At 40.3% G+C, this 60,948-nt stretch overlaps 2 pseudogenes across 2 annotated transcripts; both read right to left on the bottom strand.

Annotated features, from left to right (window-relative positions):
- Positions 1-4,404: 4,404 nt before the first annotated feature.
- LOC308635066 (serine/threonine-protein phosphatase 2A 56 kDa regulatory subunit epsilon isoform-like) lies at positions 4,405-23,351 on the bottom strand (annotated as a pseudogene). Its single transcript has 9 exons — positions 23,316-23,351; positions 14,706-14,836; positions 14,488-14,547; positions 13,426-13,534; positions 11,791-11,844; positions 11,626-11,676; positions 10,045-10,171; positions 6,991-7,111; positions 4,405-4,510 (listed from the first exon to the last, which is right to left on the bottom strand). The product of its transcript is annotated as a serine/threonine-protein phosphatase 2A 56 kDa regulatory subunit epsilon isoform-like (transcript).
- A 17,714-nt stretch (positions 23,352-41,065) lies between these two features.
- On the bottom strand, positions 41,066-41,445 carry LOC308635108 (huntingtin-interacting protein K-like; annotated as a pseudogene). The gene has a single exon. The product of its transcript is annotated as a huntingtin-interacting protein K-like (transcript).
- Positions 41,446-60,948: the final 19,503 nt, after the last annotated feature.

Genomic DNA, 60,948 nt, shown 5'->3' with positions numbered 1-60,948 from the left:
GTACTGGGGAATAAAATTGATCAAATTATACTGTTTCATTGTGTGCACGTTTGAATATATTATGAGAAATCCCACAGTTATGTATAATTATAATGCACCAATAAAAAAGAAAAAAGCAAAAAAAATGAATAAATACCTAAAAAAATGTAGAGTGAAAATAAGACATATGGCCATTGTTATAGAGCTCCAGGTTTAAAAAGGTTTTTTGTTTGTTTGTTTTGTGCTTGATAACCTTCTTCTTCCCTTTGGGATGGAGTCAAGAGTCTCCAGCTACTGTTTGAGAATGAGGGACAAGCTGCTGAACCTGTTAGTGGATCTCAGCCCACACAATGCTTCTGGATCACCTGGGGAGCTTTTTCAAACACTGGTAAAGAAGATCCAATCCCCAGTTCCAAGATTTGGATTTAACCAGATGAAAGGCATTTTCATCTGATCAGATGAAGGACAGTTTTCACGTGTCTTTCATGTTTTACTCTTCTGTTTGGTTTTTGTTCCTCACTCAACTCTGATGTGAAGTGAAGGCTGAGGGACAGGTACCACACTACTGGAACGATTTTAAAGATATTTTGGGAGTCAGTATTTATTGATGGCACCTGTGATCACAGCCAGCCCCAAAGAAACACATGAGAAGGTATTCTCTACCCAATCTGTAATGCTGACTGTGAGCATGCGATGGGTTGGGGAGTTTCCCATGAACTTGCGTGCTTGAGGTCTTTCTGTGTTCTTCTTCCCGGACAGTTCCTCTACTACCTCTCCCATTCCCAGACACATATTTCATGGATCCCCTGTTGTGTGGTTAAGATTTCTTTTACTTTTTGGTGGGAAAAAGAGCAAAAAATATTAAGAAAATTACTATGACCTAAAGATATGTAGAAAAGCTGGGCGTGGTGGCACATGACTGGAATCCCTGTGACTTGGGAGGCTGAGACAGGAAGATTGCAAGTTTGAGGCCAGCCTCAGCAACTTAGAGAGGCCCTAAGCATAAAAAGGAAGGGGGATATAGCTTAGTGGTAAAGTGCCCTGGCCTAAATTCCTAAATTCCTATTACCCTACTCCCCCGAAAAAGTGTGTAGAACATGTTTTATGTTCTTAGAGATAGACATGAATACTTCATATTAACTTTTTCTGTGATTGTTTTTCTTTACTAAAATTAAACTATTAAAACAGTACATTATAGATACATCAATATTCATTCTAGGAAGTATAAACTTTCAAAGATGTATATGTAAAAAGTTAATATTTGCCCCCTTTCTATTCCTGTCCCACTTGTTAGTTACTATAAAGGGCTTAGTCTTTTTTTTTTAATATTGTTAGTTGTTGATGTATCTTTATTTATTTATTGGTATGTGGTGCTGAGGATCAAACCCAGTGCCTCACACATGCTAGGTAAGCACTCTACCACTGAGCCACAACCCTATCCCTTAGTCTTTTCTTTTCACAACTTACCTTATGCTCACACAGACATGAAATATTATATAATTAAAGTGTTGTTACTGCTTTTCTTGATCCATCATGATTCATCTCAATGATTCTTCAGCATGATCAATTTATATTTCTTTCTAATCAATGTCTCTATGTCTAATTGTATATTTCCTTTTAATAATTACATAATACAATGACTATTAAAATTATTACCTTGTTTATTCTTTGATATTTGAATATTTCAGTTTTTGCTGCTACAAATATGTTACATTAAATGTCACTACATATATATTCCTTTTACCTTTTATTTTTATTAACATGTGTTAATTATATGTACTAATGAGGTTCAGTGTGACATTTCCATACATGCATACATTATGCACTAATAAAATCCAATCTCCTTTTATTCACTGTTGAGCCACAGCCGAAGGGGCCCCAGCAAACTTCTAGCTGCCAACTGATTGGTTCCTCTGCAGTGATGCTCATTGGGCTGTTTCTCTGCCCTTTCAGACCACAGAGCTGCTCATTGGGGGACTTTTTTTGGCTCTGCCCACTCGACCCAGCCAATTGGCCTCAAGAGCAGGAGGGGTGGGGGAGGTTGAGAGGTTTGTGGGAAGCCAGTGGTGGCAGTTGGCCTCTGAGGGTTTTCCTGAAGAGCTGTGTGGTGCGGTGTGTGTGTTCTAAAAATAAAGTTCGTTTCTTTTGACTAGTGGCTCCTGAATTGTGCCCAACCAGACTGCGGCATTTGGTGGCCCATACGGGGGAAAGACTGAGGGTAAGTGATAAGGTAAACTGCTTGCCCCTGAGGGCAGGGCGAGAGGATGGGTAGCCATTTTAAGATTCTTCTTTTGTTTTGCTTCACTTTTGTTTTAAGTTGCTTGTCCCTGGAGATGTGTAAGATGGAAGAAAAACCGCTCACATCTGAGGAACAGATAGGGAGAAAGGACAGATGGACATTTCAGGAGGATAGAAAGGCTATAATGATTTTTTGTTGTTCCAATTTTGTTTCATTCTGTTTCAGTTTTGTTTGGTGTTATCTTGTTGGGTTGTATTATAGTTATAGTAGAAATATTCAAGTAAAAGAGAAGGGCTCTCAAGCTAGTCAGACAGAGGGAAAAATTCAAGTAAAAGAGAAGGTCTCTCGAACTAGTCAGGCAGAGAAAAAATTCAAGTAAAAGAGAAGGCCTCTCGAGCTAGTCAGACAGAGAAAGAAAGTTTAGAGCAGAAAAAGCCATCAGGGGAAAAGTTACAACAGGAGACTGCTACTAACACCTTTCTATCACCAGAGGGCATAAGTGTCCAACCAACAACACCACCTCCATATGCTGGGAGGCCCCCAACCCCCGCAGTTGATAGTTGGGATCCTGAGACACGATCTCAAATATTAACATGCCCTGTATTTGAGCAGGCAGGAGGGCAGCAAATTCATCATGCTTTAAATTTCAAAAAAGTGAAGCAGCTAAAAGAGGCTGTAACAACCTATGGTCCTCAAGCACCCTTCACTGTAAGCATGGTCAAATCCATTACCAACTTGAACATGACGCCAGCAGATTGGGCTAATATGTGTAAAGCTGTGCTAAATGGAGGACAATACCTGTTATGGAAGGTTGCCAATGAGGAATTTTGCAAGGAGACAGCTAGGCAAAATGCAGCAGCTTGTTATCCTCAGAGAAATCTAGATATGTTGTTAGGAAAGGGACCTTATGAGGATCAGCAGCAACAAATTGCATATGATCCTGGCATATACTCACAAATTGCTGTGGATGCGGTTAGGGCATGGAAGAGTTTACAAGGACATGGAGGTTATTTGCGTATATAAATATGAAACAACAAATCTCCTATAGTGTATAATTATAATGCACCAATGAAAAGGGGAAAAAGTTATTTACATTTCAAGTGTGGCACAACATATCCTATAAATGATATCTATCCCAATATTGTGGTAAAAAAAATCTCAGACTCTGCTAGTTGCTAATACTTGCCACATTCTAAAATAAACTTGTTTTTCATAAGCCCCATCCCTGGTGATTTAAAAAAAATATATCAATACAATGGTCCTTTGCCCTCTGCCACCAAATCTTTCCCCTCACTGCTCTTTTTATCAATAAAACACATGTAATACATTCAAAATCAGGCAAAGCAAAAAAGCAAGGAAATGCAGGCTTTTATCCAGGAGGTTCAGTAAGGTCCTGGGTATGAACATTCACACGCACCTCTGAAATCCATGGTTTTGTGATCTAGAAAGCTTACATTTGCTTCTTGGTGGTCAAAGTCAAATCAGAGGCCCAAACTACTAAGAGTTCTCCAGACTCCTTAATTTTCCTATTTATGTCTTTTGGAAAGTTGGACATATTGGACAACAAATAACAAAACAGGAGAATTGTGTAAAGGAAGTCAAGAAAGGCTTTACTAAGCCATAAGCATCTACTATAGAGGTGTCCACTAATTTTTCTCCCTTATGGTCTCAAACATATTAAGATTCATCTAATACAGATTATGAACCTTCACATTCTTCTCACTGCCTTTAAATTGTAATGAATTTGTTGGATTCTAGAATAGAGGTAAGATCTGCACCAAAAAACTAGATGATGGTGCTTCATCCTTCCTGCTGCTGGAGTGAAATACAATATCAGCCCAATTCTAGTCCAAGAAAGTTAGGAATGGGAGTGAATCCAGATGGCAAACTACCTGATGGTCTCCTTATGTGGGCCTGAAATACCAGTTATGTGCCAGGCTCTTAACCCTGAGGCAGAACTGAAATAAAGGAAGGGAGGAAAGCAGGCTTTATCAAAATGAAACTGTCAGAAAGCTTTATTATTCAGTGGCACACTAATAATGACACAGCTAATGACCATGCAAAAATGAAAATCTAAATAAACAAAAGTGTGCTGGCTATGATTTGGTACAACTAGGCAACTTCAGTAAAGAACAAGGAAAGAACTCAATAGTTTAATGCACTACAGACAAAAAAGCTTTAAAAAGTCACCGCTGACGATCTGACTTGTATGTGGCTGTCAGCTCATCAAACAAGGTGCTGTTCATTTCCATAAATGCCTTCAACACATTGTACACTAACGCCACAATAGCCCTGTGAAGCAGAGAAAAGGGAACATATTGGTTAGTATTACATAATGGGATGCTGAATGAAGAAAACGAAAGCACAACTTTTGTCTGAATGAGCTCAACTGCAAACTGTTTTCATCCCTTTATAGTTGGAACAACTATAAGTGACCTATAGTTCACTTCCACATAAAGGGATTTAAATTCTTTACTGTTCAAGGCAAGATCTTTCTGAGGGGGATGGAAAAAGTAGGGGAGAAAAATCTAATTTTACCCTTCTAATTACTGGTACCCATGGCCACCTGATAACTTTGTTTCACCAAAAGGCAACTTCAGCCAGGAGCAGTGGTGCACACCTGGAATCCCAGCAGTTCGGGAAGCTAAGGCAAGAGGATCACAAGTTCAAAGCCAGCCTCAGCACAAGTTAGGCACTAAGCAACTCAGTGCTGTCTCTGAATAAAATACAAAATAGGGCTGGAAGTCAAATGCCCCTGAGTTCAATCCCCAGTACCCAAAATAAATAAAATACAGCAACTTCACCCTAAAAATAAACACCGATGGTAGGACTTAGAGATCTTAAGCTTAGAGATCTGAAGCTACAACAAATTTTAAAGTATTAATATACATAAAATCAAAATCAGAAGCTGTTCCCATGAAAACAAATCATATACACAGATATACGCAAACATCTATGTATATATGTAACAATACTCAATGTTCATTTATTTTCCCAGTTGTGATTTGCATCAATAATCCATCTACTCTGCTCAGCTCCTTTGCTGATCCAATACTGACGCTGACAAGACAGATAACTGGCAAGATGGTGGTGATGGTCATTGTTAGTTATATAACATATAAAACTAAACAAACAGTCACAATTCTGACCCATCCTTTTTTAACAAAATGCCTTTACTTTTATGTGGTGCTGAGAATCAAACCCGGGTCCCGCACATGCTAGGCGAGCACTCTACTGCTGAGCCACAATCCCAGCCCATGACCAATTCTTATTAATGGAAGAATAAGCTCTTGGACAATGTGAGAACTGTGTCATGGTGGGTTTGACAGCCTCATACTAGAATCTAAACAGCTTTACCCTTCACAAAAATATACAATGTTATTTCCATCTTGCAACAAATGTGCTCTCAATACTACTAAGATGACATTGGTAAAATTAATATATTAAAAAAACCATAAGTCTGATTTTTTTCAAAACATTTATAAGAAAGTAGTTGCTGAGTAGTGTCTGTCCTGTATCCATTAAAAGGAAAACTTACGGTCATTTCTGTTAAGGTTCCAGATTGACCTTCCTCTCAAGGGGAGTGATGGAGAAGCACCAAATGCTGAGCAGTAACAGACATTCCCAAACACTACTCTCCAGGTCCTCAAGATATAATAAGACTCAACGGTTTACCATTCCTTTATTTCTGCAAGTACTATTTTCAAATTTGGCAAGTTTGAAAATGAAGAAATGTGATATTTTACAATAACATGCAATTTTTTTAAAAACGCACAAATACATCTATTAATTCTTTAATTCTATATTAAATTTTCCTTCTGTTCTATATAAAATAAGTAAAGCAATTCAAATAGAGAATGCTTTAATATTCATAGGGCTGGATTAAATTTCTTGAAGATTCTAAAGTCCCCCCACCATAGAATATGTCTAATAATTGAGTTGTTTAAAAATAGACCTTGCTATAAAATGCAAATCTACTCAGATGACTTCCCTCTTTGAAACCCTTCAGTATCTCCTTATCAACTACTTAGTTAGGATTCATGTAGGCCTAATTCCTCTTTCTTTCTTTCTTTTTTTCTGGGGGTGGTGTGGGGTGGGTACTGGAGATTGAACCCAGGGGTGCTTAACCACTGAGCCACATCCTAGCCCTCTGTATATTTTTATTTTGACACAGGATCTTGCTAAGTTTCTTAGAACCTTGCTAAGTAGCTGAGGCTGGCCTTGAACTTGTGATCCTCTGTCTCAGCCTCCTGAGTTACTGGCATTACAGGCATATGACACCACAGCCTCCACCTAACTCCCTTTTCTAACCTCATCTTCCAGCACCCTGCCCCAAAGACACTGAGCCTTAATCCTCCCAACCTCACAGGTCTCAGAACTTGACAGGTGCTTTTACATCTTTGTGTCTTCTTATGTGATGGATGGGCCCCTGCCTGAAAGGGATTTTCCCATCCCAAATTTTTGGAAGATTTATGGACTGCTACCCATCACCCACTCTGAAATCTCTCAGTTTCAGAGTATCCCAAAAATATATACCTTCATAGACAGGTCACAAAGACTTACAAGTAAAAACAGTGCCATTTTGTTAAAATATCTATTTATCTCAGAGTCTCCCAACCAGTCCACAAATTCCTAAAAGTAGGAATTTTATCTTTTCATATATCTGTCTTTAGCAACAAGTACATCATTTGGCACACAGTGAGCATTCAAGACATTTTATTATGCAAAAGAGGAAGAAGGAAGGAGGGGGGAGAAAGAAATCAAAAACCTACAGATTCCAATGTTCTTTTGAAATCCTATAAAGACTGGAAAACATGATGGGAAGGATGACATTAGAGTTTTCTTCTATCAAACTCATGATGTATTCATTATTCCAATAATAGAGTGCCCTTTCTGCCACCTTTGGGAAAAGAAAAAGATAACGATATAATAAGTTATAATCTTTCCAAATAAAAATATTTTAAAATCATTCAATCAAAAGTAAAAATTAAATGTTAATCACATTTTACATTTTTTGTGGATTTAAAATCTCTAAAAGTTGCAAAGTAGTTCATCAATTAAGAGAAGGCAAAAAATACTGTTTTTCCTGTTATTTATATTCTCCTTTAATTTTACCCATCTCATCTGACTCCTCATTTTCCCCTACACAACTCTCACATTCCAAGTATCTTTACACTACCTTTGCATACTGCACTATTTTCCCATCACTTGACCCCATCTTAGAGATCCCCTTTCCTGGCTCACCTCTCTCGTCCCACATACTTCAGAGCAACCACATGGCCTAGCATATGGTTGGTATTCAGCAACAGATGCACAGGAAAATCCACAGGTGCCAATCCCTGTAGAGCAACCATGTTCACTAAGCACCTCTTGTAGCCAGACAATGAGCCTGCACTGCAGGTACAATGTACTATCCTCACCAACATCCAAGAAGTAGGTTTCAAGAGGTTTAGAGAGATCAGGTAATCTATCCAAAATCATACTGCTAGTAAATGCTTAAAGCTGTGGATGCTTAATGCTTAAAGATGGCTGCTTAGTTTCTGGACTCAGAGGCACTGGCTGCACCAACATTAGCTTGCTCTCTTAGATTTCTATTCTCTGCCCACCACATTACCAATCTATTCTTATTTGGTCTGTTGGGCCTGAGTTGCACATCTTAGATTTTATGAATTCATACAGATTAAGAAATTATGTCTTACAAGAGACAAAAATGGTACAAGATGACCCTATCAATAGACTGAAAAATCAGAACCTTTCCATTTGGATTATTTCACTTGGTCCAATAAAATTGCTAGGATTCACTAGGTTCTAAATGTTAAGAATACAGAGAAAGCAATCATTATTGAATGTTTACTATGTCAGTTACTGCGCTAAGTGTTCCACTCCTTTTAAACTTTACAACCAACAGAGTTGGTACCATTATTTCTATTTTGCAGATGAGGAAACTAAGACTTGGAGAAGATAAGCCATTAGCTCAGGGGCACATGGCTAGCAAGTAACTGGATCCAAAGTCTCTGCTCTTAACTTTCTTACTTTGTTATCCCTAAGGTGTTGATAGCCTGGTAGGGGAAGGAGGCATCTATGATCCTATCCAATATAAACTGTGACAGAGGCTGTATCAGATACCATTTTTAAAACTACCAGAAGAGTGAGAATAAATAGTCTGCAGTGAATGAATTATCTATCTATATATACCAAACAAAGGTCATGTGAGGACAGAGTAAGGAGGCAATGTGCATGCCAGAAAGCAGGACTTCACCAGAAACCAACCATGCTAGCACTCTGATTTCAGCTTTCCAGCCTCCAGAACTATGAGAAAATGAATCTGTGTTTAAGCCACTTAATTTGTGCTATTTTGTAATGGCAGCCTGTGCTACCATAGACATTATCTCTCCTTTCTAAGCTTCTGAGCATCATTTAAACCTCCCCAGTGATACCCATTTAAAAGAAAACCTGGTTCCTTGACCTCTTTTACACCGAACATCCTGATGAAAAGGAAAAAACAAGGTGAATAATCCAGATGTTTGAGCATTACAGGTGCAATATGCAAATCATCTATATACTGTTCTGCAGTTTTCTATTTTTATCCAGATATGTATTATGTCACCTCAATAGTTCATGTAATGGTCTCTACTTGTTTTCTTCCTCTTTCTTTGTAGCACAAACATTAGATTCTTATAAGAATGCTGCTTTGACAAAATGATGCATCTCTACGTCAAAAATTAAAACAACAGGGCTGGAGTTGTGGCTCAGTGGTAGAGCACTTGCCTAGCATGTGTGAGGCACTGGGTTTGATTCCTAGTACCACATAAAAATAAGTAAATAAAATAAAAGCATTGTGTTCATCTACAGCTAAAAAAAAAATTAAAACAGTAAGAGCCAACCTCTCTGCCTCTGCTGGATAATGACAACTAAAGGGAAAGTTCCCATCAAATGATTCCATTTGAAATGTGCTTTTGTGCTGCAAACTACAATCTGAACAATCTCTTCAAAGTGACAAGCAGTCAATCCTCTAGGTTTGTGAGATGGATCTTCAGTGAGACAGCCAGGGAATTAAAAAAAAAACATGTTTTTCAACCCTGATTCCCATTTCTTTTCTCTCGTTTCTTTTCTCCTATGTGGGTTCCATTGCACTGCAGCAAGGGCTCCACCATTGAAAGCAGGGGTCAAGGTCGGCCTCCCCCATGTTCTCCCTGAGTGGCCACAAGGAGGCAGAGCAGGCCATGTGAAGGTCATGGGCTTCAGCAAGAAGCTACAGTTAAGATCAAAATTTAACTCCATGCCCTATTAATTTGGAACTTCGTGCAAAGCATTCTCTGAACCTCATCCAAAAAATGGAAAAGAGCCTCAGAGGATAATAATGTACATAAAGCATCTAGCACAGTATAGAAAGAATGTTAGGGTCATTTTTTTTCTCCTAAGTATTATTTAGTCTTCTAATAGATTCAAGAACCCAACCAGCCCACTTCATACTCAGTAATTTCCCTGAGATAAGTTATAGTAATTTCCCTGAGATAAGTTATTTCTATCTGTAAATCTGTTCAAACAAACAAACAAACAAAAAACAGAATGCCTTCCTTGCAGGGTATTTAGGAATTCAAGAAGGCACCATTACAGTAGCCATTAGGCAACAGGTGCTCAAGATAGGGTGGCTGTTAAGAACTGTTATGTGAGAAAATTCAAATAAAAAGCAGCAAATAAAACAACAAACAAAAACTAATATTTTTTTAAAGCAGCTGTTATTCATTACATCTCCTTCAAGACAAGTGAAATCAAACCAAAACAATTCATGTTCTACAGGACACTCTTGCTCATGTCCTCTTTACTACCAACCTAAAAATGGGGACTAGATACACACTTGGCAATTTGTTTAAACAAAGGTTCTTGAATTTTAACAAATTGTGAAGGTTCAATCACATCCAAAATTTCTTCCAGCTCCCCAAGGAACATGACCTATAAGTAGAAGCAAAACATAAATGAGAGGCACTTAATTTAAAAATCAACATGATTGTTGATGATTAATGATAGTTCACCCCACTTTAAGAAAAACATACACATAAAACCAAACAAACATGCATTATCCCATTTTACAAAGAATTCATACCATAGGATATACGTCAAAAGTTCCCTACAACACTGAAAACAGAATCCAACCTAGTTTGAAAAAAGCAGTCTACTCCTACACATGCCAGGGAATAAGGAGCACTCACATACTGCACCTGGCCTCTGGGAAACAGGACTCTCCCAGCAGGCTTTCCTCTCTACTGCTAGCAACCTAGCTATCTCCACCTCTCCTACCCCACCTTTTTTCAAACAATGGGAGGGGGGCCTATGGTATGAACAAGTAGAAATACACAGTGGTACAGGCAGTCATCTGCCAAGTGAATGTGGTCTCAGCTACTGCAGTAAGTACTCCTACAGGATACACCAATTAACCGAATAGAAAAAAGTCATATGAACAACACAAATGAGCAAACTCACCCACATGAAGGTATCACATAAGCTTGTCAACAAACACTGACCCCATTCTATGTACTTGCACACATACACATAAGCTCTTTAGAGAGCACAGTGAATCTCATGGCTTCAGCACTATGTGCCTAGAGACCAGCATTAGGTTATAAGATGGAACAGGAATAATAGTTGATTTGGTCAATTATATTAAATATAATGAAAAAAATGATAGAAATAAAAGTTTACCTAAAATTCTCACAAAATATAAACCTAACAGCTGAACTTGGTTTCTAGACCAGGTTCCACGTAGTTTTAACCTTTCAGCAGAGTGACTAAAGATCTGGGGCAGATTCAGTTAGGCTCACCTCTAAGCTGCATGCTTGAGGATTCACTTCCCAAAACCTCACACTGTGTGTGTTCCTGCTTAGGTCTCAGCAAAGATGCAAATGACTGTAGGTCAGAACCTTCTAGAGCTACTTGTGAATGAAACTAACGGCTATTATATAATTTAAGATTGTACATATTAAGATCCCATCCATACTGTGTTTTAAGAAGCATGTGAGAAGTTTGCTATAGCATCTATAGTGACAGCAAAATCTACATACTACGAAGGGAATGACTAGGAAGGGAAGAACAGAATTGACAACTGAACATATAAAATGGGACCTCATCTGGGGTTACCTGAGACCGAGCAACACAGTGGATAAAAGCCTCATGATCAGGAGTTAGGGAGGTGGTTTCTGATCAACTTACCTGTTCTTAGTGTGCTTGAGTGGGCTACTTCCTTCCCCTTTAAGCCTCAATTTCATTATTAATGAAAGGAGATGGACAGTCCTGCCTCATAGAGCTACAAATGAGCTTTGGATGATGTATATTTACATATTTAGCTCAATGCCTGGCACTTGGCAAAGCACTTAGTAAGCTATTGTTACTTCTTGACACTAAGCACTTACCTCTTTTTGACTGCAGGTTTTAGGCCAAAATTTCATTAATCCCCTAATAACCTAATAAGAAAGGAGAAAAAAACATGTGGCATTTAATTTTTCCTACTACTTTCAGGAAAAGTTATTTTTCTTAAAGTTAAGTTCTGAATTGAGAGGAAAAAAAACATTACTTACTGGTTCTGTGAGTGAAGGATCTTTCTCAAGAAACTGGACTATACAATATGCCAACTGAAGAAACAAAATATGAAAGACAAAATTGTGAACTCTTATACTAATGGCTCAAAATATAAAGTATTAAAACTTCCTAAAATGTCTCCAGACTCTGGTCTTAACTGCACTATGAACTCATTTTAACTATCATAAAAATAAAATATATCAAGCAAAATATAAAGCTCTTTTTCAAAAAAAAGACAAGGTCTGGCTACGCTGTGTTGCCCAGGTTGGTCTTGAATTTCTGGGTTCAAGTGATCCTCCTTCCTCAGCCTTCTGAGTAGGGACTACAGGAGTGCAACATAATACCCAGCTAAAAGCTACTTTTTCTAGCCAAAGACAAACACTAAAACGGTTCCAAGAGAATTTTTTTTAAGAGTATTGAGACATGAAGCATCTGCAGCTAATGAAAAGCAGAAGTGAAACATTACATTCAGTATATTCTGAAAATATCACATTTACATACTATTAGGGCTTATCTCATGGGCTTTCTTTCTCTTTTTGCTAACATCAATAGTACTAGGTTTTACTGTGCTTTTCAGAAGAATCCTACGGGGGGGGGGGGGGGGTAGGCACTTTCTCAAGACCCAGCTGGTTGCCTGCAATGGCAAGCACAAACTAACAATTTCACAAAGAGATAAAAGACTGTACCTGTCACAGTTAAGAACCTAGAGAAATACAGAGTCCCAATCTGATACTAATATATCTAAGAAAAAATTCTTTTAAATGATCACAAAATGTGATAGCCCATTACAAAAAATAAATGGCAATATGTGTGAAGGGCTTGTTAAAATTCTTAAACAAGAAATCCACCCTCACAAACACCAACATTTTGATAGTATTCTAAATTAGAAATATAATGGATTAATTTTTCCTCAAAACACAGATTTTCAAATTTAAAGAGAAACATTATGTATAAAATTGATACATTTTTATGTAAACTAATAGCATTTCCACTGGAAGGAGAAGGGAATCAGAGGTTTGAAATACTAAAATTAAAAATACCCCTAGATCATCTGCCTTCTAGTGACATGCTTACCATGCAAGGTAGTGTTCACACAGAAACTAGAATGGGGACAAGACGGGATATGCTTTCTAAGGTAATGAAGGTTTAAAAAACAAAAGTAAAAATTTTGGAAACTTGTTTACTTGTGAGAATGTTCATTTCTGTGTGCAAAGTGAAAAAGAAATGGTGAATGAAGTAGAAGAGGGGACAAAAGGGCAACTAATGAACCAATGCAAAGTAAGGTAGAACAAAATATTCAAGAACATTAAAAAAATTATTACACAATGTCCAAAGATCTGAATCTGAAGAGCCCACATACATTCTATTGTAGGCAATATGTTCAATATCTGTATGAACTTGGAAAAATCATAAAAAAAAAACAAGACTGAACACCAGCTGCCCCCATCTTATAAATATTCCCACAGTTCTTCTGTAAACAGAAAAAATAATTTATACATTCTAATTATCATCAGGGAGTATTTTTAAACTTTAATGAGACTTGTTTTTTTAATAAAGGAAATATCAATATCAAAACCACTGAGTTTGCAAACTTTTTATCTTGCTTCAAAAGTAATTGCACTTTAAAATTCTACCTGGGCATGGAAGAGTGATAAGCTCCTGACAGTGTGTAAAGGGATCAACACTTTCACCAGAAACTGTTTGTGTTCTGCCTTAAGAGGTAAAGCAAAGCCATTGATAATACTAGGAAAAAGAAAAGAGACACAAATTAGCAATGTTACCACAACACATAAGACCAAAAGAAACTGTTCTGTGAGCTTGGTTAAGTATTAATCAGTTGTTTGACCAGAACCATAACCAAAACCAACCAGTGGCATTCAAGACTTTTTAGTTACTTCAAAGAGTTCATTTAAGTAGGAAGAAAGTTTAAGAGAAGTGAATTTGCTTATGAACACCCAACAAAGGCTCCAGTGCTCTTAAAACTAGTGCAATGGTTTCCAAAAGATTTTTATAAAAAGCCCTTTTTCCCTCCTCCTTCTTTATCTTCCCCATATGATGCCTGCTTTGCTAACTTCCTCCTTTATATATCTCTTTCCTTTTCCAGATATTATTCCTTCTCATTCCTGAAATCTCTGGCCAAACTTGGGAGGTCAATGGGAGAAAATTGGGTGAGTTTCACTTTCTTTTTCTCCTCAAATCAAGAGGAAAAACTAAGTTATCCCATTGTCTGGCAACATTAGGCTGTGTCTTTTCAATTTGTTCCACTATGCCAGGCAGCAGCTGTTCCAGAACTACACCTGGGTACATTGTTCCACTGAAAATGGCCAATTTTCCCAATCTATTATAAACTTGCTTTCAACAGATATGGCAAAGGAGGGGTAGCCTAGAAACTATGCTTATAAAATAGAATGTTTTGATGTGACTGGCCTGACTACAATTATATATTATCTCTATAGTAATAAATGAACTTTTGGCTTTTTCAATCATTCCAGAGGAATGAGCAACGCATAATTATGGAACAAGAGGAAGAGGAAATAGTGTCTTGTAGAGTCAGTTGGGAAACATGCTAGGCACAAATGAGAGAGAACCAGAGTATATACAGTAAGAGACCTAGGCCAGCATTTCTCTGTGCCACCTGAACCCAATCTTCAGAATAATCTTCACCTGAGATAAGTAATTACATAGAAAGAGCTTACCTTCCTAATATTTCCAGAAGTTCAGCTACACCATTGAAATGTTCTGTTTCATAAACAAACCTTAAAACAGAAGAGAGAGGAGAGGGCAGGAAAGGAAGGAGGAAGGGAAGGAAGTGAGTTGGAATAGTCAGTACACTATGTTCAAATATTGGAGGCTTATTTAGTATTTCTATAAAAACATCAACTTTGCATATCCCGATCCCCCACACTCCACTTACCTTAGAAAAATATTGTTAATCTGTTTTCGGATAAATGCTCTAAGATCAAGAAACTTGCCATAAATTCTATGTAGAACTGTTTTTAAGTAGTCTCGTTCCCGAGGGTCTTCACTGTCAAATAGCTCCAAAAGCTGTGGGAAATGAAAGACAGTACAGTTGTCAAAAGCTGCTTCGGGAAAGAATTTAGGCATATGATCATTCATTATTTAAAATCCCTCCCTTCATTTCTTCCTTCCTCAACAAAAGTATTTACTATCTATTATGTGCCAAGCACTGTGTTAATCCAGGAATATAGTGATAAACAAGTCAGACAAAGGGCTTCTATTGCAGTGAACAGAAACACAATAATAACAATAACATTAATAATAATAGCCAACACACATAGCATTTACTATAATTATCAGGCATTTTTCTAAGCAATCCACACATCTGAATTCTCCCAATGAAGTAGTTTGTATATGTCAGTTTTACAGACAAGAAAACTGAGGTATAGAAAGGTTAAGTAACTTCCCCATGGTATCAGAGATAATAAGTAGTAGAGTTAGGATCAGAACCCAGTCAAGGCCTGAAGTCCATAACCTCAAAACAGTGTTTATGCTACCTACTAATCTTATGTTCCAAATATACAGTTAGGATAAACTTTCAGCTCTACCAGAACATAAGGTAAAATATTGAAACTCCCCAGTGAGGGCTGGGGATATAGCTCAGTTGGTAGAATGCTTGCTTTGCAGGCACAAGGCCTTGGGTTCTAATATTTCATTGTGTATATATACCACAATTTCTTTATCCATTCATCTGTTGAAGGGCCCAGTTATTCTTTTAGGAAGAATGCCATTTGGTAAACTGTCTAAAATGCTCTTCAGCTTTTCATATTAAATTTGAGACTGGACTAGATAGTTCAATCCCACAAAGAAAGGGGAAAAAAAGGCCCCAGTGATACTTGTAATATTCTTTTTAGATCTGGGTTCTTGTTACATGAGTATGCTCATTATAAAACCGGTTCATAACCCACTTGAATCAAATGTATGAAATATGATATGTCAAGAACTATGTAATGTTTTGAACAACTAATAATAAAAATTTAAAAAAAGAAAAAAAAAGTCATCAGAATGCATATTTATTGTTTTAGTATATATGTTATAAGTGAATAACATATTTATGTTCTCAATCCTTTATAATCTTAAATTAATAATAGAATCTTGATAATATCACATCCACATACTCATAATGAGATCCATGCCTTCAAGACATAGCCCAAAAGAGAAAATGAGCTAAGGCTCAGGTCAATTGGCAGTGTACACTACAGATTCAACCCATTCCCTGTCAAATGCTTTGACTTTACAGAAATCGACTAGTTGATCCTGTAATTTATGTGAAAATACCCAGGAGAACCAAAACAATCTTATGAGGGAAACTTTTCAATTTCAAAACTTAGTGTAAAGCTTCCAGTAACTGACAGAGTGTGATACTGTCAGGACAGACAGGCAGATCACAGAATAGAACTGAGGATCCCAAAATAATCCCTCAAATTTACAGTCAAACATTTTTCAATGAGGATGCCAAGATAACTCAATGCAGAAAGAATAGTCTTTTCAACCAGTGGTGCTGATAACAATTGGATTTCCACACACAAAAGAATAAACCTAGATCCCTACCCCACACCACATAGTCAACTCAAAATGGATAATTAAACCTAAAGATGTGAGTTCAATGCAAAAATGGAAAAAGGACAGTTTTTGAATAGACAAATCACAAAGAATGTATACAAATGGCTAAAAGACACATGAAACAGTTATATATTTCACTAATCACTACAGAAATGCAAAAGAAGAAGATACTACTTATTTGACAGCTCTAATTAAAAAGGGGGGTGATAAAGAGTCTTGGCAAACAAAGAAACAATATGTAAGGGATCCAATTTGTTCATAAGAATGTAAAATGGTTATAGGCATTTTGTAAAACAGTGTGACAGTTCCTCAAAATTTCTAGTTGCTATATGATGAAACAACATCACTCCTAGGTGTACAATCAAAAGAATTGAAATCAGATATATTCATACAAAAACTTTGTTCATAGTGCAATATTTGAAACAGTCAAAAGATGAAACAACCCAAATGTCCATCAACTGATAAAGAGACAGATAATATGGGATACAATGGAATACTATTCAGTCATAAAAGGAAAAGAAGCAGTGTGTATCATATTATTATTACAACATGGATGAACCTTCCAAACATCATGCTTAGGAAAAGGAGCCAACGCAAAAGCCATATCATGTATGATTCCATTTATATGAAATACCCAGAATAGGCAAATCCTAGACAAAGAAGTACAATGGGAAGTGACTACTAATGGGTACAGGTTTGTTTGGGGGACATCTACAATTATATGGTGGTAATAGCTGCACAACTCTGTAAATATACTAAAAACCAATGAACTGTAAACTGTAAAATGGTGAGTTTATGCCATGTAAACTATAACTCAATAAGCTGTTTCTTTTTAAAATGACAGTGGGCAAGTCCCTCTGGCTAAAGAACAAAATTAGAAATTGATCTGAGTTTTTAAATACATTCATTACCATTGCTTTAAAAGAAAAGTAATATCTTTTATAGCAAAACATTTCAAGAACATATAGGCAGCACACAAATGAAAGCAGACTAACATCTGTATCAAAAACTATCAAGACATGCATAAGCACAATTCAAGTGGTTAAAATATGAGGCTGAGATTGACAGCAAAAGCATAACTAAAAGGGTGGTAATAAAATGAATGTGCTTCAGTATGATGCTTTTCTTCAAATGAAAAAACTGTGAAAATGATCCTTCAAATATGTCAGGAAGCATAAACTCAAGGGTAGTCTTCCCCAAAATGGGAAGTAAAATGGGACATCATTTTTGGTTCTACAGTGCCATCCGTTTGTTTAAAATAAAATGAGTATTTCAGGTAAATATGTATTGGCAGCCAATGGCCAAGGAGCCAGGGATACAATAATGGTTTAGATAGATACAATCTGCTTTTGCAGAGCCTAGTCTAATGAGGGACACAGGTGAATAAATGGCACAAATAGTTTGGTAAGCTGTATAATTGCATAAGAGACCTAACTACTCTATTTGGAAGAAGTGCAGTGACAGGGAAGGCTTCTAGAGGAAATGATATCCAGGCTGACCCAAGAGTGGAGTAGGGCAAGAGTGTTTGTATTTATCAATTCTTCATCACTATAATAAAATACTCAACACAGGATACTAAGAGGAAAAGGTTTATTTAGCTCACAGTTTTAGAGGCTAAAAGGCCAAACAGCATAGCACAAGACTCTATGACCAGGGCCACCCCTTGATGGCATCACCTCATGGTATAGATATCAATTATGTGGGAGCAAGTATATGATTAAATCTCTAACTAGAGAAGAGGGAGAGACTGGTGTCCCATAATCCCTTCCAAAAGCACACCTCAAATGACTTACAGACATTCTACTAGGCTACACCCAGGGAACCAAGCCTTGAAGGGCACACAAAACTATAGCAATGTTTATGAAAGATTCAATAGTACACACCCTCACCAGCAACCTATCTGAATAGAAGATGCTATTAATAACACCTGTCATCTTTCTGACCCCTTAGTAGTGTTCTTTCCACATGCCAGGGATGGTTCTTGTTGCTGGGCACACACAAAGTGTTGAACGAACTTGGAGCTCACTATGAGAGGCAACGAGCAAGTTAAAACATTTCATGTACAAAAGAGAGGCCTAGAATCCCACAGCCTCCCCACCCAACCCTTACTCAAAAAAAAAAAAAAAAAAAAAAAAAACAGAAGACCCAGATGGACTCAGTATATCTTTATGAACTTGCTCAAATTGACAAAAGGTATCTGACCCACCCCGTTTCATTCCTTATTAATAGAAATGATTAACTTTTCAAGTTCTATTTTTTCACTTGGTTTCTGTTTTTAAGTGTTGCAAAAGGGCTTAATGACTAATTTGCAGCCAACATAAGAGAAGGTTTGAGGGGGTGTAATCTTAGTAAAACTTGAATCAACTATGCTTATGAAGTTAATCTTAAGAGTTTAATAAACATATCATTAAATAACAATTATTTAACAAAAGTTTTCATTAAGTTCTTGTAATTGTTAGGACTTTAACCTCATCACTGAATTAGTCCATTATGGATTCAGAGCTGAATGGACAACTGAGAGAGGACGGAAACAGGAGGAGGTGGAACCTAGGTTCAAGGGAGCTAGTTCTGGGGGTGTGTCCTAGTGGTCCCTGGTTGCTGGCTTGTGCTCTCACTCAAGCTCTTAAGCATTCTCATGCTCTCTCACCTTCCCAGCAGACATGAAGGAAGCAGCTCTGCTCTGCTACATGCTCCCCATCATAATGTTATGCCACAAAATAGGTCCACAGTGACAAAAAGCTAAGACAGTTCTCAAAGTATCACCAGGTCTCAAATTAGTTATTTACAAGGCACAAATATTAATTGTATCCTGTTCTATGAGAAAGGAAGATGAACTACAATATTAAACTACTTTTCTCATGCTCTATAGAACATAATTTTGATGATTTTATGATGTATAAGACAAAAGAGAAAGTATAATAAGCATAGATACAAAAGTGGATTTCTGTAATAAAACACAAATGTAACAGAAAAACCAATAAGAAATATTAACTTGACATTTATAAATGCCTAGGTGAACTGTACCATCCACAATGTAACAGGTAATTTGCAGGAATTTCAGGAGGCTGAGGCATGGATGGCAGACCTGCAGAGCATCTGAGTGCATGGTCATTAGCTTCAGGGCCCCAGGCCTGTGCAGCTGGAGGTGAAGGATTACTTCTGTACTCACCACAATCCTTCCAGCCATGGGAAGTTCCTGCTCTCCTTCCCCAGGACAGAGTCAGCAACTCTGAGTGGGTGTCACAGGACGAGTTACACCACACCATTCACCCCTGATCATGATGGATTGTGAATGGACCCTCCCCAGTGAACCTGTCAGAAGCTGAATGGTGGACATGCACACACACACACACACACACACACACACACACACACACACACACACACCTTTTCTCAACCTTCTCCATCCCATTAAACACAAGTCCATCTGTGATTCACTTGGGTAGAAGTATGGGATCACCTCTGACTCTTTTCCCCCATTCCATGTGTGATCTCTTTAAATTTGCTGCATCCTCCGTGGCCAACAGCCTCCTCTGCCAGGTCGTCTATCTCTCCAGCCATTGCATGGGACTCCTGATGGCTCTTTCTGCTCTGCACCTAGTCCTAAATCCTGCAATCTGCTCTCCACCCACAGCCAGAGGGACCTGGTGACAGCAGACACCATGCCTGACCTCATTGTTCAATGGCCAGTTCAATGAGCACTGTTCAATGCCCTCATGTCCATTACACCTGGAGAGAGACCATGGTCTTCACAGAGTCTGGGAAGCCCTGCAGCTCTCTCCAACCCACATGGCCTTGCTCACCCACCAGTCATGCTCACCTCCCTATTTTTCAGCTAAGCACCAGGCCCACCTCAGGACATTTGCACAGGAAGTTCCCCCTGAGATCCAGGCTCAGTCCTTCACCTGTCAGCCTTCTTTCAGGAGTTACTTTGTCAGACTGGCTAATGCCATCTACCTAAACTATGATCCCCTCCCCTTCTACAGCCCCAGACTGCCTAATTCTCATTATACATCTATATTAAAATTGTCTAGCACTTACACTATGGTGTCCCAGCTAGACTGTAAGCACCATGAGGACAGGGACTTCTAATTCTTTCATTTGATGTCTTATTCCAGAAATGAATCTACATAAATATTAATGACCTCTCCAGTCACTCTGCTATGCCCTGCCGGGCCTCAGAACCCAGCCAAAGAAAGATGCAAGGTCCCTTTCATGACACAAAGCTGAATTTCTAGAAACTCAGGAGCATCTGAAAACATTTACCTCCAGAATCAGAGGAGCCCTCTTCATCCTCCACTCCTCAAAGGTACTTGTTGCCCTGGTATTTCTACTTTATGGCTTATTTGACAGACTCTGACTCCAATGATTTCAACCAAGTGTTATTAATTTCTTACTGTCTCTCTCTACCCATCTGTTTCTTCCAAATTTCCTTTCCTCTTGGCTGGTCAAAGGTCCTGTATTGTGTGTCCTAGATGCTCCCCCCACATCTCCCAGGCATTGCCCATGGATCCGTTCCTACTAATTACAAAGACCTTTTTCTAATATCCAGAAATTCTGTGAGTGTAATGGGGATTTTGCATTGGGAAGAAAATACCTGAAAACCACATATCTGACAAAAGATTTATATCCAGAATATGTAAAGAGTGCCATGACCCATCAACCATCAAAGACAACCTAGCTGCAAACAGCAAAATATCTGAACAGACCTTTTTCTTAAAAAGCCATGAAACTGATCATGACTCTGTGTGTTCAGCTTGTTAGTTACTGGGGGAAACCATGATGAAAACCACTCACACCTCCGAGGGAGACTGGTATCTGACACCTGGCAACCCTGGGTGTGGGGGAGGTGGAGAGCAGTGGGGGCTCTCAGTGCTGCTGGTGGAATGTCAAATTTGACAATTACTTTGGAAACATTTTGGCAATTTCTCAAAAAGCTAAACATAATGTTAGCCTATGACCCAAAAGGGCCACTTCTCACCAGCTCCTCAACAGAACTGAAAACAGATGTTCAAGTTAGCATTCTTCATCCCACCCAAAGGTGGCCTTTGGGCACACCTGATGGTGTGGTGCTGAGCCTCACAGGGTCATCCAGGTGACAGAAAATGGCCAGACGATAATGTAGAAGAACATAGTGACCCTTGGAAATGTTGCACTGAAGGAAAACAGCCACACACAGAAGGCCACGTGCTTGCCACAGAAGTGCTCACAGTGACAAAAAATCCATGCAGACAGACCAGAAATTGTGGGGCTGAGGGTCAGGGAGGCCCAGGAGTGACAGTTAATGAGGTAGAAAAAATATTCTCAAATATGACAGTGCTGATGGTTCTGCTGTTTTGTAAAATAGCAAAAACACATCCATCATAAGTGTCCCAAGAACCTATGCATCTTGGCCATGAGAGGCAAGAGGAAGCCTAGAACAGGAGCTTTTAAGTTAGGAGAACTCATCATTTTTTTGTTTAATTAGTTACACATGACAGTACAATACATTTGAATCAGATGGGATATAATATCTCATTATTCCGAGTGTATAGGTTGCAGAATCACATTGGTCACGCAGTCACGTATATACATACAGCAATAATAATGTCTATTTCCTTCTACACTCCTTCCTTTCCTCCTTCCCCTCCCCTCCTTTTCCATCACCTCTTTCTGCCCAATCTAAGGTGACGTGATTCTTTTTCCCCCCCTCACATTATCATACATGTATTTTGTATAACGATGAAGGTCTCCTTCCAACTTCCATGCAATTCCCCTTCTCCCTTCCTTTCCCTCCCACCTCTCTTCCCTATCTAGAGGTAATCTTCTTCTCATGCTCTTCCTCCCTATCCCATTTTAAGTCACCCCCCCCCATATCAGAGAAGACATTTGGCATTTCTTGGGGGGTTTCCTAACTTCACTTAGCATAATCTTCTCTAATGCCATCCATTTCCCTGTGAATGCCATGATCTTGTTATTTTTTATTGCTGAGTAATATTCCATTGTGTATAAATGCCACATTTTCTTTATCCATTCAACTATTGAAGGGCATGCATTTTGGCTCAACAATCAAGGTATTGTGAATTGTGCTGCTATAAAAATTGATGTAGCTGTGTCCCTGTAGTATGCTGTTTTTAGGTCTTTTGGGTATAGTCTGAGAATAGAAATAGCTGGGTCAAATGGTGGTCCCATTCCAAACTTTCCAAGGAATCTCCATACTGCTTTCCATATTTGCTGCACCAATTTGCAGTCCCACCAGTAATGTATGAGTGTACCTTTTTCCTGCATCCTCACCAGCACTTGTTGTTGTTTGACTTCATAATGGCTGCCATACTTACCGGAGTCAGATGGTATCTTAGAGTAGTTTTAATATGAATTTCTCTGACTGCTAGAGATGTTGAGCATTTTTTTGTGTATTTGTTGATTGATTGTATATCTTCTTCTGAGAAGTGTCTGTTCAGGTCCTTGGCCCATTTGTTGACTGGGTTATTTGGTTTTTGGTGTTTAACTTTTTGAGTTCTTTGTATACCCTAGAGATTAGAGCTCTGTTTGATGAACTTGTCATATTCTATGTCCTCACAAAGGGCTGAAATATGGCCAACAGGAGATTGGATGCCACCAATGTTGTGCCCTTGTTGTCCCCTTGTTGAACGTATCCAGAGCCACCATTCACCCTCCCATGCCAGGAGTACAACCCTGTCATCAGAATGTTTATTCATCACTAGGAATGCACCCCAGGCCCTTACTTGGAAGGACCAGCTGCCACCAGTCACACATGGTAACATTTTCATGCAGATACTCTGAGAAAATGGCCACCTGGGAGTGTGTCTCAAGTCCTCATGCTTGTCACATGTCAATGTGGTTAGGCTCCTTCATGGCCTGTCACACCCTCTTGTCCATACTATGTGTCTTCTCCACAAAGACATCAGCACTGAGCCAGGGGGTCTCCACCCTGATTGCTCACGGCCACAACCAGCAGTGTGACAACAAAGCTGACCATTGGGGCTCATTGCAGAATCAGTCTGTAGGAACAAATCCTGGGCTTGATTATTTTTAATAGTGCCTCAAGTCACATGGCTGGGTTTGAGAAACACTCCTGGACCAAAACCAAAATGCACACAAAGCACTGGGCACAGAGTGGGGCCAGTTAGCAAAGGTGAGGCCAGGATGCTGATGGCATGTGTGCCCAGGGCCACCTTCTCCAAAAACACTAATGAGCATAGTAAGAAAGGCCACTCACAGGGTCTCTTGGGCCTTAGGGCTTCCAAAAACTTGGGACAGGCCAGGGAACACACTGCCCGACTTAAGATGTCAGACTCCTGTCCCTGGTGCCACCTGTGCTCTCCAGTCTCTGAATGGTGCCATGGTCCACAATGCCACCTCTGTCTCCAGATGGCAAGACCCAGCTAATGCAAGTAGTGAATCTCATTTTGGTTGAGCCATAACCAGATGTCTAGGTGCAGCCTAAGAACCACGGGCCTTCCCCAGCCACTGAGGAGGTCATGTGCACAGCCTGAACCCTGCACATGGCCACGTATTCCTGGGAGTGTTGTGTATAGTGAGACAGGGTGCCAGCCACTCAGTTATTCTGACAACTGTGTCCCCTCTCTCTAGAGCAGCCTCACCCCAGGCAAAAGAGCTCCTGCCATTACACAAATCATCCAAAAACTTCGAGCAAATTCTGCTTTCACTGTCCAGTGGCCATGTCCGAATGCCCCACCACCCGCTTTATCTCAGGGACTCTCTTGGCCGAAGTGGGTTTTAGCTGCTCTTTCCAAACCTCTTATTGAATCCACACCTTTTTCTCCAAAACATGCCTGAACCTTGGTCTTCTCCTCTGTCCCCCCATCTACTCTGTCCCCAGCCTTTTTTCTGGGAACCCCTGCTGTGGTCTACACACCTAAGCACTACTAATCTGCCTTGAGTGAGGGAATCCAGGTTTACATTGGGTCACAGCAGGAATTTATGCTCAGAAAACTGATTTTAGGTGCTGTGTAGGAGATGGTGTTCACCTGCCTGACAGTGGTAACCTCTGCATTAGGAATAGCAAAGCATTGTACTGCACCCATTAAGTGTCCACAATAAATAAAATAAAAATAAACTCTGGATTCTACTTTTGATCTTGTTATTTGCTCAGTACACTGTTAGACCAGGACGCAAGAAAAGATCACTGACTCCAATTAAAATCAAATTAAAGCAAGCTTATTATTTCGACCGGCCAGGCTGCCTTGCCCCTCAAAATCGTGGGAGCCAAGGACCGAGGCAAGGCTTCTTAGCGGCCCAGTTTTATAGCCCAAAAAGTTCACAAAGGGGGGTTACAGATAACAACACTCTGAGGAGCATAACACAAGTTTACATTTTTGCTGGCCCTGGCATCAGAATTTATGGAGATCTTAGAGACTCAGAGAGGGTCGTTATCCAGCCAGGGAAGGCCAGAATTTATGAGGCGTCATCACTAAGGTTTAGGAAAGGGTTGTTATCTGGTCAGGGAAAACGGGACATGGGTGAGTTAAGGGCATGAGCAGGCATTCCAAGCAGGTTCAGAATTTGCAGTAATTTATAGTAAAGCCGAAATTATCTTTTCATAGTTTTGTGGCAAGATGCCCAATTTTAAGAAAAGATCAGGTTGGGTCTATCAACACAAGGACTTTTTTTCTTTCTTTCCAAACATCCCTTATGTAGCCAGTCAGACCTGTTGAATTTATATCAAAAGGTAAAATTCTATGTTCTAGATATATCTTGTTGATTTCTGAAATTATAAAGCACAGTGATTCAAGATGATGCAAATTCTAGGAAGACTGTGCTGGGCAGACAATGGTCAATAAAGTCCCATTGACTTCTTTTAAATGATTGCACTATATTCTAATTAGCTATTTGTTACTTTTTAGGAACAAGATTACCAATACTATTTTGTAAATTCTGTTATCAAATATCTGTAATTGCATAAAAAATATAATGGAAAATGAGGAACCATACACATTTATTTTTCATTATGGACATGTGCACAGCAGTGCTGCTCTGAGCTGCATTATATTAGCAGCCTGTTAAGTGCAGTTATATGTTAAAATAACCCCACTTAAACATGGATATTGACAGTGTAAATGAAAAAGTCATTTGGGAAAATAATGGCTAAAAATGCAAAACAATTTTCTAAGCATGCCCTGTCATTTAATGGCTTTGTACTAGTGAAGAGACTGCTAACACACAAGTGTGTCTGCCTAGGAAACCAGGCCAGCCCCTCCCAAAAAAATCTGCAATCACTGGTGAAGGCTCTGTGTCCCCTAGAAAGGATAATCTTAAATTCAAGACCACACTCAGCAATTTGGCAAGGTCATAAGCAAATGAGTGAGACACTGTCTCAAAAAAGGGGAACAGGTTGGACTATAGCACAGTGACAAAGTGCCCATGGGTTAAACTCGAGTACCTAAATGAATTAAAATAATAATAAATCTGGGTTAAAAAAATGCCATACAATCTAGTAATAATATCTCTGGGTATGTATCTAAATGAATTGGGAAACTTTTCACAAAGAAATAACTACAGTTATATTTTCATTGTAGCTTTATTCACACTATTTAATAATAAAAAAAAAACAGTCAGACAGGCATGGTGAGAATGCTTTTAATACCAGGGGCTTGGGAGTCTGAGGCAGGAGGATGGAGAGTTCAAAGCATCCTCAGCAATAGTGAGTCACTAACAAACTGTTTCTAAATAAAATGTAAAATAGGGTTGTTGATGTGGCTAAATGGTTGAATGCCTCTGAGTTGAATTCATGGTATGATCCCCCCCCAAAAAATAGCTTCCTTTTAGATGAAAGGAACATCAGAAGATTTCTTCCAGCTACTGTTCCCCTTAGAGGCTACACACTATAGTTCAAACTGATCTCTAGAAGGCAAGACCAAGAAACTGATATTTTATAAATAAGCCAATAGACTTTGGTATCTGTTATAAAACTAAGGACTGAACAAATATGGGAGGTTGGAATGAGAACACAATGCACAGGAAATTCTTCAATGGAGAATCTTAACTCAGTCACTTTGAGACCTGAAACCACAGTTGGAGATGATATACCTAGCCTAGTTGTCTCATTAGATTAGAAGCCAGCTTGTCAGAAGTTATGAAGGATTCATTTCTGTTTTCTGTAAAAATATCAGGATTTCTGTATGGCCTGACCATTAGTTGATGTTGTAAAGCTGATTGGAATGCCTGCCCATGCCCTGAACTCACCCAGGTCCGGTTTTCCCTGACCAGATAACAACCCTTTCCTAAACCTTAGTGACACCTCATAAATTCTGGCCTTCCTTGGCCAGATAACGACCCTCTCTGAGTCTCTAAGTTCTCCATAAATTTTGATGCCAGGGCCAGCAAAAATGTAAACTTGTGTTATGCTCCTCACAGTGTTGTTATCTGTAACCCCCCTTTGTGTAACTTTTTGGGCTATTAAACTGGGCCACAAAGAAGCCTCGCGGCTCTCCTTGGCTCCCACGATTTTGAGGGGCAAGGCAGCCCGGCCGGTCGAAATAATAAGCTTGCTTTAATTTGATTTTAATTGGAGTCAGTGGTCTTTTCTTGTGTTGTGGTCTAACAGAGATAAAACTATATTCTGTGCTTCACTGATTCCTGGGTTATTGATTCAATCCAAACAGATATTGAAAAAGTGTTAAAGCTACTGATTAATATTAATGTAAAACAGTGAAGCCAGATTAGATGATAGGTAGTTAGTGTGAAAGGGTAAAGTTTCCAAGCTGCAAAGCCTGAGTTAAAATGCAAAGGAACAGGCATTGTAAACCTGCTTCTAAACTGCAAAGCATGGGTTAAATTCCTGAGGCAGTTAAGACAAGGCCCTACTGGCCATTTAGTTGATTTATGGCCTGGGATCCTGTGTAACTCCTCATGTAAGCATTCAAGACCCTGTGCTGCTTGTCACGTAGACATTCAGGGCCCGAACCAATCAGTTTAAATGTAACCCCCTCCTTAGGAAAGCCCTATCACTCCAGCCAGCCCTGTTCCTGCCAATGAATGTACTAATCAAGTCTAAGTATTGTTTGATTTTCCCGCGGTGTAAGGTGATTTGTTAAAGGAGACTGTGATGTATGCAAAGCCCCCGCCCTCCCCCAAAAGTGTACTTAAGCGTTGTTCAACCCCTGCTCTGGGCTCTGGGCTGCTCCCCTTTCCTGAGTGGGCATGGAGCCCCAGCATGCTGGAATCTCAATAAATCCCCTTCTGCCAATTGCATGAGTGGTCACTTGGTGGTCTCTTCCTCCGACGTTTCGCCCGTCCCTTACAGTGTAGTTATATAAATTGGGTCTAATATTGAGCAAGATAAAGAAAATGGAGACCATTATTGAGAATGGAGTTCAGGAAACCAGAAACACATCTGATAATATTAAAATGCTAATGTCCCCAAGGCCTGGAACTCACACTAAAGAACAGTTAAAGAAGTAGCTCCCTGCAAACCACCCCAGGCCCTTTCTTCTCAAATTCCACCCGCAGTCCACCTATCTTTCACCTTTTGGCCTTACCACCTGCATTCTATCACTGCAGGATAGAGGGAAACGAAGGAATGTGGGAGGACTAAAAGAAAACCTTAGGAAAATAGGAAAGGCTGCCCCCTTCCACAGATTCCACATTTTGGGTCTTTTCTGCTATCCTTTAATAAAGCCTTCCACTTTCCACTCTTTACTTGCCTAGGTGTGCTTCTCTGGTGTTATATTTCAGCATTCAGGGAAGCAAGGAATCATCATTGGTAAACATCAGTAACAACAGGTTATTAAAAATGTACCAGGTTCTTTACATGAATTTTGGCCTTCAAATTCACTGTGTACTCTAGCCCTGTGATTAAACTTTCCTGTAGTTTACAACAAATCTAGACCCATTATTATTTTCCTACACTCCACCACAAAGATGTTTACTGGAATGTTCAGAATGATTCTACAGGTCATTTTAATAAAGTGGTCTTACATGTATCTTTAATTGGGACACATTAACTATACTATTTTATTTATAAGTGAGTCATTATTTTTAATGTCACCTAATTTTCTAAGTTTTCTGTTCTTTTGTCTTATGTGAAAGACTCAGGGGTAAAGAAAAATCTTTTAAAACTCCAGTTCTTGGAGATAAAAATTACAAATAAGGTATCCCTTTAAAATTAAACGTGAAAAATAATCGATCATGTTGAAACTGGAGTTTTGAGATGAAGCTTAATTCCCCCTATAACCAGGTTTTTCTGGGATCCTGTCTCACAAATTTTGAAGAATAAAATCTATGGACACTCAGGGAAGGTAAGAGTAAAAAGAATAAGATTTATTTAAGCAAGAGAAAATAAAACTCCACAATGTGGGAGAGGGCATAATAGCAGAAAAACCCATTTTGCCATGCCAGCTTTGGAGTATATGTATGGTTTTAGGAAGAGCATGGGGCAAAATCTACTTAAAATAGATATTGAAAAAAACATCCTGGCTACCACCTGGGTTCACATCTGTATCCCACCCTTCTTCCTGTAACTTCCATCTGGGTTCACCCCTGGGACAAATAATTTGGTTGTCAGTATTTCCACAAGTGAGCCTCAAGGTATTTTACATTTGAATTAGGCCTTAATGGTGCTCATCAACATATCTATCCACTAGCCTCCAGGTGTGGTTGAACGCTCTCCTTTATACAGCAGCCTGATCATTTTACTATCTATTCTATTTATCCTCAATCAAGGTGAGCAGGAACTCTGGCTTTGAGAATGTGAAGTGAGAGCTGGAAATTTAGAGGTTTATTCTCAGAACAATGGATAACTAAATTGGAGTTCTGGATAACAGATAGCTGTTATACTGCTTACCCTAGATTTAGAGAGCTCAGGAGGCATGAGATTGGAAAGTTCAAAGCCAGTCTTACATCTTACTGGGGCCCTAAGCAACCCAATGTGACTTTGTCTCTAAATAAAAATATAAAAAAGGGCTGGGGTTGTGAATTAGTAGATAAATATTTCTGGGATTACTTTTTATTCACAAACAAGCATATATTAAAAAGCAAGAACAACAACCACTACTACAAAAAAAAAAATCTCAGGAGGAGCAAAAGCAGGGGTTCTTAAAAACTATAGCTTTTCTCATGAAGGAACACAGTCAATGGAGTTTGGCTCCTCTTGTGATGATTATCTCAGTCTTCACAACCCAATCTGGGGTCATGCCAGGCTAGTGGCACACAGATTCCCACATAGGAATTCAGGAAGGGCCTGAAAACACCATACTATAATGGAAAAGAATGCCAGGGGTCTCAAATCCTGATCTAAGCTCCACTAGATTAGTCAGAGCAAACTGAAAACTGAGTTGCCACAGAGAGAACTTCTGGACACCAGACACTGGAGAAAACTCTGAGGAGCCCTGACCACCTATGACAGTTCCTACCATTGCCAATCCCACTGGCTTCAAATAGCTTTCCTACCCAGTCTCAAAATAGGAAAACACCCTTACCATTTCCTGGCTTCCAGTATGCTCATTTTTTTCTTTGATAGTTTTTTTTTCAGCTCCTGTGTAGTGCAGAACCCTGGAACTCCTGACCTAGGTTTGGAAGCATAGAAATAAATCAAAGATTGGCAGGCTTCAGAAACAAAAAAAAGATGGTGGAAACCCACCCCCTCATCACTGGCTGTGTGAGGTGAGGACTGGACAGTGTTCACCTAAAAGACAGATTGGAAAGGGCTTCAGGCACTTCCTCCAAACAGAGCCTAGTAGGCCAACTCTTTGAGTGACACTAAATTGCATCCAACCTAGAAACAAATAATGTCAGAAAAACAGGTTGTTGGCTGCTCTTTTTTAGTTGATAAAAGACTGGGTATCAACCATGTGCTGTGGTGCATGCCCGTAATCCCAGCAACTGGAGAGGCTGAGGAATGAGGAGTGTGAGTTCAAAGCCAGCTTCAGCAATGGTTAGGCACTAAGAAATTCAGTGAAACACTCTCTCAAAATAAAATACAAATATGGCTGGGGTGGGGCTCAGTGGCCATGTGACACTGAGTTAAATCCCCAGCAGCAAAAAAAAAAAAAAAAAAAAAAAGAAAAAAGAAAAAAGAAACTCTGGGGATCAATGGGTACTCACTACAGAGCTCTATGACCACAGATAGATAGATAGATTGATGGACAGATAGAAACATAGATAGATAGATAGATAGATTCCTGGGACAGGGTCTATAATTTTCCTGAGTTTGATTTTCAACTAACCGATATTACAATAATGCTCCACAGCCCTGGATTATTTTTTTAATTACTGTGAATTGAATTATATGTCTCAGGATGAAATCATTTCATGGCAGTGTTTTTTCACAATACATAAAAACAGCCCAGACAGAAGTGCATTTAATTTATCAATGTGTAAGGGTCAGGCGAAACGTCGGAGAAAGAGACCACGAGACTAGCTTCATGCAATTGCAAGGGGGATTTATTGGATCCATTCCAGCGCGCTGGGACTCCATGCTCACTCAAGAAGGGAGAGCAGCCCGGAGCCCAGAGCAGAGGTCAAGCAGAGCTTAAGTACACTTTTTGGAGAGGGTGGGGGGCTTTGCATACATCAGAACAAATCATCATGAGGCGCGGGAAAATTGAACAACAACTCTGATACATGATTAGTCCATTCATTGGCGGGAACAGGCTGGGCAGGGGTGATTGGTCACTTCTAAACTGGGTACACATTCAAACTGATTGGTTCGGGCCCTGTGACGAACTGCACAGGGCCCTAGGCTGAATGGCCAGTAGGGCGTTGTCTTAACCATCTCAGGAATCTGGGTGTAACAGAGGAACTTAATAGTACCTAATCTTTTACATTTCAATTCAAACTTTCCAGCTTAGAAACTTTACCCTTTCATTCCCCACTCCTTTTTTTCTGACTACTTTTAATCTTAAAAGTAATGAATATTGGGGAGTCTCATTTTTCATCTCTGTCGGTGGAGCATATTGCCTTCTGATTACCATGGGTTGTCCTGTGTTTCCTGGAATCATTTTTAGCATGGCCTCCATTTTAGATTTCACTCGGTATTAGACCCCGATTTATCTAACTACACTGACTACCTAACTTTAAATCTGGCTTCATTCCCCCCTCTAATTTGGGAACTCCTTACTGCTGTGAGGAAGGGGGACGAAGAGGATCTCTCTGGCTTCTTCAGGCTGAAAAGGGACGGTGTGGGGCAAGCAGTTTGGAGTCCCCCTTAGAAATATCGGGTCTATCGAGTGGTCCATGCTAAAAGTCCAATTGAGAAGTAATAGGCTGGAGGGCCATTCGAGTGGTAGGTGGTCTATAAGAGAAACAAGAATTCATTAGTACTGGAACCATATTGATGCAGTAATAAATGCCACAGCACAGGAATATGCCAATGAGTATAATGACCAAGACAAAGATTAACAATGTTTTCCATCAGGCAGTACCAGGAACTAAGAGCTAAGATATTGTTTTCACAACAAAGTTGCTGAGGACATGGCTTCCATCTGAGCATGTAAATCTTTAAGGATATTTGTCACATTGTCAGAAATGTCAGGGATGTCAACACAACATTTAGGGTTACAGATGTCTTTTCCCTTAAGATATAGTCTAATAATCTAATGCCATCTGATCCTTCAAAATCCTTTGCTAGTATGACCTCTGTGTCTAATAGAGAAATCTTTAATTCTGCTACTCAGGGCTGGATAACCATACTAGCATCTACTAACATCAAGCCTACCTGTGTTGGTTAGAAATAAAAGCCTTAGACTAAAACTACTCTAGCAGTCCCTTTGACAGTTATCAGGCATTTCTGTCTAAGAATCTCTTTTGTAGCCTCCAGTCTACTTATTTATGGAAGTTACATTTAACTATTATTATCATTTAAGATGTCCAGGAACAGCTGTGCTTTGGCTTTGACTGTCTTTGCTAAGTGTTTAAGATGAAGCAAGTCAAACTGACTTCTGTTTCTACCTATTGTTAACAGTCAGCTGAGTCTCTGGGAAGTCCTCGGGAACTTCACAGCAGCTTAGTGCCATTTGCGCTAGGATGGGTCCAGGCCTTGCTTGACCATACGGCTTACCTCAGAAGCATCAGGGATATCTCCCTTTTCTGATGACCCTCCTCTTCACAGCAAATGCACTGATTGGCCTTCTGTCCTCCACTGGTCTCATTAATCTCCCTGCTCGGGAAGTTATGTGGCCTAGAGTTGCAGAGCCCTTTGAAAAAGTTCCCTATTCCCTGATTCAGACTGACTCAGAGGGCAAGAGCCAAATTTTTAATTTTAAAACTTAATCTTAAACATCCAGCAAAATAAGTTAACAGCCTTATATTAAGGGTACTGGGCTCTAATGTCTATCTCTCTATCCTGTAGGTGGCAACTCCCTATAACTCATTATCTTAAATTAACCCAGGTTGTGTTCTTAAAGCAGTACCTCTTTAAAACATTAACAGGCGATTCTTAAACCATCTATAGGCAAACTACAAAACAAAACTAACTAGGGTAAAAACATATTTAGTCTATGTAATAGCTACCTAGAATTTTGGCAGAGTACATCCCCTGTTTTATATCCTGGCAATCGTGACAAAAACCAACTTTTGGGCACAACTTTAAATGCACTAAAATCTGGCCTACTTCTTTCATAGTCACTTTCACATGCAGTGAGTTGGGACATAGAGCCTTATCTCAAGTAAGGCGGGGCTCTTCATAAATCTTAAATACTATAGTTCTGAAGCTGATCTTTTGCCTTTTTTAAACATCATTTTACAAAGCCTACATAAATTGTTGCTCAAGTTCACATGAATATTAGCTAACAACATAATATCACATCTAAAACATGAATTAAAGGAAGGCTGGAAGCTTCTAACCTCTTGTTGGAAAGTAGCAAAGTACTTTTGTGTTTTGCAATAAAACCTTTACATAGATTAGGCTCTCATTAACTTAAAAATACATTTAAATTGTATCTCAGTGTAAAAAGTAACATGGAACTTTACATAACTTATTGATAATAGGTACAGTTATAGAACACAAGTGATATAAATAAACTTCCAACATGTTTTTCTTTTAAGCCTAAAATTACCATACACTTTTAGAACACCAGCTTGATATAATGCTCTTTCTAAAGCTTCTACCTTACAGACTTGTATACCTGGAAGATATGAACACATTAGTAACATCACAATTACATTGATGATTTTATGCTAACCAAGTTTGGCTTTTAAAGAAATAACATAGCATAATTCTCTAAAACAATAGCACTTGTTTAACCAGCTGCTTAATTTCTTTAAGATTACTTGCTCAAAAACTTATTTATAACCAACTTGCACAGACCTTTTTTTATCATTTACTTAAACCCTCTTAATTAGACTCTCTTATCCAGAAACACATTTTCCTTCTATTAAATCCATATTTAGAACCTTCTAGTTTCTCTTTTCTATCTGTTAACCCCCTTATGTTCACATCTTGAAACAATACTTGTAAACTTTTTAATTTAAGCAGAGTTAACATTTTATTAGGGCCTTTTTGAACACCTAGAAAAACTTATAAGCTTAATTTAAGACCTCCTTTTTTATCTGTTTACCAAATTTAAATTGAGCCATTTGAATCACGTGAATCAAAGATATTTGGATCCATTTTTAATTTTTTATGAGCGCTCCTCATCTGTTAATTGTCATATCACTGCAGGATATATGGACATACACACATACAGACATACCGACATACAACACATAACAAGAGTGTGCACACATAACAATAATAAAGGCCTCGTAGTTTTTCACAGATGAAATCTCCATTGCAATGTTTTAAAAAAAACTCCAGTTGATCAAAAAATAGAACTTATCAGAAAAACATTAACTTGTCTGTAGGATAAAAATCATGAGCTCAAAAAAAACATAGAATCTAAGAAAAGGCAAAAGTCCTTTAATCTAGTTTGAGTTCCCATAAAAAGATACCTTTACCTTTTTTTTTTTCCTTGGGCCTGAGTTCCAAGCTGCTTCTGTTTGCATATCAGCTTAAGCCCTGGCTAAGGTCTGGAAGGAGCAGGGAAAAACTGCTATTTTGAACAGATACTTTAGGCCTGAGGCATTTTAGCCATAAGTCATATTTCCAGGTTTGGATGTCGAAAATTATGATACAAATTTAAGAAGCAATTCCCAAAATTTTATATCTTTTTACACTAGAAAAACTTGCTCACATAAAACTGGAAATAGGATCTCTACCATCAGAAGAAATTTCTTTAGGACTTCTAAGCCACTTTCCTTGTTCTGAAGTTCCTAAAGTAGCATTAAGTTACATTAAATTTGCCTAAAAAATTTTAGAAAGAACCACACACTACCATGCATATCTGAAATTAGGCTTTTGAGAATTTCCAAGACTGTTGTTATTTAATTATTTAAGGTTATTTTAATGAGCCAGACCAACGTTTTAATTCAACACTTTTTTTTCTAAATCTTACACACAGAGAAACAGATACCAAATCATAATTTACTATCCTTGCCCAAATCAATGCACTGTATACCTAGTGAAATCTCCTTAGACTACCCAGTTCAAAATTGAAACTCTTTAGAAGTATCTGAAATCAAACTAAACAATTGCTTAAACCCAACTTTTAACTGCAAGATAGTGCAATGCTTTAGAAACCCATTCAGATACCAGATTGTTACAATAAAGAAATTATTTTTTAGACACACATTTAACCTAGTTTATCTTTAAGAAACAATCAGACAACCAGATAAGAATATATCCCTCCAGGTTTTGAACTCTCATTTAATTATGACTCCCATCAGTGGCACCATAGACTTTCCCACAGGTGGACCAGATGTTTTCACATAGGGGCAACTATAGGTGTAAAATCAAGGGTCTCAGTGTGACTGACTTTACTGCATTTAGGTGGAGTAATCCTTAAATGCAGGGAAATTATGAGGAAATTTTCCCCAAAGCGAAAATGGCTCTGGCAGCTGCTGGGAATTCCTCAGTTTCCCTTTCACTTGCAAGATTAGCTCCTCCAGTTTGGTTTGACCTTAGGCACTAGGCTTTTTTTTTTTTCTAACTTTTTAGTAGCCAGCTCCCAAAAAGCTCATCCTCTGCTTACAGTTATTTCGAGTGCTAGGCTTCCCCAATAAAACATCTCTAAAGCCAATTAACACCAATTTAATAATGAGGACAGGGCTTTGAGAAAAGTCAAAGCGAGATGTCAAAGTTGTTAAATCTCCAGCAAGCATCTCTATTTGCACTCAAGCTGATTACGGGAGGGAGAGAAAACATCGCTTTCCTAGTCTCAGTATTAACCTTAGTTGGAATCTATCATCTGCTTTGGGCTTCATTTTTAAGCAGCCCGACTCGAGGAAGACCCATTCGATTCTTTTGCGCCGGGATTTGGTGATTGCAGCCGGGGAGGGCTGTAACATTCGGGGGGGGTTTGGGGACCCGGTCCCTTTTACCCCCACGAAGGAGGGAAAGGGCCAGGTACTCCAGAGCCGCCTTTTCTGCTCGCCGGGAGGACGGAAGGGGGGGGCAATCCCCCGCCAACTCCGCCCGCTCTGCTGTGGTGCTAATGGGCCCAGTGGCAACTGGTTGCCGGCAGAGGAGGGGGAGGAGGGGCGGTCCCCCGCGGACCTCACCCCTGATTCCGTCCGCCCATCCCCCAAACCTGCGGGAGCATTCCCCCTCCCCCCCCCAGGGGAGACGGCCATGGGCGGAGAGGACAGATGGGTGGAAGGGCCAGGAGGAACAGGGACAGGATGAATCCGCCATACCGCGGAATCCTCCCGGCAGACTGCGCAGACCCCACCCATACAGGAGGAGATTCGCAGAGGTCCTGAAAGGTTAGATCACCATGATCTGGATGGCCATGCGGCCCTGGCTGAAACGGGAGGGACTCTCCTGGGGGCCATTCAACTCCGAGGGTGGGCCACTCTGAAGCGCAGGGAGACAACACAAACGTGAAGCAAACGCGGACACACAGTAAACGTTTAACACAAATTCAGAAGCAAAAATTAAAGACAGACAGTGAATTCAACAGAAAGAGTTGCCGGCAAAACCAGACGGGTTGGCAGTAAAATACACCGAGGAGGGTTCATCCGCCCCTCTACCTGATGGGGAGCACCTCCGTCACCCCGAGTCCCCCAAAGCGTCCCTTGGGGGCGTGGCCTGTGACTCCTGAGGCACGTCTGCCAGTCACCGCGAGGGGGAGCTTATGCTCTCCACTGACAGCCACACACACACACTGCCAACCCCACCCGAGGCTCTGAGAGCTTATGCCCTCTGGGGACTTACGCCCACCATTGAGCCGCCAGAGACCAAACCTGAGCGATCGCACCTGAGCAATTATGTTCTTTGGGGACTTACGCCCACCATTGAGCCGCCAGAGACCAAACCTGAGCGATCGCACCTGAGCAATTGCGAAAGAAGAACAAGGGGGAGAGAAGGAGAAGAAGGAGAGGGGAGAGAGAGAGAAAGAGAGAGAAAGGCGCCTTACTTACCCCCAAAGCAGTTCGTAGGTCTCCCTGTCCGGCGATGCGCAGTTCCCGGCCAACGCACCAAATGTAAGGGTCAGGCGAAACGTCGGAGAAAGAGACCACGAGACTAGCTTCATGCAATTGCAAGGGGGATTTATTGGATCCATTCCAGCGCGCTGGGACTCCATGCTCACTCAAGAAGGGAGAGCAGCCCGGAGCCCAGAGCAGAGGTCAAGCAGAGCTTAAGTACACTTTTTGGAGAGGGTGGGGGGCTTTGCATACATCAGAACAAATCATCATGAGGCGCGGGAAAATTGAACAACAACTCTGATACATGATTAGTCCATTCATTGGCGGGAACAGGCTGGGCAGGGGTGATTGGTCACTTCTAAACTGGGTACACATTCAAACTGATTGGTTCGGGCCCTGTGACGAACTGCACAGGGCCCTAGGCTGAATGGCCAGTAGGGCGTTGTCTTAACCATCTCAGGAATCTGGGTGTAACAGAGGAACTTAATAGTACCTAATCTTTTACATTTCAATTCAAACTTTCCAGCTTAGAAACTTTACCCTTTCAAATGTATATAAAGTTAAATCAATGTGTGAATACATATGTATACATTATTATAAAAAAGAAATATCACAATTTAAAATTTTTATTTAATACATCTGTTCTCTGATTTTATGAGAAAATAGCTTGAGATTTCTACTCATAAGTAATTCCCTGAGGCAGCAATGTTCCTACTTCCCTAAAAGAAATGAGGCACAAATAAAATTTAAAGTTTCTAGTATTAACATTAAAAATGAAAAAGAGATGGAGGGTGCCAGGTCTCTAGATCTGTCAGTATCCCAGACTCTGGAGTATAAGCAATTAAAGACACACTTATTTTCAACTTTGCCTTGAGCCTAATGGTAGGATTATGATGTCTTCCCCCTCCCATTGATATGTGGTACTATGAGAATATGAGCACAAATCACAGGTATGTATGTATGTGTATGTGTGTGTGTGTGTGTATATATATATATATATAGATAGATAGATAGATAGATATAGATATAGATATATATAGATATATATAGATATAGATATAGATATATAGATATAGATATATAGATATATAGATATATAGATATATAGATATATAGATATATAGATATAGATCTCTCTCTCTCTCTCTATATATATATATATATATATATATATATATATATATATATATATCTCCCATCAACAGAGTCAACATTAAGTTTAAAGGAAAAACAATTAAATCTCTATTGCCAGGGTCAAGCCCTAGCTAGCAGAGATCCAGGGATCTTGAAGGATGAGTGGCTTAGGCAAAAGAAGAGGAGACAGGACTACAGTGGGAAGTTACAAACAGCCTTCAGAAGTATCTGCTACCCCTAGAGGGGCATTTATTTTTATACCTTTTTACAGGTTTTTTTTTATGTAGTTAATGGATAGCTTCAAAGCTGAAAACTTGTTTGATTTACATAATTTTCAAGAGTTACAATATTTTCACATACATATTAATTACCTAAGATATTGAGTCCATTGTTTAAAATATTTTTTGTAACCTTTGCCAATCATAATTAGGCTTTTACATTTACACCTCAATCACTAAGTGAGACTATGCAACTCAACTACATGTATCTTGACCTATTATTAACTTTTAACTTTAAAGCATACCTATGATTATATCATTAACCTTTAACTTTAAAGCATAACTAGATTATTGGTAAACTTTCTTACTTCTAAACTAAAGTCCCAATAAAACACACTTAAAGTAGTGAAAGCCTATTACTTAAAAGCCTACTATTCTGAAGTGCCTATAAAATAATGTATATTAATTTTATATTATTCTATTTTTAATTTCCAAGGTAATTTCCTTTTTCATATGACCTATTTAAGTGCTTTCTTAAAGAATTTCTTTGATACTTGTTCAAAATAAAACAATTCTTCGGTCTTTGTAATCCTTAACAAAAGAGCAGGCTCTTCCCCTCAACCGATTTGCCATTAATATTAACAATATGTTTCCTATTTTCATCATGAATTCCTGTGTAAGGCAATGGAGGGCCTGTTACTGGGGGGTGAATGTATGTTGTACAGGGTGGAGCTTTAAAAAGTGGGACTTAGTGTAAATTGTTAAGTTTTTCTCAAGAACCTTGATTTGTAATCTTTTCTTCATAAATTTCTTGAGGAATAACACTATTGTTTGTATCCTGAGAGATATCAAAACACATCTCCAAGCATGTCTTAATTGTATCTTTAGTCTCATTCTGGGAATTTTCCTGCCATTTCATCAACATGTACTTTTTTTATTGATTGATGTATACCCTATGACCCATATCATGAGTACCATAAACAAAACACTTAACTTTCCCCATGGATTCAGTTTCCAGATGGTGTAGCCCTGTCACAGTATCCCCTTCTGTGATCCTGTCAGACAGAGGGTGCAGGAATTCATTAACCACACTATCTATAAGACGCCAGCTATTTTTTCATATGACTTCTGTGGAACTTGTGATTGAATATTGAGCTCCATCCTATAGTGGGTCAATTCGTTGTCACTGGAAAACAAGTCATTCTAGAAATCATTGGCTCACAGGATCCCTGAGACATATCCCCAGCAGTATTTTGTATTTTATTTAAAGAAACAGTTTCACTGATTTGCTTAGCACTTCTCCCTTGCTGAAGCTGACACTGAACTCATGATCCTTCTGCATCAGCCTTCCAAGACCCTGGGATTACAGAAGTGCACCACTGCACTCAGTTCTGTTCACATTTTTAATGCCAGCATTTCCTCTTTGCCTTATCAACTATTTTTTATGCTATATTTCAAATGGATGTACTATTTCTAATTTTTCTCCAAGAACTGGATGTCAGTTTATAGATTTTGCTTTCTCTTTGTGAGCATTTCACATGAGAAAAAAGCAGACACAATGAGTTTCTTAGAAGTGATATAAGGGAGGAAAAAGGTGACAGTTTGAAGAGAGAAAATGTGTCCACTCTGTAAAGAGAAAAGTATGGCTCTTTTGCTCTCCAGTTTAGTAGATATCTAAAAAAGGATTCTACAGAGTCCTCTGCAGGTACACTTCTTGACTTCGGACTCACAGCAGGATAATATCAAACTCTCAAGTATCCACTGCCATGACAACTTTGGGTTAATTAGCCTCATGTTCATAATTTCTAACTGAATTCTTAATCATAAACTCTTGCAGATTTTATGCTTAGTAGGAATTATCTTTATTTTCCTGACTTCCAGAATCTGGTCTTTAACAGGGTCACAAAAGTCCCCCCTTCAGTGCAACTTGTGTTTCTCTTACAAACATTATTTTGAAACTGCATTTCTCCTGCATATAATAGTTTGTTAAAGAATGTGACACATTCTGTCCAGTTAATCCAGAAAGGGTGCAAGTAAATTGCATCTTGGAAAGTAAAACATAGGGTCAATGTGTTGGGCTTATTTATTTATTTATTTATTTATTTATTGTACTGTGTGTTGAAATCAGAGCTAGTTAACCACTGAGATACATCACCAGCTCCTTTTTTATATTTTATTTAGAGACAATATCTCATTGATTTGCTTAGTGCCTCACTGATAACTTTGTGAGACTGGCTCTAAATTCATGATTCCCCTGCTTCACCCTTCCAAGCTGCTGGGAATACAGGTAGGTTGCACCATGCCCAACCTATCATTTACCTTAAAGATACTTCAGTTCTTTTACCAGATTCTGTGAAAAATACTACAATGAAAATATAATTGTACTGTTTTCTATGATGTAGTTACTCCAATTTTTTTAGATACATACCCAGAATTACTACTACTGAATCATGTGGCATTTTTTTTAAAGAGAGAGTGAGAGAGGGGAGGGAGGGAGAGAGAGAGAGAGAGAGAGAGAGAGAGAGAGAGAGAGAGAGAGAGAGAAAGAGAGAGAGAGAGAATTTTTAATATTTATTTTTTAGTTCTTGGCGGACACAACATCTTTGTTGGTATTTGGTGCTGAGGATTGAACCCGGGTCGCACGCATGCCAGGCGAGCGCGCTACCGCTTGAGCCACATCCCCAGCCCCTCATGTGGCATTTTTATTTCAACTTACTGAAGAACCTTAATATCATTTTCAAAAATAGCTTTATACAATTTATATTCCCACTAGCATTTTCACAACTGAGTCTTTATATCCATGCATATATGTTCTGGGGTACCTACTATCTTTCTGATTTTTATTTTTTATTTATTTTATTTATTTTTTTTTTGCAAAAAAAGTCTTTATTGCAATAAGTTAATCCTGTAAATATGCCTGAAAAAGTACATATCAGTTGGTCAGAGCAATAAGAGCCTCCACCACTTTTCCCATGTGTTCCCGCAAGCTTCTCTCTGCTGCTGCTCAAGAAATCTCCATCTCTGTCATTATCAACTCCAGATCTTCTTTCTTGATAGTGACCTTTGCCAGTTCCTTCTCCCGTTCTTGTTTGGCTTTCTGCTCCCGAGACCTTCTATCTCGGATCATGGACATAGCCGTCTCCAGATTGGAACTCTGGATCTCCTTCTCCTCCGCATAGTCGGTGACCCGCTCCAGGTCCGCCGCACCACTGTCATGCTTCTGTGCCTTCTCGGGGGCCGTTCCGGGCCGCTGGTCTCGGTTTCCAACTCCAGTTCCACGTCCTCCTCAGTCGCCATATTTTTATTTTTTAATATAAACATTTTATTTATTTATTCACTAGTCATAGATAAACAAATAACTTTTATTTTCTTTATTTTTATGTGGTTCTGATGCTTAAACCCAGTGCCTCCCATGTTCTAGGCAAGTACTCTATAACTGAGTCAGAACCCCAGCCCCTATCTTTCAGATTTTTATCATAGGCATTCTGACAAGACGACACAGAGTGCAGAAACTTTTTCATTTGACTGATGCACTAAGCTTCTGGTGCAACTGTGTTATATTCCAGGCCAGAGGAAGAGTGTGCTGTAAATATTTTCTGTGATGAAACAGGAATCTTTGATTTCTAACACAGTTTTAACAGTAATGCTGAAAATTTAAGTTTTTGGAAGTAGTTACAAAAAATCCAAATCCACCTGTTTGTAATATGTGAATATATTTGCACATGTTCAGTCTCTATTGCTTATAGAAATTTTTAGGATATACTCCCTGGAACAGAAGGCACTAATTTTAGATGCTCAGTACATGGAGAAACTACTTCTAAAAACAATTGTTAGGCCTGGAATTATTTTTGGGGTGAACAAAGGTAGGTCAGGCCTCAGAAAGTGCTCAAATGTTATTTATTCTATCAGTAGTTGGCTTTGATTTTCCCCTTTGGTACCTATAATTGAGTTGAGAGAGAAGCAATTCTTCCAGCAACAGAAGTTATCAAAACCACTGGAAAAATCTCTTTTTGGGAAAAAAACTGACATCTTTGATACTTAAATTTTCTGACCTGACTTCAGGTTTTGATGCAAATGAAAAGGCACCAAGAAGAAGACTACCACTTTGTCATTTTCATACTTATATATCACTTCTTCTCTAACCAATGAATAAATTAAGATGAAAATCACAGAAAATTTTAAAGTCAGCTTATATATGATCTCAATCTATTTTTATTTAAGGTTACCCCTGATTTTTTTTCACATATGTGGCACTTCACTCAACAACTCAAATGCCCTGGTGTATCCCAGCTATTTCTACTCATTTCACTGTAGGTATTTTTTCAATTGTCCAATGTATCTAAATCTCAATTGTCCAATGTATCTGAATTCATTTGTGGCTTTGTCAGAGAAAGACCCATAAAATGAGTAGATGTGTATTTAATTTATCAGTAGAGAAAGAAAGGATTACAAGCCTATATTCTGCTATATTTCTGTTATGATCCAGTTTTTGGTGTCCCCTCAAAAGCTCACATGTGAGACAATGCAGAAAGGTTAGGAGAAGAAATTACTTGGTCATAGAGTTAACCTCATCAGTGAATTAATCCCTGAATGAATTAACTGTGGTAACTGAAGTGATAGTGTGTCACTGGAGGAAGTGGAAATTGGGGACTTGGCTTTGGAGTGTAAATTTGTATATTCCCCCCAAAAGAGAGTCTCTGCTTCATGATGACCATGTAAGTTTCTTCCCTCTTCCACACCCTTCTGCCATGATATTCTGCCTCACTTTAAACCCTGAGAAATTGAGCATTCTTCCAAAGAATAAGACCTCTGAAACCGTAAGCCTGCAAATGAACCTTTATTCCTCTAAAATTTCTCTAGTCAATTTCTTTAGTCACAGTGGTGAAAAGGCAGATTAAAACAACTTCTAACTTCATCTCACCTGAACATATGCTTTTTGTGATGAGTTTGAACCCAGTATCTTAGATATTCTGCACGCAAACTCACAGGGAACTGTGATCCCAGCCCAAATATCTAATTTTAGATTGCATTGTATTATCCCTTACTTCTAGTGTTATTTTGGATATGGATAAGCTTAGAATATTCTAATGCTCTTACCAATAAAAAAATACATGTATATAAATTAATCTTTGGTTTTGGTTTATACTATGCTCCTTGCTCTTTATTATTGTATTATAGTTTTATTATATGCATCACTGACACTTAATAATACTACTAGATAATTTGCTTCCCTGAAGCAGAGATTTTGGGGGTAATTCATACATAATTTTCCTCCAAAGTATTTTTTCTCTTTAATCTCTTTCCTTTATCAGAGAAAAATGCTGAAATTTTTTGGTTAATGTTTTTTCTTTGTTGTAGTTATACATAATACCTTTATTTTATTTATTTATTTTTATGTGGTTCTGATAATTGAACTCAGTGTCTTACATGTGATAGGTGGAGACTCTACTGCTGAGCAACAACCCCAACTCCACATGCTAAAATTTTGATGAAAAATATTCAATATTACATTAAGGAAAAATTGTTGTATTTGTAATGATGAGTAGTATCTAAACACATTTGTGTAATTGAACCATTTATGTCCTTGTCCAAATTTTTATTTTCCCATAAATTTTACATATTATCTTTTAAAACATATATGCACTGTGTGAAGTAGTATACAAATATGACATTTATATAATACTGATTTGATGTTTTGTACTATGGGTTAGGCTGAATGTAGTGTGGCCAAAATGTGTCTCAACATTAGAAACCATTTTATTCACACTTTATTATTTGTATCTTGTTACAATGTGCACATTCTCTTTTCCTCCACCATACAGATTTTAACTGTGGTAAAATATGATAAAATCTGAATGAATTAACTGTGTTAATTCATTCTACTATACTTTTATATGTTATTATGGTTTACAAGGGCAATCATTTCTATATTTTAATGCTACTGGTGGGGAACAATCATGTTTTTCAATAGGCACACAATTTAAAAAAAAAAAACAGCAACTTATACTTCATCTGTAGTTTATAAGAACTTCTTACTCCACCTCTTCATTAATACTGTTTAATTGTATACATTTGGTATTATTATATTTAGTTTTTTTCTAATTTATCAAGATGCTGATATTTCTATGAGTAGTGAGCACTTAGATATCACCTGTATAAAGAGGCTATTCAAGTCACTTGGCTGTTCTTCTCTTGGTGTTTTTGTCTTTTCTTATTAAATGTATTTTGTCATGTTTCATGTAATTTATCTTACCTGTCAATTTCTTGTTAAGTGTATTTAGTCATGTATCAGGTAATTTATCATACACTTTAATGGTATGTCTTTATTTAGTGATTATTTTAATGCCCAACTTATTAATTTGGTAACATTTTATTTTGTGCAACTTTGAAAATAAATATGTTCCACGTTGCTGTGTAGTTCTTACAGTTGAAACAAAGGGTGCTCTTCTATTTAAAAGTAGACACCAGTCTTAAAGTTATATGGGGCAGAGTCTCAGTAAGTTGTTCATCCTCATCTTGAAATTTCTTTTATTATTATTATTATTATTATTATTATTATTATTATTATTAATATGTGAAAGTGGAATTCATTATAATGTTTATTACATATAGAGAGCATAATTTTTTATATCTCTGATAGTATACAAAGTATATTCACATCAATTTGTGTCTTCATACATATACTTTGAATAATGATGTTCAACATATTCAACCATAATTTCTATCCTCATGCCCCCTCACTTCCCCTCCCAACCCTCTGCCTTATCTAGAGTTTATTTATTTCTCCCATGCTCCCCTTTCCTACCCCAATATTTATCAGCCTCTTTATATCAAAGAAGACATTCAGCATTTGTTCTGAGGGTATTAGTTTTGTCATAACCTCTGAAGCAGTTAATATTATCCAGTGACTTGGGAGGCTGAGGTTGGGATTGTTGCTTAATAGTAAAATGCTTGCCTAGCATACAGGAGGACCTGGCATTCATTCTCAGGAGGATCACAACTTCAAAGCCAGCCTCAGCAATCTACTGAGGCCCTAAGCAACTTAGAGAGATCCTGCCTCAAAATAAAATGTAAGAAAGGCTTTGGATGTGGTTTAGTCACTAAGTGACTCGGGGTTCAATGCCTGGTACTACTACAAAAACAGAAACAACAAAAACTAAATAAGAATACTATGAAAAAAATTTTACAAATATTAGGAAGTAACATGAAAAATTCTATGGAACCCTTGAGTGAAATAGGAAAATCACAAGGACCTTTAGAAAACTCTTTGAACTGAATCATAGTAAAAATCAGAACATATCAAACTGTGTAAGATGGCTAAATATTCATGGCATATTTTCATTTATTATAAATGAAGAGCTTATTAAAGCTGATAATCTATATCATAATCAGCAAACAATAATAGCTCACAAGACAAAACCTGCCTGATGCCTGTTTTTGCCAAGAAAATTTTATTGTCATAGAGCCACGGTCACACATTATGTAATTTCTATGGCTGTTTTTGCACACAATGGCAGAGTTGAGTCATTCCCATAGAGATTGTGTTGTCCATAAAGTCTAAAATATTTATTACTGGGTCTTTTCTAGAAACATGTTTTTTAAGTCCTTGATCTAAGCCATCACCTAAAGAGTATGTAGAAGAAGGGCAAATTAATACTGAAGCAGGTGAAAATAAGGCATCAATAGTGAGTGTGAATACATGAAATAGGAAACAATAGAGGGAGATTCCTGTGGCCAAAATTTGATTCTGCAAAAATACTCATAAAATCAACAAATTCCTAATAAGACCAAGAAATAAAATGCACATTACCAATATCATCACAAGAAGAAATTACTACAGTTCTAGAAGCATTCATAAGAAAATGTTGTCAATAACTTTTTCAAGGAAATCTGCCATTCAGATAATATGGTTAGATTCCTTGAAAGGTTTAGCTTATCAAAATGGAGAGAAGAAGGAATGAAGGTCTTCAAGGACCAAATCAGTTAAATAAATCAAAACATTCCCAACAAAGAAACTTAAGGGCTTTGTGGCTTCACTCATAAATTCTCTCAAACACATAAGGAAAAAATAATTAATGTTTTTAGGGTTGGGAGTGTTGCTTAATTGTAAAATACTTGCCTAGCACACAGGAGGACATGGTGTTTATTCCCAGCACTTAAAAAAATGAAAAAAAAATTATCCTTAAAGACATGTTCTCAAAATGTAGAGGAGGAGAAAACAGTTTGCTAAAGTTAGAAAGCCAGTCTTAATGCTAATATCCAAACCATACCATATAATATAAGCAATGAGATAAAAGGCTAATGTATAATGAAGCAATTTCTATACTCTAGAAATTAAAATTTGGAAAAGAAATTTAATGAATACAGTTTACTATATCATTTAAAAACAAAAAAAATACTAAAGAATAAATATAAGAAAGTAAATATTTGCCAGTCATTAGAACAGTTCTTGAAACAGATTCATTGTTTTATAATTGTTTGACTTTGGAATACAGGAGTTTTTATGAAATTATGGTAGAAAAAGTTGATATTCAGGTGGAGAAAAATAAAATTTCACCCTTAAATGACACTATACAAAAAAATCACATAACAATGAATCACAGACTTAAATGGAAAAATGAGATTTGCAACCTTTTGAAGACAACATAGGAGAATGCATACTTTTTAATTATGGGACTAGAAAACAATTCTTAAGAAAAATTCAAGTGAAATAAAAAATATATAGGGCTGGGGATGTGGCTCAGACGGTAGCTCGCTCGCCTGGCATGTGTGCAGCCCGGGTTCGATCCTCAGCACCACATACAAAGATGTTGTGTCTGCCTAAAAGTAAAAAATAAATATTAAAAACTCTCTCTCTCTCTCTCTCTCTCTCTCTCTCTCTCTCTCTCTCTCTTAAAAATATATAAATTAGATTTAACAAAAATTAAAAATCTATATATAATTTCAAACATCTTTATGAAAGTACATGGGCAATCTATAGAAGGGGAGAAAATATTCTTAATTCAAGATTTTTATCTAGAATGAAAAAAAAAAACTATTGCATTTCAATAAAAAGACAAGTAGCACATTGAAAAGTGACAGAAAATTTTAATAAAAAGTTCTCAAAGAGCGATGTCTAAAGCAAGTAAAAGTGTCTCTCTCCCTTTTTCATTGGGGAATGGAAATGAAAGCCCTGGTGAAGTCATGCTGCACACCCTCTATTGTGCTTATCACCAACACTGGAACAGGCATGGAGAGATGACACATAGGCACTGTTGGAGGACTGAACAGTACTGTTGCCATCTGGACAAGGGTTTGTCACTTCCTTGTTTCCTAGAACCACACCCTTTGGCATTCAGCCAGAGGAATAAAACCATGATGAAAACGTGAACACCAGTGTTCCTAGAAGCTTTACTCACAGTGGACAAAAGGGAAGAAGCCACCCAGTTGTCATTAGGAGTATGAACAGGACCAGTCCTCAAGTGGCAGGTACTCCTCAGAAGGAAGAAGGAAGAGACTACTGGCCCATGCAGCTTGGCGAACTGCAGGAGGGTGAACATGGAAGAGTATATCTGGATATTTTCATGGCTTGACAGGCAGCATTGGGCAAACCAGTCTCCAAGAATCTAAAGTGAGCATGCTTACCTCCACCAGAGCCTGTGCTGACCAGGAAAGGTATCCTTTATCTTGTCCCAGAACTCATTGTGTTGTTGAAAGCTTTTTAAAAGTCCTCAGAGCTATGCCCTTAAGATCTGTCTGTCCACTATAAATTGCACTCAGCACAAGGAAAATGATTATCTTCAAAACCAGATATGCTTGGAAGGCCCTTCTCATTTCTCTCCCGCACTTGGGGCTGGATTCCTGTACTTGGAGGATAGGCGCCTCTTGCCTGCCTCCAAGGACACTAAGCAGTCAACAGAAAGACTCTTAGTGGAGGTTCCTGTGGCGTGTGACAGCAGGTCAGCTGGCGGGCTGCTGCAAGAAGAGTCTACGTAGAGAAGCAGAGGAGCCACAGACAGTGACAAGACCATGTGCCTCCTCTGCAGAGGCACTTACCTTGCTGCCCTGGGGCCCAGGTGCAGAATATGAGGGACAGGCTTAGCTTCCATACCCTTGGTTTTGTTTAGCACTCTTTGGGGTCTTAATTGCCAGTCACTGCTGGTTATCTCTGACCTTAAGCATCCTTAACCACTTGTACCTGATGACCTTCAAATAGAAGAGGTTGGACAACAGGCAACATACCTTGTTGAACCTGGCTCCCTTTCTTGGCATACTGAAAATGCTCCCTGGTTGCCAGGTTCTTGCTCGGGTTTTAAGCAGAACAATCCACAGGGTCCCATGTCCCCAGCATGGGACTGGAAAGCAGAAGTCAATCCACAGGGCCCCTCAGTGCTGGCTATCATCCTATCACATCCAACTCTGGAGAGTTGGGAAGGTGCTCTTTATAGTATCTGAAGCTCATGATCAAGCCTGTATTGTACTGCAGAGGGTGGCAGGGCCTGAAGTAATGATTGCTACAGTAAAAACTCATTTATGGAGGCAAAAAATGGGAGACCAGTGATTTGTGCATGAGTTTAAAAGATTTCATGAAATTCAAGACCAGCATCACCTGCTTGTTGAGCTTATGAAGACCCAAGTCTCCCTCCACCGAGATTACCATTCCTAGCAAGCCAAAGTCTTTGAGTTTGATGGAAAATAATGCAAACATGAAACAATCCATCTCTTCAAGATTAAAGCAGAGCTTCTCTGAGAATAAGAATGTCCCCCTTTCCTTTTAACTGTTGATGTCTCATTCCAGAATGGCTGTCATTCCAAGAAACAAAATCCTCTGATCCCAATAAGTCCAAGTCCAAAGGGACCTCAGAGCCCTAGAGGGTGTTAGGGGACACTGGACTGATTTCACATGAGCCAGGCAAGAGAAGAGGGGAGAATCTGGGTGAATAGAAGATGGGTCTACCCAGCCTCTGCTAGGGACCCAGGTGAGGACAACACTTGCCTGTCCTACTTGGGGAAGGTACCCAGAGAGTGGTGACAGGTAATTGGACACCTAATGTGATTTAAGAAATGGAGACCACCTGGACCACATGGAAAATCTTCCTTTGTAGGAGGGAAATTTACAGCCAGGCTAAATGTAAACAGAGCATTAAGAAATAAAAAATTTGATGTAGAAAATCAGATGAAGAAAGCACTGAGTGTTCCAAACTCTCCTAGCTGGGCTTGTCTCTCTGTAGTCATAAAATTCAGGGTAAAGATGAAAATTTAAACCAGCTGTGAAAAGTGAGCAGGACGTTCAGGGACAGAATCTTGTGAAGCTCCTCCAGAGAATACATGGGCAGGTTCACCACTTGGGAATAGAGACGGACTTTGCAAGTACATGAAAACATCAGTCTCCACCTCCAGAAGGTGCAGAGGCCATAGAAAGGGAGCAGCCTTTCTTCCAAAAGCCAGATCCTGTAAGAGAAAAGAGGTGGCTGAGGGTGGGCCAGTGGCTCCATGTCCTGACAGGAGCTGCATGACACGGGTGAGCAAACTAACACATTGGAGTTGAGTGAGTGACTTAAACCTGAGCTTTCATCAAAGCTACTTATACCCCTGCTGTTCCCTGTGCAGGGCTCAGCAGACACAAGGCAAGGGACCAGGGCATCCCTTGCATATTCACACAAAGGAGGAGGAGGGACAGACAATGAGAAACACTCAGCATTGGGACTGCTGGGTTTGTTCTCTTCCTCCACTGCCCACAATCAGTAGAACAATGTCATGTTTCATGAAAATAATTTGTAGACATATCATTTTCTTTCTTTTGTAAAACTTCAAGGTTGGGGTTGGCAGTAGGGAAAACTAATACTTTAAGAACATAGCATTCATCTGTATTGAAGAATACTGCAGTCCTCTATAAACCAGGTTTCCAGAAACTTGCAGGAGTGTGGACATGGCTACTGTCCAAAGAGTTCAGATTATGTCCAGATTCCCGGGAGCATAGGATTAATACTTCCTGATGGTTTCTTAGTGTCTGGGTTTGGAGCTTCAAGAAACCAAAGCCAGTGAGTGTCTGGTGATAAAGAGTTCTTTTTATTGTCTTTAATTTTCATTGACTTATGGCCATCTCACAAAGCATTTCAAATGATGTCTCTTTCTTCAGATTTGGGGGCCAAAGTCAACTTCCTTATGGCCAGGGAAAGGATGAACATCACACTAATTTGGCAGGGGCCTCTGCCCTCCAGAGGCCAATGAGAAATGAGGACAAAAACTTGAAAGTCAAAGTGATCTCTCCCCAAACCGTGACACATTCAGAGGATCCAGGCAGCATCTTTGAGGAGCACCTTCATTTTGTACAGTGAGTCTAATTGTATGTTTGTTAGTCCATAGACATCTGATGTCCCATTATTCCTTCTCCTGACCACCCGTGCCCTTGATTCACTACTGGGCATCTCCTCCAAGCCAGCTACCTGTGGGCAATAATTCATCCCCATAAGAAAATGTGAGACACCAAAAAGACCAGAGTAATAAACTAGTTAAAAACCTACAAATAATAAGTAAAATAGATGACCCTTGTTCACTTTAACAAACTGATGGATTTCATTCACCATAAAATAATGAAAGTCCAGATGGATTACTCAGCAAGTTTTGAAATAGAGACAATAGTTATTATTTCAGAATATCAGGTTAAAAACATTCTTAGGAAATATGCAATCTTGTAAATTATGTTTTTCTTCAAACTGGAGTGAATAACAGAGTGAAGTTTACTGTCTGACACTAAATTTTTTACTGCTCTGCTCTTCACAATCTCACATTTGTATTTTACCCATAATGTGCATTTATCTGCCTCAGGCTGATTGGTTTCTGTGTGAGAAAGATACTTGCCTCAGTGGGCACAGCAGGTCACTCTCAGGCTTTACCATGGTGTGCTCAGCAGGCCCTCATGTGCTCTCACACGACCCTCACACCCATCTTTCCTGAATGTACAAACCACATCATCACTAGATTCATAGCCATGAGAATTTCTTGTGCCAACTTTGCTTATGAGCTTGATGGAAGGGGCTGACCCTATGTATTGTTGTCTTTCCTCAGAGGTTCTGGTGATGCAAATGATGGCAATGGTGATGATGGCAATGATGGTGATGATAATGATGGTGGTGGTGGTGATGATGCCAATGAGGCCAATGATAATGATGGTGGTGATGGTGGTGGTGACTGTGGTGGTGATAGTGATGATAATGATGGCAGTGGCAATGATGATGACAGTGATGGTGATAATAATGATGACAGTGACCATGATGCTGATGACAACAATAGTAGTGTCATAATGGTGTCGGGAGGATGGCATGATGATGATGATAATTACCATGTGATGATGATGATGTCAGCAGCTGAGATGGATTAGATTATTTGCTCAAATCCCAGCCTTGATTCTGTTGCCCTCAGACTTAGTCATGTGACCTGTTTCACCAGTGGGAGGAGAGTGGACAAAGGATTCTTTGGGAGGCATGATTGGATTTCCACTTAAGCACCATGGTTTCTGTTGGAAACATGGCCTCACATCCCAGCTCTCCATCAACAGGTTTGTGTGGAGGAAGGGTCTGTTTCATTTGATGGTGTGTGCTGAGTTCCTGTGGTAGATGATGATTCAGGATCTGTCTTAACAAACATTTATTGAATATCTCTCTTCTAGGCATTGGGGATAGAATGTAAATGGAGCTTATAATTTTGAAGGGGGAGATAGACAAAAGTAAATATAGGGTAGGTCAGGAGGGGTAAAGAGCAATGGGCAAAATTTGGGGTTACAGAGAGTGCCTTGTGAAGACAGGGTTGAGAGGGAGAAACCTCCAGAGTGTTGTGAAGCTAATTTCCAAGCAGGCTCCAGAAGGAGTGACTGGGTAACCCATGGGGTAATTGTGAAAAGGAAGGTTCTAGAGAGGGGAAAGGGAAGGTTCTAGAGAGAGAGAAGAGGACTAGGAAAGTCCATCAGGGGACATAGAAATCTGACCAGGGGGGGCGTGCACTGATGACTGAGAAGACCAGAAACTCCAGGCAGAGGCTCCCGGTCAGCCATAGCAGCCATAGTGGCTTGGACCATGCTGCAAGGTCTGCAGGTAAAACTGGCCATTCTGAGTATGCCTGCCCACCATGGGTGTCCCTTCCTTATAGCACCTGCCACTTCTACTCAGGGCCAATCATCTAATTTATCAAGCTTAGAGGCTCCAGAGTGACAATCCTGTGGTATTTATGGTGAGAGTGTAAACTGGATGTTTAGCAGGTAGAACTGACAGCTACTGGAGAAATTATTTTATGGAATTGTGTGTGAGTACTTATTGACAAAAGTGTACTTAAAGACTCTCTGGAGAACAATACCCTAGCGAATTAATATAGACATTGAATTCTTAGCACTTTGCAGCTGGATAGAAACCTCCAGACACCCTCCCCCCCAAAGATGGGGGACTTTGAGTAGTTCTGAAGTGACTTTCAGTCTGTTGGCTGGCTTGGCAGCAGAAAGGGCAAGCATCACTGAACCTCTCTGAGGCAGAGCATGCCTCCCAGGTGAGGGATGTGGCACTCCTCCTGCCTGGCTGCCCTTACATTCTTTCTCCTGCATTGGGAGGCTTCAATGCAGAAAACAAGTCATCACTTTCCCAGTAGCTATATTCCAGCTTATGTCATAAGTCAAACCAACAGCCATTTATGTCATGAAGTGATGGATTACTTACACATGCAAATATATGCTGAGCAATATATTGGAGTTACAATTATGAGATGCTAGAAGATAATGAAATTAATATTTTAAATATCATGCCCTGTTTAAATGACAGTTCAGCTGGTGGCTGGAAAGAGAATTAGCACATTGTTTTGTTCTGCTGGGTAAATACTTGTCAGCCTGTGATGACATGCTGTAATTAATGAGGACTTGAGGAAAATGAGATTTTCTTCACTACCTGTACCTTTAGCTCATGAGATGCTTGAGGCTGATTGTGGCAAATCTTTGACTACAGGTATCCTTTTACCACCAGATAGATTGTTGGAGCAACTGGGAACAGCTCTTACTAGGTCAGAGGTAGAGTCTAATTCTAGACCTGGATAATTAGGTCAACAACCAGATCTAACTGTAACCAAATAGCATAATTAAGTCCAGGGTGATTACCAGTGCAAAGACATTATTTGGTTCAATTACAAGTGCACATTTTTCATCATGAGAATCAATGGCACACCAGAATAGTGCATGGGTGCTTGTACATGTCTCTACCAGGTGTTCTGTAGGCTACCTGCAAGTGCAAGGATTTATTTAATCCTTGCTTCAAACTTATTCCTTCAGATTTCTCATTATCTCCATTTAGGTGGTCAAGAGAACTGAAATTCAAGAGGTAGCTTCTAATTTCCAAAGCCATGCAGTCAAGCATAGAGCTGAGATTCCATTTTGGGGATGCTTGACTCTCAGACATCCTGAGAAATGACTTTGCAAAGATCACTGGACTATTTGCAACACTCCTCACAACCTTCCCAAAGCAAATCAGTTGTCATCAGTATTCAGCTCCACCACCTCTATTTAGAGGGCCCCCTGCCAGCCACTCTTGGTGAGTCTCCAGGGTAACCCACTCTCTAGTGCCAGAAAGAGGAAACACATTACAGTGCCCCTAGGCTTTTGCAGATGCAGAGTGCACTTGGGGACATAGCACCATTCTGAGGCCACATCTCCACACCTGAATAGCTGCCTTCTCCAGTTTGTGCCTTTCTGGCCCCCTTTCCATTATTTTCCTGGTCCTCCCCTTCCATCTATTTCAAGTGACCTAATTCAGGGAACCTTTTGTCAAAAATGCAGAAATCTACACAGAATTCATTTCAACATTTCAAATTTCAGAAAATCACAACTTTTTGCAGATCCCCTAAAAGAGCCTTGGTCATACTGGACCTTCTTTGATTTAAAGAAAGGACATTTTTAATTTAGGAAAAAAAAATTCTGCAAACAAACAAAGCCAATGTGGAGTTTATAAATGAGTTCTGCATCTTAAGTGTTCACACTTAAATCAGCAAATGCTTTTAAATTGTGAAAGGTGTAATACAGGGGCTGGGTAGGGCCTCAGTGCACATGCCTAGCATGTGTAAATCACTGGGTTCGATTCTCAGCACTACATATACATAAAGAAAATAAAGGTCCATTGCAACTAGACAATATTTTTTTTAAAAAAGTATAGTACATACTTCATAAGGAACTCACAGGTTTTAGGAGTACCATCCCCAGGACAGTAGAGGACACATGGGTGGAAGTCCTCAGTATGTGATGAAGGCCCATTTTCCCATCCTATCAGTGTGGCTCTAGCTTTGGGTGATTAGTCTCCTTTTGGCCCATGGCCCAGGTTTACTGCTCCAGGAAGATGGGCTTGAGCACAAACTTTGCTTTCCCTTGAGAATGGCAGCCCTTGTTCTCTGCCTCTCCTTTTGCTGGGTGGGATGGGATCAAGATGTGCCCATACACAGGGAATGTCCTAACATCCAAGACAGCCATGACTGCCCTAGGGACATCTGGGATGGCCTGGATGTGCTTGTCACAATCCCTGGAGAAGACATGATAATTAACACCCTTTCTTGGAGGGATGAGTGCAGAGATATAGCTACAAGCATTGGCATGAGGCCTTAAAGCCAGGAGTGTCTGAGTTGGGAGCAACACAAGGCTATCTGATGTCACTCAAGGAACAAGAAAAAATGGGTATCAGAACAAGGAGTAGGCCTGCTAAGCAGGGGTGTTGAAGGCCTGCTGGAATGCTGGCAGTTTTCAAGATTCCAGGGTCCTTGGATGGTAGGACATGACACACCATAGTGACATCCAGGAAGATGGAAAGAACGCTGTGACCTAGAGCCCCAAGGGAGAGAAGGTGCCCAGCAGGGCCATATGGGGCTGCACCCATGGGCTGGGTCATAGCAATTGGGGTGCTAGGAGCAGCCTGTGTATGCACAGTGAAGTGGGATTGGCTGTATTTGAAGGGCTCCCTGTGGAATGGTAGTTTGAACATCTTCATGGGCTGTTGAGCATGGATAAGGGCTGTCCAGGATGGCAGTGTTTGTGGCCCTGGAAGACCCTAGAGAGACCATAACAGCCCAGGGGTGTGGATCTAACTGGAGTCTGAAGAAGAGAAACTGCCACTCCTCCTTTAGTCAAAAGCTTCCAAAATGGATCAGAAAAGCCCCCCAAAACAAACAAATCCACTTCACAGTTTCTATCTTAGGGGACTGTCAATATGAGAAATACCTTTTCCACCCCAGGCCAGTGTCCTTGAGGCCTTATGTCTGGCAACATCCCGTGTGAGTTTAAGACCTTCCTCTCTTGCAGAAGAGGAAGCCAAGGCTTAGCTGCTGGAGGGATGGAGGATTTGCCCATGGTGAACAGGTCTCTGTAATTGCAGCCTCTCGTTGGGTCACTCTTCTTCTTTCTTTTCTTCCCTCCATCAGTCTCTCTCTGTGTCCAACTACAAGCACCAAAACAAGCAAAAGACCCTGGATGGAGAAGTCTGCTCTAGGCAGAAGCCTCTGCCCAGCCACTGTTCCCAGCAGTGTTCCTTGGAAGCCACTGGTCTCATTAGCACTGGTGATCCAGAACTTGTGGCCCAGGCCTTTCCTGGTTGTTCTTGTTCTAAGAAACCACTCTGGGATGCAGCGGCTGTTCAAGACTGCTTTATGTGTGCAGCCAGGCCTGATCAGTTTCTAATAATTTCATTCATAAACCACAGGTTAGTGTGCAGGCTGACCTGGAGAGCAGTGTGCAGGAGTGCCCTTTCCCTTAGAGGGAAGTTTCTGGAACCCAGTCTGTGCCTGTATACTACTTTCTCTGGTTGACACACCTTCCCTTTATGCTCACATTCCCACTATGAGTTGGCAGAGAAGAGAGGAGGTGCTTCTGAGGTGTGCTTTCCCAGCCATCACCGAAGGCCACCCAAAGCTGTCTAAATGCTGTGTCCTGCCCCTCTGCCCCTCTGCCCCAAGTCTGGGCATGAGCATCATGCTCAGCACCTCTGTGAACACTCATGCCCCTGCCAAGAGGAACTGCCACATCTAAGGCCATGCTGCTCCAGCAGAGTCAAATGTCTCTGAAGAAAGTGCTTCAGGCAGGTTGAAGAGCCTTGCACAAGTGGAAGGTGTGACAGAGGCGGGCACAACTGAGCAGTGACCATGCCTTTGGCACTGTCCCTCATCAGTGGGGTTCTGTTACATGCCGCAAATCATAGGTGAGTTGATCTGGCAGCAACCGTTGAAATATGGGAACAGTGGCACCCGGATGAAGCCAAAGGTGCATGTGTACTCAGTCCCCAGATGGCACCCACTCCCCTGCCTCAGTGCACAATGGCAGGCACTTGGGTGCCCCTGAGAGGCAAGAGAAAGGGCAACTCTCCAGCTTTGTCTAAGGATAGACACAGACACTCAGGTCAGCACCAATGCAGAGATCTCAGGGTTGTGCAGAGACCACCCTGGAGCCACAGGCTGCCAAGATGCAGGACACTCCTGGGGACCTTGAGAGGCAGGCCTGGCTAGCCTCTGGATATACCCATATGAAGGTGTGAGAGCCCTGAGCAAGCAGGATGAGATAATGGGGAGAAGCAGCCCCTTTAGTAAAGTCTCCCAAACTTCTCCATCCAGGGTCTGTTGTTTGTTTTGGTGCTTGTAGCTGGACAGAGAGAGAGACTGATGGAGGGAAGAAAAGAAAGAAGAAGAGTGACCCAACGAGAGGCTGCAATTACAGAGACCTGTTCACCATTGGCCACACAATTGCCTTCTGCTGCTGGCACTGTCATTGTTCTCCTCTGGTTTCTGAGAGGCTGAAGAGCATGGGCCCCTGCAGGCAGCTCTGCTTCTCTGCTCAGGGCAGCCCTGACAGAGCCCAGGGAGCTCTGTAGTGCTCTGGGGAGACATTACCTCCTGCCTCAATTTCCCATGCCCCTGAGGGAACTGAGAGGCTGAGTCTGCCAACCAGGGGCAGCTGGCACTGCAGATGGACAAGCAGAGGGCAGCGCTCTAACTGGGGGGCAGAAACCCAGGGCAGAACCAAAGCCATGCAGATATCTCATTGCTGTGCAGAGGCCACCCTGGGGCCAAAGTGTGCCAAGCTGGAGGACATTCCTGGGGACCTTGAGAGGAGGGGTCAGCTTGCTTTTGAATAAACCCATCTGAGGGTGTGGGAGCTGTGAGAAAGCAGGATGAGATAATGGGGAGAAGCAGCCCCTTCAGTAAATTCTCACAAAGTTCTACATCTAGGGTCTGTTGTTGTTTTTGGTGCTCATATTTGGACAGAGAGAGACTGAGGGAGGGAAGGAAAAAAAGAAGACAATAGCAACCTGAGGAGAGGCTGCAATTACAGAGACCTCTTCACCACTGGCCACACTTTCACCTTCTGATGCTGGAACTGCCGTTGTTCTCCTCTGGTTTACGAGAGACTGAAGAGCATGGGCCCCAGCAGGCAGTTCCACTTGTCGTCTCAGGGCAGCCCTGACAGAGCCCAGGGATCTCTGTAGTGCTGTGGGGAGATGTTGCCTCCTGCATCCATTTCCCCATGCCCCTGAGTGAGCTGAGAGGCTGAGTCTGCCAACCAGGGGCAGCTGGCACTGCAGATGGGGACTTAGCATGAGGAACACGTACTCCAATCTGCCTGTCCAGATTTCAGCCCATGTGGCCTGATGCAGTGTAGACAGGCATTCACCTCTGCTCTATTTGGAAATGCTCTCCCGTAATGAGGCATTTAATGATGATCACAGTAGCAATCTCAGTATTTTGCTCCAACTGCAGTGTCTTTAAGTAAATAGCCAGAATAATAATAAGGAGTGTTTTATTCAGGAGTCCCAGGGCCAGCCATGACTCTGAAGATGTGCTTAGTGTTTCTTTGGGTTTCCTAATGATGATTATCCATCTGCACAGGGTACGAGAAGTAGAATGACCCCCTCTCATGAGTGCTACTGCTGCTTGCTGTGTGACATTGTGCAGGTCAAGACCTCTCTGCGGTTTGGTTTCACAACCTCTGAAAGGAGCAGGTAGTCCAAACCAGAGGTGAACTGTGACTCATGAGCTGAATATCTATTGCAATTCTCCATACCCCCTTTGTTCTTTAGGGCCATGTCAGACTCACAAGAAGCAGAGAGACTGGCCCAGTGAATTCCATCTCACACACCCTGGGTTCTGCAACTGTGACTCCACAACCAGTTTCCTTTCAACTCTTTCTGTCCTCTGCCCACCTCCTACTCAATTCTGTGAAGCAAAATACAGACATTGTATGGATTTGTTTGTAAATACATAAGTAGGCCTTGGAAATATTCTACATATTGTCAAAGATCATTTAACTGCTCAGATGCACCTGTACTCTCAAAAAGCAGTCAGTGCTCCAGGTTTCCTAAACGCATCTCAAGAATCCCTTTTCCCAGCTCCTCCTTCTTGGGCCATTTGCTTCCATCAGGGACACCAGGTAGCCCCTGTTTTCCCAAATCCTGGCCCCTGGAGCACCCTGTTAGGCTTTGTAACTGACCAACCTGGTCAGCAAAGGAAGCCCCTGAGTGTAGTTTCAGCTGCTGTGCTGCCATAAGGAAGCATCTTTTACGTGTAGCATCCATTTATTTTTTGGTAAGGTTCTTGTGCCTAACTCTTGCCCATTTTCCCACATGGGCCTTGGTATTTTTCTTCTCTTCTTTTAGAAATTTTTTATATTCTGAGAAGAACCCTCTTCTCTCATAAAAATTGTGTCTTCTCCCAGTTTGCATTTCTGATTATCTTTGTTTCAGAGAAAATTTTAATTATGCTTAAATTTTGTGTAGTTGGTTTTGTCAGTCTTTTCCCCTTATTGCCTATGGATGTTGAGCTGAATGGAGAGTATTTTACCTTTTCCTAAGTTGTAAAAAATTGACCCTGGTGTGGATTAGCTTAGTTGGAAGGGTGTCTGCCTTGCATGACAAGGCTCTGGGTTCAATTCCCAGCATGTCACCCCCCAAAAAAAATTCACCGTGTTTGTTTAAATACCTGCATCACCATATTTCCAATACTTATTTCCCATTTATGTTGACTTTTTAAATTCTCTGAGCCCAGGCACCACCCCAGACCCAACAGCAGAGCAGAGCAGAGTGCACAGGCCTCTGGGCTTTCCCCTTAAGGAAGCTCCCATTCCTGCCCTTAGAACAGTGTCCCGATGGAAGGGGGTCCTGCCCTGTGCACAAAGCTGAGCAGAAGATGATTTCAAACACTCAGGCTGCCAGGAAGCCCCAACACGGAACAAGGAAGGGGAATAGGTGTGGGGCCTTTGATCTCAGGTGGTGGGGGTGCTTGGAAGTGGAATGTCAGTGACAAGGAGGTAAGCAGGTGACTGTGGGGAAGTGCATTACTTAACAGTGCACAAAATGCCATAGGATCCACTGGAGGTTTCAGGCACACAGAAGGGAGATGTCCAATTATTGAAGGCCAGAGGAACAGGAAAGAAAAGCAATCTATCTTTCCACCCACCCTCCAAGTTGCGTGTTCTGCAGGTCACATGCCTGTGGAAATTGAGAAGACAGGGTGCTCTGCTGTGACTGAGGCACAGTTCAGAGTAGAGGTGGAGTTTTGTCCTGGTCACATCTGCCTCAGTGCCCGGCACCCATGAGGCTGCAGCCCTGCTGAGCTGGGCTGTCTTTTCTGAGGCCCTGCCGGCCCACTGTTGTGACCTTAGGGGTTGGTAAGAGGGTCCAGTGCCTCAGGCACAGGTGTCTCTGAGAGCACTTCCTCCCTCCTTGCTGTCACTTTTTGCAGGACCCTGGGCAGCATCTGGGAGTTTTCCTTGCCTTTGTTTCCCAGGTGGGGAGCACAGTAGGTGACCACTGTGTAGCAGAATTATCTGTACAACCCCAGTGCACTGCTGCTCCCTCTAGGGCTCTGGAGGACATGGCCCCTCTCTGCCATGGCTGCAGAAGCACAAGCATGGAGGTTGTGGGGTAAGGATGGGGGACACAGCTGCTCCTTCTGTGCCATTCTGAGGTGCTTTAGCTGGCCTGAGGACTGGGGAGGGGGGGCTCAGGTATGTAAATTAAAAAATCTCGGAGACTCCTGTGTGTGACACTAAGGCTTGATAGTCTGAAAGCTCTTGTAAAAGCCATAAGCACCTTCAGCTTCACCCCCAGCAATGGCGGGAAGAGTACAGGCTGTGGGGCTGGAGTGCGAGTGAGGTTCCAGCAGACTCTAAAGCCAGACCAGGGCCCAGCATGCACAGACCTCCCCCAGCAGCACCTTTAGACAGTCCCCTTAGCAGGATGCTGCAAGCTGGAAGAAGAAGAGCCTCAGAGAATTTTCTCATGAGGTGTCTTGGAAGGTTTGTGAATGAGTTCTGAATGAATTACAATTCCACTTGAATGACAAACACTTGCTATTTATTCTATCCTTGAGCTGCTTGACCATGAGCATGTGGCTCCTCCTTCAGGATGCTGGGTGGCAGCAGGGCCTGTGGAGGGAGGAAGCAGCAAGAATGTTATTTTTATGTCCCATTATTGGAACACTGGGGTAGTTGTTAGTTAATCAGGTAAAGAATAGCTGAGTTGCCCTCAGCTCTTCCCGTCCATAATGACTCACTGTTTTAGCATGAGAGTGGAAAAAACCTGGTCTGTTTAACCTCCCAGATGATGAGACCTTGGTCCATCATGGGGAGGTGCTTTAATGTCATCTCTACTGTCACCAGGAAGGGAAACCAAGATGGTGGCCTCAGTAGGTTCCAGACTTGGGATAGGGAGAGGGGAGCCCTGTGCACATGTCACCATATGTCCAACATCATCCTGGATCTGCAGAAGGACAGATTTTTTTTCTGACCTGGAAAACTGTTCCCCCACACCTGGCTGTGGAACT

This window comes from Spermophilus citellus (genome assembly GCF_964194105.1).
Source record: "Spermophilus citellus genome assembly, chromosome: 16".
Lineage (NCBI taxonomy): Eukaryota > Metazoa > Chordata > Mammalia > Rodentia > Sciuridae > Spermophilus > Spermophilus citellus.
Note: the sequence above shows the minus strand (reverse complement) of the source record. Positions and strands in the feature narration are given on the sequence as shown.